Below are 71178 nucleotides of genomic sequence, written 5' to 3' on the forward strand. Positions count from 1 at the left end.
GGAAAAGTGGGGGGAAAAAAAAAGTCCCCTAAATCACAGAGAGATATTAAAGTTCTCAAGATGGAGCCTTTCTCTGGGTAAATTTCCAGTCACCGATGCCTCTTGTTCTTGGCCCCGTGCTGTCTAACTTTGTGCATCTCAGGACGGTGTCCCCGCGGAGGTCTGGCCGGTCTGCATTCCCCCTGCAGCGCTGGCCACGTGGGCCACGTCCACGGGAACAGGCGTGGCCCCGCAGCACAGCCACGTTTGCTCCATGCAGTCCCTTTCCTTATGTCCTTTAAATCTATTCTCCTAACAGCCACATAAGAAAACTACCACATTCTTTTGATGTCACGGCATACACACTGGGGCAGGAGGCTCAGTGTCCCACTTTTCTAAGATTCCAAGAGCAGCCACCTTCACAAAACAGGCCCTCACTCCACAAGTGCAGAATGCACCGAAGGTCATTTGGCAGCATGCGATCTAAACTCCAGCTCTGTTACACCGATGAGAGCCAGTGTGCTCAGAGCCAGGGCCATGCCAATCAGGTCCCTTCTTGCTCTAGTCGGCTGCAGACCGCAGCCAAGGGTCAGAGTTATTTGGAAAGAGGAATGAACAGGAGACACAGAGAACATAAAAAACAAATAAACAAATCCTCAGAGTTTCTTGGATTTGCCTCTCACATCCTAGTAAGTCCACACCACTTGTCCGAAAACCATGATTTGTGGATTTGAACTACTTTGGGTGGAGTCTCCCAGATTGCAGAAGTCATAGGTTCTCTCAGCTTCATAGTGAACTCCGTAGGGATTTCCCAAACCCAGGGACTCGGTAGGAAGTCCAATGAGGAGGAACATGACCTCCTGCCAAAGTCTTTTTTCTTTGAGTTTTAATTGCCTGGGTCCTGGTTAATTTTCATTATAACCAACCCTTTCCACCATCTTTATCTTCTTTTTCTTCAGTTGCAGGGCCTCATTTTCAGAGAAAAGTACCATTCCTCCAATCACCTATATATATAGAAGCCTAAGCGACCATTACAATCAATAGACCGAACAACCAGTTGCTATGATGCACACTAACCACCAGGGGGAAGACGTTCAATGCAGGAGCGGCCCTGTGGTGGTTAGTGTGCTCCTACAGCCAACCTCTCAGTCAGCCAACCTCCTGGCTCAGTGGCTGAGCATCACTTCCTGTGAACCTGTGAACCAGGAAGTCACAGTTCAGTTCCCAGTTTGTGGGCTCAGCCCCCAGTGGTGAGCATGCAGGAGGCAGCTGATCACTGACGCTCTCTCATTGATGCTCTTTATCTCTCTCCGACTCTCCCTTCTTCTCCAAAATCAATAAAGACATACTTTTAAAAAACATTGACCTGGGGAAGAAAAGTATTCGTAAGATTTTTTTCACTTGCGTTGTTCATATAAATTAAAAATTTTTTTTTTTCTGTCAGTAGGAAAAAAATGGGTAAATATTACACATGATGTTGATATTAGAAACAGAAACCCATTCACTGCAATGTGTATTCTTTTAAGCTGTGACTTAGCAAGACTTCTTTGTATTTTTTTTTTTTTTAAAACAACAAACCCGTTAGCATGTGAGCGGACAAGAACTGCATTCAGAGGAGCTCAGCGGCCCAGGGAGCCCTCTGCGTGTGGCCTGGCCCATCGCTGCCCCGGTGCTGGGCCTCGGAGGCCATCTTCCTCCGCATAAAGCTCGGCTCCCGCAGATCCAGGAAGAAGTTAGAGGCGCTCAGAGGAGAAACGGCCACCATAGGTCCCTCCTCACATGTTATGTGGTGAGGAGACCTTTACTAAAAAATACAACCACAAGGAGAGGGCGCTACTGAGGAGTCAGGGGACGCAGGTAAGCACCCTGTGCACTCACCTGGCCGCACAGCCTCCTGGGGGAAATGGATAACAGAGGCTAGGGAGGGCTCACCAGTCTTTTTTTTTTTTTTTTTAATATATTTCACCAGTGGCCCATTGCAGGCTTCCTGCTGCGGTCGCTGCCCTGCCTGCTTTCCTCCCTTCTCCCCGCCCTGCTTGCTTCTCCGCAGCTTCACTCCCTTCTGCAGGCTTGGCTTCTTTCTATGCTATCTTGCTATGCAAATTAACCACCACGTTGGTTGGGTTAATTTGCATACTCGCCCTGATTGACTGGTGGGCGTGGCTTGTGTAGCAGAGTGATGGTTAACTTGCATATTACTCTATTATTAGGTTAGATTGATTTTTACAGAGAGGAAGGGAGAGGGATAGAGAGTCAGAAACATCAATGAGAGAGAAAGATTGATCAGCTGCCTCCTGCACACCTCATACTGGGGATGTGCCTGCAACCAAGGTACATGCCCTTGATCAGAATCGAACCTGGGACCCTTCAGTTTGCAGGCTAACGCTTCATCTCCTGAGCCACACAGGTTAAGGGTTCACCAGCATTGACAGGTTTTTGGAGAAATGTGTACACACATGTGCGCATACACACACACACACACACACACACACACACACTTCCTCTCGCAGTGGAAACACTGTCCTTGTGTGGGTCCCCAGTTTCATCCTATTGTTTTTGAAAGCCAGGATGTGAGTCATCCTAAAAATAGTTTTCCCCATATAAAATGTCTGAATAAAAATAGTGTGTTGTTGTAGTATTCAGGAAAGTCTAGGGACCCTGTGTGTGTGTGTGTGTGTGTGTGTACGCTCGGCAGCCTCATCACATTGCTGAAGAGTCACCAGGCAGGAGGTGGAGAAATCACTCAACGGCTTGAGATATCAAAGATGTAAAGAATCACTTGGTTCTCAGATGTAATGGTTATCGGCACTAAGTGTCTTTTCTATTGACAACCGAACCTGGTTTGCTTTATTTTATGTCAGACCTTTTAGCTGGTAATAATAACCTCGTCAGGATTTAAACTAATTTTATATCTCTTTCTCTTTTATGTATAAGAATGTTGCACGCTTTAAGTGAACCAAAATTCCCCTGGGGAACATGTCAGTATGTAATGTGTCTCACTGTAACTGCGTGTTATACTCTTTTGTAATGGTTCTTTACTTTCAACACTTTTTAAATATAAGAGGAAAGACTTTATGGCAAAAAAAAAAAAGCAAAGAAATTACATGAGAAATTGCTTATGTTTGTGTTGCTTTACTTTTCTGTGTTTTACTCTATTATTTTTTTAAAGTGTTTGTTATCATTGACAGAATCACAGATGTCCCCTATGTTCCCTCACTCCCCCCTCCACCCAGCACCCCCCCAGACCTTCCCCCCACTATTGTCTGTGTCCCGGGCTGTGCATCCACGTGGACACGTTCTCTGTGAAGTGAGATGGTTGTTACTTTTCCATGATCGCAGCCGAAGGCGGCCCTTTCTCTTCTGAATTCATCGATCCTGTTCACCGGAAGTCTGGATCTGTTAGAACTGTGTATTTAATTTATATTAAATATGTCCACATGCCTGAAGTTTTCACAAGCTCCTCAGCTCACAGCAGGAATTGTCATTTTCCTGGAAAAGACCACTCAGCAGAGCTGAGGAAAACGCTGACATCATTAAGTTCCGAGAGTGCTTAAAATCATTTGCAATGACAGTATTCTAGTCTCGCTGTTATTTCCAACGAGGTCCACAATGGCCAGCCCATCGTCTCCCTCAGCACCCTCTGAGGGGTGTGGACAGGGTGCTCACTCATCAGGACAACGCAAGCTGTGTCCGCGGTGGCAGTGCAGGTCCAGGGCACACAGAATGTTCAAGAAGAACATTCTTGACATCGAGCTTCTTTAGTGATGCTGGTAATCGCACCAGGTCATACTCTTCCCGCCGGTTTTCTCCGACCCCCTCCCCAGGGAAGGGCTCCATCATTCATTTCTTTCCAGGACAATAATTCCGTGTTCAGAAGCAGGAAGGGAAGCGAGCCCTGTTACGTATCAGAGGAACGGAGTTTTCCCTCTCCCCTCCCTATGCAGACGGTGATGGATGTTCACGGAGTCACAGTGTGCAGTCAGCTGGGGAGCTTAGCTTGACATTAACTCAGTCACCTAAAACGACTTGTCGGAGCCGCGGTCTGCTAGCCGCCCCGAGCTTCAGTTCTGTTCCCTCTGCGGTGCCACAGGGCTCCCTGGGAGATGAGGAGACCTCGGTTCTCCATGAAGGAAAGGTTTCAAACAAGAGCGGGGGTGGAGGGGAGGGGGGTAGAGGTGGGGTGGGAACCCCTTTTCTGCCCAGGCCCTTTGGGTCTTTATAACGCCACCCGTGGGCCAGGCAGTTATCCACTTAACACGAGCTGCTGTGTTTGGTCAGACATTTCATTATCTCACCCCAATGCCTTGGCGGGGCCAGGCTGAAGGGTTTTAAGGGCCTCACAGGGCCCGAGGGCTGGTGTTCCCGGTCCCTGATCAAGAGACAGTGCAGGGACGAAGGGAGGAGGTATCGGCTGCAGCGAACGCACTCAGGGCGGCGAAACCAGGACACAGAGGCCGCAGGAGGTGGGCGGCTGCTCTGCTCCCGGGCATCAGGGCAAAGGGGCCTTGGAGATGGGGGGCAGAGTGGGGGGCTGGGACGAGCTGCTCTGCCCATTGCTCCCCAGTTGCTGGTCTCCTGGGGCCCCTCAGAGGGAAGGGGGATGGTGCAGTGTCCGGGGGAGAGAGCTCAGTGGTCCTTCCTGCTGAGCGATTTCTCTCTCTTGCAGGTGGGAGTCCGGGGGTGCTCTCAGGGTCAGGAGGGGGGTCTCAGTAGAATATCCATCAGCTTCCAGGGGGCTCGCTCCGTCGTGGTCTCCACTGATTGGTCGGCGCCGGGGCGGGGGTCACTGGTCAGGCAGCTGGCCCTGAGGCGGCCGTGGGTCACCTCGGGTCACCGGGCTGGTTTGGCTGCCTCTCTGGGCCTGGATGTTACCTCCAGGGAGGAGAAGACAGGGGCTGCCCCGCAGGGCCCGGGATTGTGACGTGCTCGGAGGATGGTCACCCTGGGGCGAGGTCCTGGCTGTCCCCGCTCGGCCCCTCCCGGGCCTGGGGCTTCCAGCTGGTGACCCTCTGACCTGCCCCTCAGCCCTGCTCTGCTCACGGCCGTCTCACTGCCTGTGACACCAGTTTTGTTTTGGTTTTTCAACAAAAATCTATTTGAAGACTGTTTGAAGTAGGCAATACCGTATGTCATAGACAATATACATACAATGGGGGTGCCTTATTAGGATCCTGTCTTCCTTATAAAAACCTGCATTACACTTTGGGCTGTTAAGCTATTTTAATGAATTTTGTGTTTTCTTGCGTTGAAATGCTGACCACAGTTAGCCGGAAAGGGAATAGGCTCACGCGGGCGGAAAGCTGTTCCCGGCATTTACTGAACCAGAGCTGTCCGGGTTTTCCATTTCTCAGGCACGCGTGCTCCTGCATTTCAATGGGTTAGCCTGAAAGGCAACATTTGGGAGTTTTAACTGTACTTTTTTCTGTCCTGCAGAGTGGGCGCTCGTGATTATTTAAAGTCTGTGCGGAGCCCAGGAGCTGGGAGGGAAGCCGGTCAGGTGGGGGCAGCCAGAGTGGGGGGACTGAGGGCGCTGAGGGCACTAAGGCTTGCCCCCACGCCTTGCGGGGAGACATCCCAAGGCGGCAGGTGGGCTGCTGTGCCTGGTGTTGGTGTGGACCCTGAGTGTTAATATGAACACAAATCCGAACATTAGCTGGCGTGCGTGGTCCGTGTGCATTTGGCGGACCCAGTGTTACAGCACCGCATTCCTTTGTAATGTTCTTTCTTACACTCACATAAGGTGTCCATTCAAAATTTTATTTCATTATTTTGGGCATATAAAATGCTTAAGTAGATTATTGTTAACATTTACAATTACATTGAGTTTTATAAACATGTGAAGCTGAGAAGAGTGTGAAGCTGAGAAGAGTGTGAGCTAATACTGAAAGGACTGGCAGATGAGCTCGGGCATGCAAACATGCACTCATGCACGCACCCATCCACTGCTGTGGAGTGAACCTCTGACCCGCACACACATGACCGGACTGCCCCGCAGCTCCCTGAGGGAATCCGATGGCAATCCCCCTGGCGTGCTCTGCGTGAAGGTCATAGCTGAGGAGGAGCTTGGCAAGTAGGGGGTCATACTAACTGTTATTGATGGAACACATGACACACAGCGCTGTTCACGGTCCTCACACTGCCTTCCCCGCCGCCCTCTTAGTGCCCACCAGTCGCTGCAGTGATCCTATGGACTCCATTCCTACAAATGGTCTCCACTGCTCTGCTCCTACAGCGCCCTGAACTCTGGTATGGCGGCCTTCTTGCCGAGGAGCCAGGGAGACAGAGAGAAGGAGCTGAGTGACGGGGCTCAGGGAGAAGGGACAGAGCCAGGGTTGGGACCCCGAGCCCGAGCAGCTCGGCGCTTTGTCATGACCCAACCCTTCCTCACAGCTTCTCCTCACTGCGCCTTTCCTTCTGTCTGTCACTCCACACGCGGCTGCTTCTCTCCTCCTGTGTTGTCTGCTCCCCAGTTCAGTCACCGGGGACACTGCGGAGGACAGGGTCACAGAGGGATCCGGGGCCATAAAGCCCCTCTGGCGACCAGTGCCCGTAAAAAAGGTCTATTTTTATTGACTTCAGAGAGGCAGGGAGAGGGAGCGGGAGAGTCAGAAATGAGCCGAGGTTTGACCTCAGGCACTGAGATCCGAGAAGCCCACGGAAGCCGCCGCTTAGATTTCTCCAAGGATAAGGCCGGGTCACTTCTCGGTGAAGCGTTTTTTCACTGACACAGAGATAAAAGCAACAGGGAGGAGCACAGATGCTGTACTATGGAAGAACATGGTTTCTGTGTTTCCCTTCTCTAAGCCAAAAGAGATGAAAGCTTTCATTAGCATTCCAGATCTCCAAGACGCTCCAGGATTTATGTTCCTTCCGAGAAGCAGCAGCTCAGCGCCTGTGGGACTTGTTCTCGGTCATCTCCTCGGGGCCTGGGGAGGGTGAGCGCTCACTAAGTATAAAGATAACAGCGGGTCACGTGATTCATTGGGTACTGTCTCTTTCGTGTGACAAGAAACAGATAAGGAAGCTCTGGAACTCACAGCACCACCCAGGGCAGATCGTCATTTCACGTTTTCCAATCCACAGGCCCATTACTTAGAGTGATTGCCCTCCAGTAAGAGATAACGCAGTGTGTCTGTCAGAAAAACGATTGATCTGTTGGATGAATAAAATCTTAATAAATCTAATAAAAGTCACTGATACCATGTGGCTCAGTAATTGAGCAGCAACCTATGAATTAGGAGGTCAGGGTTCCGTTCCCGGACAGGGCACATGCCCAGATTTCCGGCTCCATCCCCAGTGGGGAGCATGGAGGAGGCAGCAGATCCATGATTCCCTCTCATCGTTAATGTTTCTATCTCTACCTCTCCCTTCCTCTCTGAGATCAATAAAAATATATATTTTTAAAATGTCTATTTTGAATGAGTTTCTGAAAAGTGACCCGGATGGGAACACGAGGAACAGAACGAGTTCTCTGTCATTACACTGGATCACGCATCGCTCAAAAGCTGCCTGGAGCGTGAATTCGTGCACGGGTGGGGGGGGGGGAGGGGCCAAGGGCAGTTGGTGGGCTGGCCCCACCCCCTGGTGGAACTCCTGGTCGAACACCCAGTGGAGGGGACAATTTGCATATTAGCCTTTTATTATATAGAATATTCTCAAGATATTCATTGTATTTTTTAATGCAATATTTGATTGTGGATGTGACATTCTTACTTCATACCACTACGTTGCGGGGCTGGCGTTTCTAAAAATGTTGATTTAGCTGTTGTTCCTTTCTGATGTTTTTGTCCACTTACTGCATGTTGAGGAGGCGAAGGCTCTACCACATGTGTGTGTTGTCCAGCTGTCCCTGTGGCCCCATAGCTCCTGTGTTCATGCAGAGCAGCACGGACATTCACGCGGGCCAGGCTGTCCTGGGCCGTGCACCCGTTGGCATGACATGTCCGCTTTCTCCCCGCTAGCTTGTCAGAAAGCCTACGTCCCTCCCGCCTGGTGCTCACAGCAGCACCGTTGTCCTTCTGTCTGTTTCTCTGGACTCGCCAGGTATTTTCAGTCTCTGAATCATGCCTATGCATCTTTATTGTGGATAGCATTACAGATGTCTTCCACTTCCTCCCTCTCCACTCCTCCCAGACCCTCCCCACCTCAGGCCTTCACCCCCTATTGCCCGTGCCCCTGGGACGAGCGTGTAAGTATGAAGTGCCTGGCTCATCTCTTCTCGTGAATCGTGTGTTCGTGTTTGCATTTTGCAGACCTCACAAAGAGGGCTTTACTTGGGATCCAGTTAATATGGAAGTGAAGCCCTCTGCTTATATGGACCAGATGCATTACATTTAATTCTGCCAAATCCTTTTTTGTGTCATTTTTTACTACTGTTCAAACCAAGTATTTTGCGGTCCTCCATGTCCCTGGAACCCTCCGGACCGGGATTTGTTTCAGCAGCTCCGAGAACACTGCCTCTGTCGGTGTCACGAGTGACACCCATGCTGCCCAGAACAAGGGCCATCTCCGCTTCGGCCACAGAGCGTGTGACCGGGACCCCGTCTGCCTGGAAGCGTTTCTCTTCTGTCTGCTCCCGAGATGACACACACGTCTTGGTCTCCTTCTACCACTGGCCGCGCTGCCTCGCCTTCCTGCTCTGCTTCTCGGCACATCCCGCCAGAACCCAGGCCCCAGGTCCTTCTCTCCCACCCCCTCCCTCTTCCCGGGTGGATCCCCCAGTTTTGATGCTGCTGATGCTCTCAGTGTGTAGACCAGGCTCATGGCTGCACCTGCCTCCTGGTCTACAGACTCACGGACCGAGCCGTCCTCCCACACCTCTGCATGGATACCTGATAGAATCCCAATCTTGCCAGGCCAGTGTGGCTCAGTAGGTGAACATTGACCTATGAACCAGGAGGTCATGTTCAATTCACGGTCAGGGCACATTCCTGATTGTGGGCTCGATCCCCATTGGGGGGTGTGTATAGGAGGCAGTCAGTCAATGATTCCCTCTCATCATTGATGTTTCTCTCGCTCTCTCTCTCTACCTTCCTCTCTGAAATCAGTGAAAATATATTTTAAAAAAAGAATCCAAGTCTTCTATTACTAACACTGATCTTTTGATTTCTCTACCTATTTTGTCCTGTCTCATTCTTTCCCCGGTTCACAAACAGTGAGTGTGACTCCATTCTCCTCAACGATGAGGAAACAGAACAACAAAATAAAATAAAATTGAAACCATCCTTGACTCTTACATTTAGAGCCAATCAAAGAGCACATCCTGTTGGCTCCAGTTCCATGCACATCCAGAACCCTTTGCCTTCCCACGACCTCGGCTGGCTGCTATTTTAAGCCATGACATCATCTCCTGCTCAGACAATTGCCATGGCCGCCGAAAAGCCCCTGGTCCCACCCTGTCCTCCTGCTTTCTCCCCGTCAGCCAGGCAGACCTGTACACACACCACCAGACGTCAGCCCCCCCCCCGCCCCAGCCCCCCTGCCTTCCAGAGGACACAGCGAAACACCCGCCCTGGGGCGTTCGAGGCTCTGGGTGTGTGGTAACTGACTCTGCTCTCATTTCTTCCTGCCCTCCCTGCCTGCACCCCATACTTTCCTGAGGTTCCTCGAACAGCACTGCCTCGGAACCCGTGTCCTCACTGGCCACGGTGCCAGAACGCCTCCCAGTTTGCCAGAGCCTGTCCACCGTAAGTGTGTGGCGCTTTCCTTCTCCTCTGAGGGTTGGCAACATCTCTGGTTCCTTCCCTCGGAGTGAACTGAGCACACTATTTGATGTGTTTTCCTTTTATATTTGTGTGAGTCACAAATATGCCCTCTTTTAAAAAGTATTTTTAAAATATTATTTTCCTAGTTTTCTTTCTGCTTTTCAATACAAAATCACACAATCTCTCTCTCTATACAAAAGGCTAGTATGCAAAGTGTCTTCTCAGAAGTTCAACCCTGAGACAGGGAGTTCGATCGCTCGCTAAGACGTACACTGACCACCGGGGGGTGGTGTGGACAGGGTGGGTGACCAGTGGCAGCAGCAGGGCACTGAGGGAAAGAGGGAGGGAGGGGGATGTGGGGAGAACCGGATCAGCCCTGATCACCGGCCAGGCCTAGGGTCCCTACCTATGCATGAATTGGGTGCACTGGGCCTCTAGTGTAACATAAGGAAGAAATACAAATCCTGGCACATTTTCCTCTTTATGGGCATCTTTTTTCTTCTTCTTCTTTCTTTCTGTCTAGAAAGGAATTTGCATACATTGTAGTTTAGTTGAAATTTTCTTACCAAAAAAACCAAATTCATAACTTTTAAAAATAGACTTTTTTGGAGTGATTTATGGGTTTATTAAAGACTTCAAAGAGGGTAATAGAGTTATAGTCAAGAATTTTAAGAAGTATTTCACTGATTGTTGTAAAGAATTGTTTATAAGTTAGATTTTTCAGTACCACAATAAACATGAGTGAAAATCATCTTTAACTCATAACTTTAATATTTTCATACAATCAAAATAGAGAGATATACATTAAGCAGGCATAACATGAGTTGTTTTAATTGATAAAATATCTTGAGTATGTTTTACAGATAAAAGAAATGATGGTTTCTATTAGCAGACTAAAACCAAGAGAAAATTAAAATAAGTTCACATTAAAAAAATTATTAAGCAATAAATACAGCACTATAGCTACCACTAAATTACAGAACAGAATGGATAGTTTATGAATAAATGCACTAGAAAATAGTTTTAGAAAAGAAATGACAGATTAGACTTTTTAAAAAATTACAATGTAATTTTCACAAGCACTTGCAGAAAAATAGCAGTCTACATTTTAAAAGTTAAAAATTCCCCAAATTATTTTTTAGACACCAAAAATGTTTACTCTTAAAAATATCAATTATACCTTTTCTTTATGGGTAAGATACAAAGATGATCTCAATTAGCCATTCAGCTTTAGAGAAGTCTAATATTTAAAAATATTATCCCTAAAAAAATACAGGTACAAAATTAACACGGATGAATTGAAAACTGTACAATAGATAAATCCTACACATAAAGGAAGTCTAATCTAAAGTTAATAAGAGCACAATAAAAAAATACTTGAAAATTGTAGAATAATTCAATAGAATACTAGCTGATAAGGTGACATTTTCTACTGTCATTTGTGGTTGAGACTGAACCGTTTGTCCAGGAGAATCTAAAGCATGGAAATAGGACCAGCGAAGGGTCTGGCACTTCCTTTGAATTAAAGTAGCGAAAAGTGAGTTAATTCGGAGGAATTTCCCTTTCATTGAGGCAGCACAGCCTGTGTTTCTTTTCTGAGAGTGCTGTGAAGTCCACAAATCTGAACTTAGTGCAGTCTGAGCACTTATAAATGCCTTTATAAGGTGGCCAGACCACTTAATATGTTCATCCTTACTGTGAGATAATTATCCTGGAGCATTTCAAATGATTTCTGAAATGCTATTGACATAGAAAGCGTCACATGATCAGCTAGCATTACCTTAACTACCCTCGGAAGACAAAGTCACCAGCTTTATCCTTGTTCCGTGATTGACCCGCTGCAGACCTACACGAGGTAGTGATGTCTCCTCCCCCATATCGACTTTCGAGGAGTGGTGCTTTCTGTTTGTCAGCCCTTTCAGTAAAAAAGAGCATTAGAGAAACGGCCCCTTTAACTCATTAGGCACACTTCCCTCCGTCTCAACTGAACTATTCTTTCAACACCTGGCAGCAAGTCCTCCTGATGCTATAGTCAAATCTTTCACCGACTTGTGTCTTCATCCATCATAGCTCTCTTAAAATATTAATATGTTGATATACTTTGTATTCCTGTAGTTTTTAAAATAGCTTGGGACATTTCAAAAGCCATACACCTTCATGTAGGATAAGTCAGGGAATTGATATTTCAGTGGGCTTCAACCCACAAGAGCGGAGAACCGGCTTATTTGTTACAGTAGGTGTTGCTTATATTTTTCTGGATCAGAATGCAAGTTCATTGTCAACATAAAAAGAGAAATATGTCAAACATACCTACTAAGGTATGAGACACCAAGTCAATATGTTCAAGGAAACAAGGGTCTTGAGTTTGTTTTTAATAAATACCTTCCATCTCATCACTAGTTCCGCTGTCAAACGTCTGATGCTGGCATCTGGTTGTCTTGAATACATTTGGCAAATGTAAAATTCCAGACTCTATTTTATTACAAAAGCAGCCCAGACACAGTATCAGATATTAAGATGCCTACATGGCCACGTCATGGACTTGTGTTGAGGCTATAACACAGAATGGCTGAGTATTTACAAGCTCATCGTTCACGACATTTTTTAAAAATAAACTTCCAAGGAGATAAGAAGCCCTCCATCGATCGTCCTGATGTAAAACACTTGCTCATCTGTCTGCACAGTGGAGACGGAGGACAAGTCTTTATTTACAGACACAGGGACCTGCCCTCCTCCTGCGGTTGGAGAGGAAAGGAGCAGGGCAGCACATCAGCGGAGGAGGGTTCTGTGGTGCCAGCCAAGATGTCTCCCCAATGACACGGAAGCGGGGCTGCACGTCACACACACGGTTTACGTATCGAGTCTCGAACACGGTGTGACACGGGGTGGAGCGGGTGGGACCGAGAATGAGGCCCCGGGAGGACTCCGCTTCCTGGGAAGAAGGGGGCAAGCCAGCGGGCACGAGGAGCAAACACAAAAAGGCCAGAACTCCCTCTGGAACGAAGAAGTCCGCGTCACCCCGGCCCCGGGAGTACAGTGTTTAAACAAACCAACGAGCAGCCAGCTTCCGCGCCAGGGCCACAGGCCTGCGCTGGGCCTGTGTGGGCAGCAGAAGCAGATTCGTGCCCAATGGGCAGATGAAGAGCGGCCGCTTCGCTCCGATGTGAAGCCAGCAGTGCCTGCGACTGGCCAGCTCCAGCCCTGGCCGCGAGTGGCCATCTCTTCCGGACTCCGTGCTCAGGGACGCCAGGCTGGCAGCCTGACATCAGCTGCAGAGCGACTATCACACCGGACGCTGCAGACCCCAGATCAGGGCTCCCCACCCACAGGGCTGGCTGTCGAACACGGATCAGCACGTGACTGGAGCCCGGCCAGCGGGGCTCCAGGGCTGAGCATCGACCCAGAAACCAGGAGGTCACCGTTCCGTTCCCGGCCAGGGCCCAGGCCTGGGGTGCGGCTCCATCCTCAGTGTGGGGCCTGTGGGAGGCAGTCAGTCCCTGATTCTCTCTCATCACTAATGTTTCTGTCTGTCTATCTGTCTGTCTGTCTCTCTCTTTCTCTCTCCCTTCCTCTCTGAAATTTGTCTATGTATTTATATTATAAAAACAAAACAAAACAAAAGCCAAGTGACTGAATTCATTGTTCTTTGTGGTGGTCAAGAAATTCACTTAACATCGAAGTCTTCCGGTTGTAAAGTCATGGCTCGAAGTCCGGGAGCTCAGAGTGCACTGCGGTCGGACAGCCCTGCCCTATTGTAAGATGTAGTCATTCAGCTTCTCCGGCTTAAAGGCCACGTTCTCGAAGTCCTGGATGCTCTTGCCGTTGGAGTGCTCGCTGGAGAAGTCGTGGCTGTACGCCGTCCCGTCGCTGATGGTGGACACCGTGTAGGACGCGCTGCGGAGGGCGTCCGAGTGCGCAAAGCTGCTCCCAAACTGGATTCTGTATTGATTCCAGTTCCTCCGGAGAATGGCCTGCACCTGTCAGTCAAGAGGACACAGAAAGAACAAGAGCAGTCTGTTTTTTGAAATGAAGATACTGTGTAATATACTCTAAGTTCTACAGAAAGGCTTTTTAAAAAGGCATTAATGTTAGTGAATAATGTTACCTTTTCCCTTTCTTTTTAAAGAATTACCTTTATTGTTGAAAGAATTACAGATGTTCCATCTTCCTTCCCCACTGACCCCCCCCCCCCCACCTCCCACCCGCCCTCTCCCAGGCCCTCTCTGCCACCATTCCTGTGACCATGGGTCATGCAGAGAGGCATACAAGCTATTGGGTGATCTCTCTCCACCCACACCCACACCCCCGCTTTGTAAACCTAATTTAAGAAATTAAATTGAGCGAACCATCTTCATGTGAGGGAATCAATGCTCTCACTCTGTGCTTGTAGTTTCCATTAACATTTTCCTTTCCATGCCTTAATTTTGAAGCTCTCCTAATGACTATGAATGCATTATTGTAAAACAAATAGTCAATACAGATGCCACTGCAGACTTGTGTGTGTGCAACTCTGACGTTTATCACAATGTCTTTAGAAGCAGAATGAGACGGTGAGTGAGAGTATAAAAGAGCGACAAGAGAGAAAATAAAAATAAATAGGAGTACAGGGAATATAAATCATCATCATCATATCACTATCATCACCATCATCACATCATCACCATCACCATCATGGATCATCTGCTCCATCATCATCACCATCACCATCATCATCATCATCAGCATCATCATCTGCTCCATCATCATCATCATCTGCTCCATCATCATCTCCAGCAGCACCACCACTTTTTACTGAGTGATTAGCATACGCCAGGGGTTGAGCTACCTTCCGGGGGGGGGGGGGTGGGGGAAGAGCAGGGCTCGTCCTCATGGCGCTCACTCCCGGAGGGGAAAGGTCCCGAACAGATCATTACAGACGCGCTGAATGTTGGGAAAAACCAGACAGGCAGTGCTCCGGTGACTTGGGTGTTAACGGAGCCTACGACACTGGTTGATTTTCTTCATACTGAGTCCGAGGGCCCAGAACTCCCCTCCCACTGGACACCAGTTGTCTGAGGAGGGAGGAGACTGGCTCGGGGACATCTGTTCCTCATTCTAAGTCTCTCAGCCACATTCCGGTGACCTGACCTGTGTCTTTTCAAAGCAGGCACAGCTTTAAACCATCTTCCTAGCCCAGCCTAGCGTGGCTCAGTGGTTGAGAATCAACCTACAAACAAGGAGATCACTGTTCGATTCCCGGTCAGGGCACATGCCCGGTTGTGGGCTTGATCCTCAGCGTGGGGTGTGCATGAGGCAGCCGATTCTCTCTCATCATCGCTGTTCCTCTCTCTCTCTCCCTCTCCCTTCCTCTCTGATATATAAATATATAGTCTTCCTCAAGCTCCCCTATTCTTTGGCGCCCCATTGAACACTTTCTCAGAGAGTCTGCGCATCTGACTCTCATGCTAATTCCAGCCCCCTCACTGAGTTTGTTTCTGAGGGATGGACTGACTCAAGACGGTCACTAGTTTCTGAGTGGAAGGAAGTAACGGAATGCAACGGGGTACGAAATGTTCCACTAAATGTGACCGAGACCCGGGCAGGAAGTCACATCTTCGCTGTGACTGTCACACTTAGAGACTTAAAGGAAAGCTTCAGCTCCAAAGCCGAAGTGGTTTTTGAACTATCTGTTTGCTCTTGAGCTGCCTTGATTAGGATCAGCACCGTAGCTCGTGTCATCCCACACACACACACTCACACACACTCACACACACACACACACACACACACACACTCACACACACACACACACTCATACACACACACACTCACACACATACACTCACACACACACTCTCTCACATACACACACACACTCTCACACACACACTCACTCACACACTCACACACACACACTCACACACACACTCACACACACACACACTCACACTCACACACACACTCACACACATACACTCACACACACTCTCTCACATACACACACACTCACTCACACACTCACACACACACACACACACACACACCCCATGGACATTAACCAGGAGCCGAATGAAAGCCAATCTATCAGCCTCGTAGGCTTCTGTTTGTGGGTATTATCCTCCATAAAGATGCAATGCTTTTCATTGCTTCCCTTTCTACAACTTCACACCCGCTCCACAGGTGTGAAAGTGGCCACTTTTAATTAGAAAACTTTAGTAGGGAAAGGTAACAAGGAAAATTGCCACTGGGCGGGAAGACAGCCTGATGTTATTAGAGATATTAAAATGCTTTTCATGGCTTTACATGCATGTTATATAAATAGCAAGGCCAACTGTTTAGAATATTACATTACAACTCCATGTGCCCCTTAGCAGCTGATGAGAAGCCAATGCTGTACTCAACCTAAACCGATGAGAAGGTGGTTAACGGAGCTTCATAAAAACTCTGCCCAGCTCTCATCACAGCATTGGGGTCCACTTATTCTCCACACGATTGTGGTGACTTTGTGAAAATAACTGCTCTCAAGCGTTGTGAGTGTTCCCTGGCCGGGCCCTGCTCTGCCTGGAGATCCCAGTCTATGCCAACAGGGCACCTTGCTGTCCCCATGGACGAGAAATGAGAGGAGAGCGTGGCCTGAGCACCTGCCAGGCCAGTTATTTCACTAGTGAGAAGTGCGAATAGACATTTTGGGGGGAAAATAAAACACATAGCATGTGAGAGCAAAACAAGAGCGAGACAGTGAGCTACAGCCAGCGATTCGGCCTCACGTGGACACAGGAGGGAAAGGGATCCTCTGAGGATGACTGTGAGGAGCACAGGACACCCTCAGAGCCACACGCCGAGTCTGGCAGCTGCGTGTCCGCGGAGTGAGAGTGGGAAGGATGGAGAGAGACAGTGAGGGCGGGCGACGGGGTTTCTCAGGAAGAGAATGAATCAGGCACAAGCAGGGTTACAGCTGAGGAGACGGGGGCGCAGGGACAGCTGCTGCAGATGGGAGGAACCGGAAGATTTGGCAACGGCGCGGCTCTCGGATGTTGTAAGACTGGAACTTCTCGCTGCCAGAGTGCTCTCAGTGTGAGGACGTGGCCGAAGATCAAAGCTCGTCCCGTTCGCTCAGACAGCGTGTGACCGTGCTGGCCACGGGAGAGGCCATCCTGGACCCTTTTTCTAAATTAAAGGGCCAATTGGAGATTTCACTCCGTATGGTTAATATTTCCCTTTTCTAAAGTATTTTTGAAAATGAGTGACTTGACAAACCTAGTCAGGAATCTAGCAAGTACGGAGGGTGCGCCATGGGGCTAAACCCTTTAGATCCCTCGTTTCCCTCAGTCCTCGGGAGACCTGTGTGAGCAGCTTTATGTTCTGTAGGGTTAGGGCTGTGATGGGCAAACCGCGGCTCCAGAGCCACAGGCGGCTCTTTGGCCCCTTGAGTGTGGCTCTTCCACAAAATACCACGGCCTGGGCGAGTCTATGTTGAAGAAGTGGCGTTGCAAGAAGTTTAAGTTTAAAAAATCTGGCTCTCCAAAGAAATGTCAGTCGCTGTGCTGTTGGTATTTGGCTCTGTGGACTGAGGAGTTTGCCGACCATGGGGCTAGGGTGTTGGCCAAGGCATCCATCCAGAAGCTAGCGGGATCTTGGGGCTTACATGCATCGCCACATCCATGCTTTTACCCCTGCTGCCTCCTATCACCACAGATTGTATCAGCGATTACGTTTTGTACATTTTCAGTTTCCCCTTATAAAAACCACACTTGTTTCTGCCGATGCAGAGGTGTATTTTCATACTTAACACGTCCTTTGCCTGTTGTCCATCTCCCTCTCATCTGTGTTTAATGATAAAGTCCCGTGTAGGCAGTAAACAGAATCGACTAATTCAGCGCACACAATGTTATCTTTATAGTGGTACCTACAATGGCTACTTGAGTTTTGTTATCAAACACGATGTATCTATTTTCCTTGGCTGCGTGCTCTGTCTGTCCTGCTTTCTCACTGACGCTGGCCGACGGCCGCCCCGCCTCCAGAGAGGAGAGCCTGTCCGTCCCGCGCAGCGACGCTCGGTGTGGTACCACGGCCCGTTGTAAGCCGCTGCAGAAAACAGTGCCTCTGCTCACAAGTTCAAACACATGGCCACTTTCACTTAAAAAACCAACTGAGTCAAAACCGGTTTGGCTCAATGGATAGAGTGTCGACATAAGGGTCCCAGGGACTGAAGGGTCCCGGGTTCGATTCCGGTCAAGGGCATGGACCTTGGTTTCGGACACATCCCCAGTAGGGGGTGTGCAAGAGGCAGCTGATCAATGTTTCCCTCTCATCGATGTTTCTAGCTCTCTATCCTTCTCCCCTCCTCTCTGTAAAAATCAATAATATATATATATATTATAAACCTAAGTTTCCCTCCTTGCTGAGAGGGAGAAGGGAAAGACGAAGCTGCAGAGAGCAGTAGCTGATCGTCTCTGAGATGCACACGCTGCCAGCGCTGACTGGTCGGGGGACCGGTCCTTTAAGGTCACGCTAACCGCTTCCATGTGCTCCCAGCCGGAAGCCCCGTGATGAGCTCACAGTGACCCAGGGTCCCCGGCTGCTCACTGCCGCCTGGATTTCTGAACGAGGCTGAACTTGCCAGAAGCCTCCAGCGGGTTCCAATCTGCCAAGTGGATTAGGGACACACCGAGCTGAACCGGCGGAGCTTGGAGGGCTGTGCACCACGCAGGCCAGGTGGTGGGGAACTGAGCCCCGCAGGGCCAGACCCCGGGGCCCCTGCGCTGGGCAGCCCGGGGGCGGGGGTGTATGGAGGGCCCTGCGCTGGGCAGCCCGGGGGGGGGGTATGGAGGCCCCTGAGCTGGGCAGCCCTGGGGGGGGAAGTGGGGGGGGACACTGAACGTCCAGGACGGCGTTGCTGTTTCAGACCTCAGAGCTGGCTCTCCCCGGCCTGCCCACTGCGCTCCTCCTCACATACCCGCGATCTCCTTCTCAGAGAAGCTCTGGTCTGCCATGGCTGCTGCCAAACAGCACACCGAGGGCCGGGCAGGGACACAGACAGAGCAGAGGAGAGGAGAGAACGAGAGGAGCCATGTCCTTCCTCCTGCGCGGCGGAGGGCCGCCCTGAGGCCCGGCCGGGGCCGGCCGCCTCCAGAGGCAGCCCCGCTCGGACACTGAGCGCCGACGGAGGAGGATCTCGGCGTGCGGCTGGCTGTCCCGGCCTTGACCTCCCCGTGCCCGCGCTTCGGGGAGGAGCGCGGCGCCAGGGGAGAGACTCCGGTTCTCTGCCCGGAAACGACATTTGGGAGAGTTGCTCCCGGGGAATCCACCATCCTGCCTCCTGGGCTTTTGTTTGGTTGTTATTTTTAAAGAAAAAGGGATACCTTGCTCCGAGGAGCCCATCGAAGGAACACCGTCAGCCACCTACCTCTCCGTTAAAGAAGCAGAAAATCGTCGAGACCAGAAGACCCTGCGGAGGCAAACAGGACGATCTGACTCCGAGCAGAAAGGGCCGGCCCATCCTCACCCGCTCCCGGCTCCGGGTCCGACGGGAGCCTGCAGCCAGCACCGGCCTCGGCCCCCCCGGCCCGCCGCCCACCTGGTAGTGCATGAGGATGTTCATGACGTAGTCGTACACCTCCTCCACCGGCCGGCCCTCCGGCCGCCAGGGCAGCAGCACGAACTGGATGCCCAGCAGCGGCACCAGGATGAGGGTGGCGCGCACGGCCTTCATGTACAGGTGCGACTCCGCCTGGTGCGTGACCTTGAGCTTCGTGATGAGCACACGCACGATGTTCAGCAGGAAGAAGAGGTTCACCTGGGGGAGCGGAGCGACGTGTGGGGCCCTGCACGGAGGAGGCCACGGCACACGCCCAGCACGACACGCTACAGCGCACGCCAGGCCCACACGCAGCACACGCCATGCCCACACGCAGCACACGCCCACAACACACTACAGTGCACGCCAGGCCCACACACAGCACACACCATGCCCACACACAGCACACGCCCACAACACACTACAGTGCACGCCAGGCCCACACACAGCACACGCCATGCCCACACGCAGCACACGCCCACAACACACTACAGTGCACGCCAGGCCCACACACAGCACACGCCATGCCCACACGCAGCACACGCCCACAACAACACACTACAGTGCACGCCAGGCCCACACGCAGCACACGCCCAGCATGACACGCTACAGTGCACGCCAGGCCCACACACAGCACACGCCATGCCCACACGCAGCACACGCCCAGCACGACACGCTACAGTGCACGCCAGGCCCACACACAGCACACGCCCACAACAACACACTACAGTGCACGCCAGGCCCACACGCAGCACACACCATGCCCACACGCAGCACACGCCCAGCACAACACGCTACAGCGCACGCCAGGCCCACACACAGCACATGCCAGACCCACACGCAGCACACGCCATGCCTACACACAGCACACGCCATGCCTACACACAGCACACGCCAGACCCACACACAGCACACGCCATGCCTACACACAGCACACGCCAGACCCACACGCTACAACACACATCCTCTGTGATTTCAGAACCGAACGTGAAGTTTTATTTTCAATAAACCTTTACTGTAGAAAGTATTACGTAAGTCCTCACTTCCCCCAGCCCTCACCACCACCATCTGTGTCCATGGGCTACGCACATGAGCGCTTTGGTTGATCTCTCTCCTCCCCCCTCCCCTGTCTTCCCTCTGAGGTCTGACGGTCTGATCGGTGTCTATATGTCTCTGGCTCTATTTTTGTTCATCAATTTACGTTGTTCATTAGATCCCACAAATGAGTGAGATCATGTGATATGTATCTTTCTCCGACTGACTTGCTTCGCTGAGCACAATGCTCTCCAGCTCCATCCATGCTGTTGCAAATGGTAGGCGTTCCTTCCTTTTTACCGCAGCGTGGTATTCCACTGTGTGGATGTACCGCCGTTTCTAATCCGCTGTCTGCTGAGGGGCACGTGAGCTGTGTCCAGGTCTTTGCTGAGCTGAAGTGTGCCGCTATGAACATAGGGGTGCATATGTCCTGTCTGATGGCGGTTTCTGGATTCTTGGGATCTATTCCTAGAAGTGGGATCACGAAAATCCAGCACCCTTTTTTTGATAAAAACTCTCAGCAGAGTGGGAATAAAGGGCTCGCACCTGAAGTTCTGCCTCGCGCTCCGAGAGGAAGGGAACTACAACGTGAGCCAAGGGGAGCGTCTCAGCGTTCCTGAGGCCCCTGGCCCGGAGCTGGGCTGGGTGCTGCGTGGTCTCAGTGTTCCTGAGGCCCCTGGCTCGAAGCTGGGCTGGGTGCTGCGTGGTCTCAGCGTTCCTGAGGCGCCTGGCCCCGGAGCTGGGCTGGGTGCTGCGTGGTCTCAGTGTTCCTGAGGCCCCTGGCCCGGGGCTGGGCTGGGCGGGGGAAGCGGCGAAGGGTCCTCGCGCTGTAACTGCCAGAGGACTCTCCGTGTCCAGAACAGGACGCGCTGTGTGTCCCGGAAGGCTGATTTATTAATTTAGCAGGTGCGCCGACTTTAAAGGACGCAGGTGTGAGGAGTAGAATGATGGCAGCATTATTGTGGAGCACACTCCGTTGACGGGCAGTGGAGTGTTTTTCTCGGCTCTGTTCCTAGACAATTCTTTTTCTCAAAGGTTTATTTTGGTTCAAAGACTTAAGCTTTCAAATAGTCGCGGCTCAGACACTGGAAATGTTTATTTTTAACACGTTCTAATGCTCACGTGTCTCCCCTGGACCGGGGTCCAGGTGTCCATATCTGGTACTTTCCAAATATACGTTGTACCGTAGTAACCATTTTCATCTTTTTGGTTGACCCTGTCTTTTTTTATTGTTATTTTTTGGTAATAATCCTCACACCTCCTCCAAAATAGAGCTGTGATCCTTTTTATCCTTAGACCGGACTGAATCCCACATTTGAACTAGCTGATATTCCATCTACGTCCTCCTAGAGAGTTTTAAAAATTGGCACCCACTTTCTGTGATTACATACGTACTGTGCTGTGTGCTAAGCTGTTCCCCGGGAGCAAACATTCTCATTGAAAGGGAGACAGAAAACTTGGAAAGTATAGAGTCACTAACCGCGTTCCCCAGAAAATGGACAGTTCTGCTGAAGGATGCCCGCCCCCCTGGCTATCACTTCCTCTCCGGCTCCAGCCAAGTCACCACTCCCTTCAGTCGGTGCTCTCTGCCCTCCACCCCCTCCGCCTCCGGGGGCCGTGGCCGTGGCCGTGAACTCCCGGGTGCTGCGTGGTCTCAGTGCACCCCTTCGCCCTGCCTGCAGCCCGAAGCTTGTCTGTTGAACCCAAACGCTTCCCGGTGACACCCATGTGCCCGCCATCTCTACACTGACACCCCTGAGGCAGCACCTCGCTTCCTGCAGGAAGCTGCGAACCAGCTGCAGGCCCGTGAGGCGGAGATAACGGGCTGACTGCCCGCTCCTGCTCTCAGCAGGGCCAGAGGGACCCAGGTTTCGGGGACACAGCCCCCGGGTCCCCAGGGGCAGCGGCTGCGGGGGAACGTCCCTGCTGCCGACAGAGCCGGGAGCCCCTCGCCCCTCGCCCTCCGGGCCGTGTGGAGGCTCTGACTCCATGGCCACGGCTCCCAGCGCACAGGGTGAGGTCACACCGCCCTTGTCCCCCCACGACCGGCCGTCACGGCCGCAGAATGTGCCACGGCCCATCGAGGGCACTGCTGGTGCCAGCGCCTCTGCTGGGCGGGGGTCCGGGTCCGAGTGTGAAACCAGATCCTGGACCAACTGCCCTTACTGCCGGCACAGCCGTGCTCCGAACCAACTGGCTCAGGAGGCTCCCATTGCGGGAGCTGGACCGGTCCTCCTCTCGGAGCGACGTGGATGAGGGGGGAGCGACGTGGATGAGGGGGGAGTGACGTGGATGAGGGGGGAGTGACGTGGATGAGGGGGTAGCGACGTGGATGAGGGGGGAGCGACGTGGATGAGGGGGGAGCGACGTGGATGAGGGGTCCATCGCATTCCCTCCTCTGCAGGCACAACGGGCGTCTGCGGTCCCCGCCCTCGGCATGGCAGGAAGGCAGGAAGTGGGTGACTCAGCGGGTGGTGGGAGGGTTCGCTGACTGAGCACCCAGTGACCCAGCGTGTCTCCCCACCCGGACTCACTGCACCCCGCAGCCCCTCAGCCGTCTCAGTGCGGAGCCCCTCAGCCCCGCTCAGGAGGCAGGACAGCGGAGGGCGGAAAGGAAGCCGGCGGTGGCTGACGTCTTATTTATCAAAAACCAAGCACGCACACACACACACACACACACACACATATACACACACACACACACACTCACTCATACACGCACACACACACACACATATACACACATACACACACACACTCACACACACACACATATACACACACATACACACACTCACTCACTCACTCACACACACTCACACTCTCTCTCATACACTCACACCCAAAAACACACTCACACATATATGCGCGCACACACATACACACAGACTCATACACATAAACACACATACACACATATACACACTCTCACACACTCACACACACACACACACACACCCTCTCTCTCTCTCCCCTGAGGCCTGCCATCCCCCCCTACTTCTGCCCTCTGCCATTGGCTGTGCTGGCCAAAGGGAGGGACAGATCAGAGCAAGTGGGGTGTGGGGGGACCTGGGGGAGGGGAGAGGTGAGCATCTCTCCTCTCTCCTGCCTGGCTGTGGCTGGCAGTGCTGGCCCCTCTGCCCGGCCCAGCTCCTCCCAGCTCCTCCCACAGCACCTGTGTCCCCTGTTCCTGGCTGTGATAACGGCTTCCGCTGGGTCTCCCCCAGGCTCCCCCATGACTTAGCTCTCCCGGCCCGGCACCCTAACGCACAGCGCCCCTCCCCCCTAGCTCTGGCAGGACACGCGTGAGGTGGCAGCGGTACCCACCAGCAGGGCGGCGCAGATGGGGCCGTGGATGATGTAGAGCAGGTGCGTGTCGGAGCTGATCCAGCACCTGCGGGCGGACAGAGAGGGGGTTCAAGTGTTGTTCATCCCGTCCCACCGCGCCCTGTCCCATTCTATCCCGTCCCGTCCTGTCCCGTCCCGTCCCATCCCCTCCTGTCCCATTCGATCCCATTCTATCCCGTCCCGTCCTGTCCCGTCCCGTCCCGTCCCGTCCTGTCCCGTCCCGTCCCGTCCTGTCCCGTCCTGTCCCGTCCCGTCCTGTCCCCTCCTGTCCCATTCTATCCCGTCCCCTCCTGTCCTGTCCCGTCCCGTCCCATTCTATCCCGTCCCGTCCCGTCCCGTCCTGTCCCATCCTGTCCCGTCCCCTCCCGTCCCCTCCCCTCCTGTCCCATTCTATCCCGTCCCATCCCGTCCTGTCCCCTCCTGTCCCGTCCCATCCCATCCCCTCCTGTCCTGTCCCATTCTATCCCGTCCTGTCCCATCCTGTCCCGTCCCGTCCCGTCCCGTCCCGTCCCCTCCTGTCCTGTCCCATTCTATCCCCTCCTGTCCCATTCTATCCCGTCCTGTCCCCTCCTGTCCCGTCCTGTCCCGTCCCCTCCCGTCCTGTCCTGTCCCGTCCCCTCCTGTCCCGTCCCATCCCCTCCTGTCCCATTCTATCCCATCCTGTCCCGTCCCGTCCTGTCCCATTCTATCCCGTCCCGTCCCGTCCCGTCCCGTCCCGTCCCGTCCCGTCCCGTCCTGTCCCGTCCCGTCCCGTCCCGTCCCGTCCTGTCCCGTCCTGTCCCGTCCCCTCCTGTCCCGTCCTGTCCCCTCCTGTCCCGTCCTGTCCCGTCCCCTCCCGTCCTGTCCCATTCTATCCCGTCCCGTCCCGTCCCCTCCTGTCCTGTCCCATTCTATCCCGTCCTGTCCCATCCTGTCCCGTCCCGTCCCGTCCCGTCCCGTCCCCTCCTGTCCTGTCCCATTCTATCCCCTCCTGTCCCATTCTATCCCGTCCTGTCCCCTCCTGTCCCGTCCTGTCCCGTCCCCTCCCGTCCTGTCCTGTCCCGTCCCCTCCTGTCCCATTCTATCCGTCCCTTCTATCCCGTCCGTCCTGTCCCGAGGGAACCAGAGGGCTGTCTTACTTGTCGTTATAGTACAGGCTTCTGCCCACGGCGTGCGTGCAGGCGGGGATCAGCGGGAACCCTGTCAGCGACAAAGGGACAGACGGGGGACCCTCAGAGGGACGCCTGGTGGGTCAGGACTGCGGCTCCAGGGGCGGGGAGGGGGCGGAGCACCATCCCAGCCCCATGAGCGAATGTGACCGTGGCCAGGCCGTGTGTGTGGCCCCGGCCGCTGCTCCGTCCTCCGGCGGAGTGAGTGACTGCCCAACACCGGCCGTTTGGGCCGCGGGCCCCACGCCCGATGCAGGGACTCGGACACGCTGCTGCCCGGGCCCAGGCCCGGGAAGGCCGTCCCGCGGCTCCGTAAGGAGTGGCTCCGGGCAGGGCGGCCCCCGGGGACAGGCGGCCTGAGGGCCTCGCTGCACAAGGAAAGAGGAGGCGGGGGGCGGGGGAGCCCACAGGGTTTGTGCAGTTTGAGCCTCTAGAGCAGGTCTTCAAAGAGACGCTTGGAAGGTGGCCTGAGTGCGCGTCGGCCTGTCTGCTGTCTGACCGGACGCGCAGGGAGGCGATGGATGAGCAGAGAGACTGGTAGGTGGGTAGGTATGTGGGGAGAGAACGTGCGGTTTCAGTGATGTTTCTGGAAACTAATCCTATTGAACTTCTCGTTAGCATTTCCTATTTCGCATTCTTCCTGCTCTTCCCTTTATTTTATTGTATTTTATTTTTTAAATATATTTTATTGATTTTTTACAGAGAGAAAGGGAGAGAGATAGAGAGCTAGAAACGTCAATGAGAGAGAAACATTGACCAGCTGCCTCTTGCACACCCCCTACTGGGGATGGGCCCACAACCAATGTACATGCCCTTGACCGGAATCGAAACTGGGACCCTTCAGTCCTCAGACTGACGCTCTATCCACTGAGCCAAACTGGTTTCGGCCCTGCTCTTTCCTTTAAATGCTAGAGATGTACACTGTCTGCTCTGTGGATGACACCGTGTCAAGGGATCGTGTGGGGAAAAGGAGGCATTTTGCATGCTCGTATTCAGTAACGGATCTCTATTCTCTTAGGTCAAATGACAGCGTTGTTGTTTTTTAAGCAAACATCTAAAAAATGGGAGGTCACGCCAGCTGAGCCCCATGATCTTATTTTGCACACGAGGCAGAGGGAGGCCGGAGAATACAAACACTGGGTCCCCGTCCATTACCCTAATGCTATTGTTTTAGTCACATGTGGTCGGCCAAGATCCACACGGAACAGTCACAGGAGGAAGAGCAGCGCCTTCGCCATCGGCCCCGGCCCGGCCCGAACCCTGAGCCGGGGCTGTTATTCCAATACCGCCCTCCGCTGCCCTCAGCACGGGCGGATCCCCTGGCCCAGCGGTGGGCACACTCATCAGTCCACAGAGCCAAACACCAACAGCACACCGGTTGACATTCCTCTGGAGAGCCACATTTTTTAAACTTCTTCTAACCACTTCTTCAACACAGACTGGCCCAGGCCGTGGTCTTTTGTGGAAGAGCCACACTCCAGGGGCCAAAGAGCCACCTGTGGCTCTCGAGCCGCGGTTTGCGGACCACGGACCAGGACCGACTTACCGTATTTTCCGGTGTACAAGACGACCCCCTTATTTTACAGTTAGAACATAGGTTTAGGCCTATATTCGCTGTATAAGTCTACCCCCCACTTCCGAGGCAACACCTGTTCTTTTTTTAATAGACCGCCTCTCTGACTCTGGCCAATCTGAGCAGGCTTTTTACTGGAACACAGTGTAGCTTCGGGTACAGAACATGTACACTGTGTTCCAGTAAAAAGCCTGCTCAGATTGGCCAGAGTCAGAGAGGCGGTCTATTAAAAAAAGAACAGGTGTTGCCTCGGAAGTGGGGGGTAGTCTTATACAGCGAACATAGGCCTAAACCTGTGTTTTAACTGTAAAATTAGGGGGTTGTCTTGTACGCCGGAAAACACGTAAAACGGTGAATAGTAAGTTTGTTTAGATTACAAAGGAGCTACACCCTCGCACGCAAGCACGTCCAACTCAGAGGCTAACACGGCCCTCGGCCCGGGGGCCGTGGGTCTGACGCTGGCGCCACGGGACACAGAGGCAGGGAGCGGGCGGCGGGCGGCCTTACCCCAGCCCAGGAAGTGGTACCACAGCAGGCGCTGTTTCTCGGCGAACACGGCCACCACGATGAGCGTGTGCAGGTACACGCCCTCGCACAGCATCCAGAAGTAGTTGCAGCCCATCAGGTAGAGGTGCAGGAACTGGGACACCTTGCAGCCCACCTGGGGGAGCGGAGCGACGGTGAGGTCGGCTGTGCGTTCAGGGGCCCTCCCGCTGAGCTCGGCCGCTCAGAGCCGCGGGGCCTCCCCTTCTCCACCCCAATCGCACTCGCAGACGATCCCGATTTCAGCAACTGGGCGACTCAATCTCTAAAACCCCCACCTGCTAAACACAGACATGCCCTCCCCTCCCAACTCCACCTCCAACTGCAGCAGAGATATTTGTGAACCTGGTGAAAAAATGTGACTTTAGAAATGTGTGTGTTTTTATTCATGCAGATATTTTAATTTAAATACGGCTTACGTAGGCATACAGCCTACAGGAAACGTATACATCCGTATAAGTCAATTTCAGGGCCTGTTTCCAAAACAGCTTTATGTTCGAAGCCCCTGCTTATGGTGTGTTCTCTCGGCACCCGGCCTACAGACTCCCTTCCCAAGGGATTGTGAGGAAACAGCTCATAAATGTTTGCTGGCACGGGAGGACTGGGAGGGCCCTTCGAAAGTTTTATGATGATAAAGTTTAACGTTGTATAGGGGATGCGGAATCTATTTTCCTCCGTTTTTGTTAACTTTTAAAGTCAGCCTAATACCAAAAATAGGATTTAAATGTTCCGTTTTCAAACAGGTTTTTTTTTTCTTATATTGTCTAACGATGTTCTTTTCTAACGGAGATTGATGTTTTAATTCCTTTGAGCAAAGGCTTTATAGCCATAAACACTTACGTCCTACCAGTGGCAGGACTCGAGCCGTAAGTTGAGGAGAAGGTAAGTGTAACATTTATAAATAATTGAAGCAAAAAGAGTGTTCTTCCTTTTAACATTGGATCATTTTAACTTGGGGAGTGCTGAGGTATAGAGGGTGTCCCAGAAAGTGTATTCACACACTGTGAACAATTAAAGGCAGAGTTTGTTAAATACATTTCATTTTCAAAATCAAACGACCTGCTGTTAAAAGTATATGCACAGTTTTTGGGACCCCCAGAACTTACCTCTCTACATGCTCTTTACATGCTCTCTGCATGCTCTCTGTATGTCAGGCCTCACAGAACACGACACACACACACTTAATTACATGCCCAGCACCTGTGTCAGGACCCCCACCCCTGGCACAGCCTCCCCTCCGACCCTTCCCACCGAGGACGCTCGCCTTTGCTTACCGGATCCGTGGCCACCAGGGGCTGGTTGTTGGCCACGGCCGTGAGGTGGATGATGGTGATGATGGAGTTACAGACAAAGGAGAAGAACAGGTTTTTGTGCAAAGTAATTCTCTGGCAACTCAGGCTCCTACGAGGCGAGAGAGAAGGAAGTGTGTAGACATCGTAGGAGCTCCCACCTTACCAGTGAATGATCGTTCAAACGAGACGCATTCGTCGTACGAAACAGCTGCTCCCGCCACGCAGGACGGTTTCCCCCCAAGATCCACTGGTGAGGAAACCTAAGGAGGGGGAGCCGGTGATGTCTGCAAACACAGACCGACACGTGGCTCCAGGAGCAGGAGACAGAAGAGGGACGGACGTGAGTCCACCCAGGCTGCGACATAAACGTTTGCTAACCTTGCGAGATGATTGCTATTTTAATCCAGAAACTGAGATTCTCAGTAACATTGATAGAAAGTGCAGCTAATTAGCAGGCCGGTGGGGCTCAGGGGCTGAGCATCAACCCAGGAACCAGGAGGTCAGGGTTCGATCCCCGGTCAGGGCACAGGCCTGGGCTGTGGGCTCCATCTCCAGTGTGGGGTGTGCAGGAGGCAGCCCATCCATGACTCTCTTTCCTCATGGATGTCTCTCTCTCTCTCTCTCTCTCTCTCTCTCTCTCTCTATCTCTCTCTCTCTCTCTCCTTTCCTCTCTGAAATCAATAGAAATATATTTTTTAAAAATGGTAATTGATAGAAACTCTTGGAACTATAAAATATATCCACTCGGTCTTATTTTTAAATGCCTGCCCTGAGCTTACCCAAGGACTGTGGAGTACCGACAGCTGTTTAGGGGAAAACGGCTTAGCCATGGCAATCTGTACTTTTTTAGTAACAGAATTGAAATAACTCCGCTATTACCGTGGGAAAAACACTCCAATGTTTTCCTTAACCGGGCTATTTCCGCCCTTCTGCCGGACATATATCTGTATACACTGAGTGTATATACAGTTAACCTACATAATTCGCCCTCTCTAAGCTCCAGCCAAGCATCGGCTTTGGAAACCCTGGGTTTGCAATGAGCTGGACCTCGGCCCAGCCATCCTCTTCATGGTGGTGGTGGGGGGGGGGCCGGCTGTGGCTGCGGCCGTGGCTTCTTCCCTCTCTCCCTCTGGGTTCTGAGGACTCACATGCAGACACAGGCTCTCTGACGTGTGCTTCCCACCCGTGTCTCGTGGTCAAACACCTGCGATCTGCCCAGGAGCGCATGCTGCTTTCTCCTAAGCACATCGTTACCACGTGCAAGTACATTCGTACCGATAAAATCGACTTGGCAAGGCAAACTGAAGCACGCGTGTGGAAAACACTGGCCTGTTTTAACGAAACCCCAAAAACATTCCAGATTTCCCACATGTGAATCGACAACCAGCTTCACCTACTCTGGGTTTTTAACGTGCTTATTTCTGCTCAAAGTGTTTTTTTTTAATTGTCTTTTAGGCTTAGAGAATATTTTACAAAAACCCTCCCTCCTCGGCCTAAACATTACAATCTCCCTCTCCATCATCACAGAACCCACAGGATAAAAAAACGTAGTTTGTGGGTCTGTATTGTTTTCATTCCATGCTCTCTCCACATGATTATTCTAGAAATTACTTCAATATGCAAGTTTGACAAGCAGAGTGACAGAGGCAGTTGGTGTAAATGTGTCAACAAAGCCATTGAGCGCGTGTGGGATGTGTGTGGTTGGTGCGTTCAGGCCTCGGGCGGGGCCATCGGAGCGGGCGGTGAGCGGGTGCGTGCGGATCAGGGAGGGCTTTGGAAGCTGGCCCCAGCGTGAGTCCAGGCCGTGCCGCCGCCGCCGAGCAGTGCGGCTTCACACGTCACCATCGGCCCCCGGTCCTCAGTTCCCCCCGTCCCCGGAGGTCCCGCCGTGCTCCCAGGACGGGCCCAAAGGCTGCGGGCGGCACGTCGTGTCTCCTGCACAGCGTCCTCTCCCACACGTGGCGAACACTCAGTCTGTTCTAACGCAGCTACCCCGTGGCTGCTTCCCATAGCTTCCCGGGTCTTCTCTCCCCACAAACAACAAAAGAGCATCAAAGTCCACCTCAGTGATACAAAACCACCCGTCTCAGCCAGACCAGGAAATAGGAATCCGAATCGCCATCTATAATATGCTAATTAGACTGGACAGCCAAATGAACTTCCAGATGTCCTTCTGGATGAAGCCGGCAGCGGGAGCCAAGGCAGAGGCGGTTAGGGGCGATCAGGCAGGCAGGCGAGCAATTAGGGGTGATCAAGAAGGAAGCAGAGGCTAGGGGTGAGTGGTTAGGGCGATGAGGCAGGCAAGTAGGTAGAGGCAGGCAGACAGGTGAGTGGTTAGGAGCCATCAGTTCCTGGTTGTGAGAGGTATGTCCAACTGCCTGATCTAGGCCTAAACCATCAGTTGGACATTCTCTGAAGTGTCCCAGATTATGAGAAGGTACAGGCTGGGCTGAGGGAACCCCCTTCTCCCCATACACTAATTTTGTGCACTGGGCCTCTAGTTTAGTTACAAAACATGAGTAGAAAACCAGATTGCAAAATATATTACTACTTCAAAGAGAAAGAACAAGTCATATTATTTATGTTTTGTATTTCAAATGACAAAGTTTTAATCCACTTAAATGAGTACCTAGTTTTTATACCAAACCACCGATCCTTAGGTATCTTAAACAATTTGTCATTTTATTCCCAGGAAAATGTAGTTATGCTTAAGTGGCATTTATGTTTCAACTGCTCAAGCAAAATAGATAAAATATACTTATAAAGAAAAAAACGTCAACGGAAATATCTGACCTTTAATAATGTTACAGCTTTTAGTAACAAATTTACTGTTTAAAATGAGTCCACATTTGTTAATTCATTTGCTTTATATTTCCATGCTGGGGACTCTTCGCCATCAACCAATAATAGCAATTTTATAGCAGAACTGGGTCTTATTGGTGTAAATCCATTACTTCTTTGTTTTCTCAATAGATTTTCGGAGAGAGAGGAAGGGAGAGCGAGAGAGGAAGAGAAAGAGGAAGACTGATATGAGAGGGGAACATCTATCCGTTGCCTCCTGCTGACAGCCTGGGCGTGTGCGCTGACCAGGACTTGAACCGACAACCTGTGGGCGCCTGGGACGATGCCCAGCCAACGCGGCCGCGCCGGCCAAAGCGACCACGGCTTCGCGCCCCGCTCTGCCCTCGCTCGCACTGACATCTGATGCGGAAAGGCAGCGCCTTCCGCAGGTGAGCACTGTGGACCCACGGAGAAAGCCTTCCAACGTAACAAGTAGGAGTGTTTCAGCCCTCACAGGCCCGTCAGAAGCAGACGGATTTCTCAGCACGCTGATTAATTTGGAAAAATTAATTTGGAAAAATTCCTAATAAGTATGATCTGATAAAACAACACATGGAAAAAGATGGTTAATAAAATAATATCCAAATGTTACGTGGAGGAAACACTGCAACGATGAGGACCTCTCTCAGGACCGGTGCACAGAGACTTCCCGGGAACACGGGAATGGAAGGGACACGCGGGCGGAGGGGGTGGGCCTGAGAGGGTCCTTCTGGGACCGCGGTGGCCGCTTCTGAGCTCGGCCCATCAAACCTCAGCGGGGCCAGTTTGCCAGATTAAAAGAAACTTGAGAAAGCTTTGATTTGCCAAAACAGGGCCATCGTGGCGTAATCTATTGAGTCAGACTCTGTTCTCTAGGTTCCAACGCAGAATTCCTCTAACTTAGGGGTGTCGAACTCCATCAGAGAAGGGGCCAAAATCTAAAATCCAGCCTAAATCGCGGGCCGAATGGTTTACTGAACAGTCATAAACTGTCATTGTGATGGAAACGCAGCGGAGTGCAGTGATGACAGCGCGGTGCGGGCCACATTGCAAGGCCTGGCGGGACGGATTTGGCCCTCGGGCCTTGTGTTTGACACATGTGCTCTAACTAGTCAGCTTTGCTTAAAATGGATTTAGAGGTTGAATCACGAACCATCTCAGGAGAAAAGGTACACCTTAAGGAAGGAAACTATAATTGTTCTAATTCAAGAGATAAATGCAGATGCCGGACGTGAGGACAAAGTTCACAATGTTGGTTGACTACATTCAGATAAGCTCTAAGAAAAAAGGGAGAATTTGGTCCTGAAAACAATTAGATAAGCATCGGAGGGTGATTTTACTTCGCTAAGAAAACTTGGGCCTCCTGATTGGATGCAGGTTTTTGTTTGTTTGTTTTTTGTTGTTTTTTTTTTTTGCTAAGTTTCATCTACGAACTCTTCTCGACCGGCTGGAAATGATACAATCGTCAACTCAGCTTTTGCACTGTTTGGTGTCCGAGCCTGACCATCAGCAGAGGGGAGACGGCGAGGAGCAGAACGGCTCTGCGCGCTCAGCCCGGCGGTGCCCACGCCCTCGGCTGTGGAGGGGACGGAGCCTGCCTGGGCTGGGAGGAGGGGCAGGATGGGCTGAGCTCTCAGATGTGAGAGCGATTAACGCGTGATTTATAGCTGATCCTGATGAAGTTTATTTGTGTTATTTTTTATGTTTTTTTTTTTTAAACCAAAGGGTTCTGTTCTGCTTTTCCAAGGATCATTATGAGCTGGAGTCATTGTCTCTCAGCACTTGGCAGGCCCGGCCTCTGTCTCTCTGGGCCCCTCCCTCTCGCTTCATCCCCGCCGGCCTCCGCCTGTAACTGGCTGTAACCTAAGACCCGGGTGTATCTGGTCACCAGCGTTTCATGTCCTTCTGTTTCTAATTTAGAGCCTGGACGAGGCGTCCACGTTCCTTCCTCTGAAGGAAGCAAACTGTGTCCAAACCAACTCTGTGTGTGGCTCCTGGTTTTTATTAGGATGGGCCCGTGACCCTCCGTTAACAAACGGGGGAAAGTGTTAGCTGCACCCAGGGCTCGGCCGGAACGCCAGCCCACAGAGCTGGGTTCGGAGCAGAGAGCGCTCAGACAGATCCCCTTTCTGACACACAGCGATGTTGTGTGAACCGCCCGTCCCTCTAGGAATTGGCTGGAAGAAAACTAGGATCTGTATTGCTCTTGATGTAGGAACATGCTTCGTGAACCACCCACGTGAGCACGTTCCCAGGCGGCCCAGGCCTTCCTCTGATCTGGCCGCAGCCTCGCACACTCTGCCCCACAGATGCTTCTATGGCGGAGAAGCGTAAGGAGCCCTAGTGACGCTGGAGGCAGAAAGGCCGGACGAACGCCAGGGACTTGCCCAAGGTCGGGAGAAGTCATGGGAAAGTTCACCGTACAAATAAGCATCCAGTCCGTGCATGCCTTCGTTTCTCAGAAGTGTATGAAGATTTACGGAAATGCTGATTAAAAACTCGTTAAAGTTTACTGCCTACCATGTGCAACGGCCTGTGCTAAGCCTCGGGGTGCACAAGGCAGCCAAGCCATGGTCACTACTCCTGCCCCTGGGACGCTAACGCTGGCACCTTCTTCGCATTGCTTCCCGTCCAGCGGGCGGCTGTCTGCGGCAGACAGAGGCTTTGCTGTGTGAGCACGCAGTTCTGGGGGGTGCACCTGAGAAGTGTCTTAAAATCAAAGACGATGAAGTCTCTAATATGATTCAAGTACCGAGTAAGCTCTATGGAATCTTGTGGGCACAAAAATAGTTTTATTCTTTTTGACTAGAGTACTTTCTGATATAAATATACCACTGAATTGGTTTATAACATTTTTTGTTCATTATTTAATCACCAGAGGCCCAGCGTATGAAATCGTGCATGGGTAGGTCCCTGGGCCATCTCCTGTCCGTTCGCCAGTCCCCAGTCCTGCCACACTGCTGCCACCACTGATCGGAGCCTGTGGGCTGGGGGGGAGGGACCTAACGGTCCCCCTTCAGCCTGATCACCAGTCCCCAGTCCCGCCCCGCCACGTAGCTCCCCGTGGTTCCCTGTTCGCCACGCTGCGAGTGGAGCCTGCGGGCTGGGGGGTGAGGGACAGGGAGGGAGGAGGGACTGAGAGGTGGTCAATGCACCTCACAGCGACTGGTCCAGCAGTCGTTCTGGGCATTATGGTTGCTGGGCTTTTATTTATTATGTAGGATTTTTCTATGTAAACATAACAACTTCTTTATCAATGTGGCACCTCTGAAGCTAGCACCGTGTTCTTTGTTTTTAAAGATCCTAGAGGCATGCTGTGCCTATCAGGGCTAAACATTTCTGTAGAAACCTCTTAAGGAACTAACAAGGAGTGGTAACTATGCCAGTCACAGGCAATGCCTTCCAAACTGGGCCCTCGGCTTCCCACTGCCTGTGTGTCTCAGGCACGGATCGCTCTGCGTCTGAAAGATGTGGAAACGAGGCTTAGGAAGGGCAGAGCGGTTGCGGGCTATGCCTCAGGGCACAGTGAGAGGGGTGCTTCTGCTTGGCCCGGGCGCTTACCCTCCCTCCTGTAATGGAGAGTGTCCGGACATAAAAACGCATTTGATGCTCGGCTGGGGTCTCACCTGAAGAGGGTTTCTCGTGCTTTACGTAAAGCCCAAGAATGTGGGATACGAAAGAAACATTCGCTTGTAGCCTTGCTTCTTTCTGTTCAAAGTCTCCATTTTTAAAAGACAGGGGAAGCCCAATGAGATGACGAGGCCACACAGAGAGGGTGGGGGCTGGGAAAAACCTGCAGGGCTCAGCGAGCACTGGGAATCCCGAGAAACCAGGCGTCCGCGGACAGAACCTCTTTCTCTCACGTCTACACGCCACCGCGTCTGCCCAGGGGCGTCTCCCCTCCTTCAACACGAGCCTCCGGAGAGGAGTCCCACCTCCGGGGCCTTCGATTCTGCGAATCAGCATGAGCTCTCTCCCCTCTCCCGCTCCCCGTCCCTGTTTCCCCGGAGCTCACTGGAACTCGGCAGTAACTTCTGTTAACCTGTGTCACTGTCCTATAGGAGCAATGCTAGATGGCGACAGTGTGCTCTGTGTGTCCACCTGACTGCTATGGTCCAGTGATAAACCAATGGTCAGTTTGTCCTCCCAGGCAGTGACAGGTTCCTGTATGCCAGCTACCATCCGAGTCGCCTTTGCTCCGTATTCAGAACAGTATTATGACCATTTGTAAAGAGACGGAAGCTCCCTAAAAACCGGCATCAGGAGGAGTCCACGCCATCAGTTAAATGGTGACTGATTAAATGGTGAAGGCAAGATTAGGGTGCATTCCACATTTTATATCACTGCACTGCTTATCATTAAAATCGAGTGGCACCTGAAATTGAGTCCAGTCCTGTTAGGCTAACTTGCCATTATAGGGTTGTTTTTTGTTGTTGTTTGTTTGTTTTTTGCTTGTTTGTTAGTTCACTATAGTGGATGAACAGTTAGTTGTCCATTCGAGATGAACTTTAAGTATAAGCAAGGTAATCACTTGAACACTTTAATTTTATTTTTATACATCAGCAAGGCACTCCTTTGCTTTAACTCAGTTTTGCCTCCATAGCATGCTAGCCATCTTTTTTTTTTTTTTAAAGTGAAGAATTTAGCACAGATACAGCTACTTACTGCATAGAGCACTCTTGATTTTTTTAGAAATTGCTCTTTAAAAAAATAGGCCTATTAACATGTGAAAAACTATTTGGGGGGGGGATGGAATTTCTAGCCGCCCTTTTAAAATGAGAAATGGTTCTGCAGATTGTATCGTAATGAAGCAGTGAGGAAGACATGACATCAGCTCCTCACTCTTCACATAGAATTCTGTAGTTATTGGTGGTGACCAAAATTATGAGAACCATGTTAATGCATAAAATAATAATACACACACACACACACACATATGTGTGTGTGTATTTGGGAATTTACTTTCCTATTAATTAAAAAAAATCACTTGTTGTACCAAGAAACTAGAACTGAGTCTCCCTCCTCCCAAAATGACTGTTATTTCAAGTAAAATTAAATGTATAACTTAATCATTTTAATAATAATCCCCTACATAAAAAATGAACCATAGTACATTGATATTGTTATTTTTAACCAGATATGCTAAATGCTATTGCTATCATTCGCACAAAATTCAGTTCTCATAATGTACCACGTATCCTGATAATAAAATTGACCAAAAAGCTGAAAATTCAACTCAGACGGCCTTTAATACATGGCCGTCTCCAAGGCAGCTGGAACTGTCACAGGTGACTTCCTTCTGCTGCTGCCGCTAATTTTATAAAGTTGTGGTTTTAGATAAAGCTGATATATTACATTACAAGTTATTCCAAGCATCCAATTTGCTTGAAACACTGTGAATCATCTACATTTCACATGTTTTATCAGCACATAACACACCAGCTACACGGCACAGCACTCACCGAAGACAACTGGTAAGTTGACCCCATGCCACGTGTACTCACTTGAAGTAAAAGAATATGCCGAGTGAGATGAGCAGCGAAGCGATAGACAATCCATGTCCAATGATGGCCAGGTAGAACAAATTCAGTGCCGTCTGCAATTTAGAATAAAAAAAAAAAAAAAAAAAGTAAGGCTTATGTCCGTACCGCAGTCCTACACGTGCAGAAGACCCGGTTCAATGGAACGCACTGTGCGCTCACAGACATGGGACCCATGGCCTTCTCATCTAGCCTGCAAACCGGACACATCTGGAGTGAGGGACATCGATGCAACCTATCCAGAGCATCAACTCTTACCACTTGTGTGCGCTTCTTACGGAGGAGTTAGGCGTCCGGCATTAAGTACGCTCGGGAACACTGTCATGGTCGAGGTCAGGGGCCGGCCAACCTCAGCCCTGGCCCCTTGAGCGTACTAACGCCGCTTCTTCGAACAGACTCGCCCAGGCCGAAAACCGACGTCTGCGCACGGGCCACGAGGCTCCCGTGGCGCTGTCCAAGCGTGCCCACGCGCGGCATTTTGTGGAAGAGCCACACGCAAGGGGCCCCAGAGCCCCCCCCCCCCCCAGCCCGGACGCACCTGCACACGCTCGTGGGTGTTGGTGTTGCACCGGGTGTAGTTGGTCCACGTCCGGTTGCTTGCCGGGTGTCGGAACCAGTGTCCGTCCTGGTCGCAGATCTTCGTGACCTTCTCTGTAACCGGGAAGAGGGGAGGAGGACCGTCTGGCGGCCCTCAGGGGGACGGGGGCGGGGAGGGCGGGGGTCCCGGCGGCCGGTTACCTGAGGGGTCGAAGTCCTGGAAGTAGTCGGGGCAGTGCTGCACGGACTCGGTGCCCGCCGCCACGTAGTTCCAGCACAGCCAGCCGTCCCACGTCCGGTTGCAGTGCGTGCCTGGGGGTGGGTGGGGGGGAGTGACAATCAGCAGCTGTCCCCGAGGACAGCCTTTTAACAAACATACATGTACTTATCCATTCAGAGAGGAAGGGAGAGGGAGAGAGAGACATCTGTGACGAGAGAGAGTCATGGATCGGCTGCCTCCTGCACGCCCCACACTGGGGATCGAGCTGGCAACCTGGGCCTGTGTCCTGACCGGGAATCAAACCTGGGACCCTTCAGCCCACAGGCCGACGCTCTATCCACTGAGCGACACCGGCCAGGGCCACCCATAGTCTTGATGGTGGGACGGAGGCTGTCTGCTGCTGAAGACTCACGTGCACCCTGAGCCACGCACAGTGTGAGCGAGGCGTCACTGGGTGGCGTTGTCGCTGGGCCCACGGCACAGAGGGCACTCTCACACCCAGAGGCCAGGCCGGCTGCACCCCGAGGCCACACGGTGCGCCCTGCACACCTGCCCGTCACCGCTGACCGGGACGCCCTGTGAGTGCGTGAGCGTGCAGGGGTTATCTCACCATGACAGTGAGAATAACTGGTCTCCACGTTACAATGAAGCGTGTCTGGATTTGTATGCAAATAGCTTAATGCTTGATCATTCAACCCCTGTGGACCTATAATAATATCAGATCGTTTGTCCTTGTCTGGCTTACTTTAAAGGTATTTTTAACTGAATAAATATCTTCTAATAAGCATGCTCAAGCAGCCCTACCCGGTGTGGCTCAGTGGATAGAGCATCGGCCTATCTAGGATCTAGACCAGGCGTCTTCAAACTACGGCCCTCGGGCCACATGCGGCCCGCAGAGGAGTCTGATCCGGCCCGCCAGGTTTTTTGGGCAGTGAGCGCAGCCGAGGTGTTACAGTAGGAATTAGTAGTTCATATAGTCCGGCCCTCCAGCTCTCTGAGGGACCGTGATCTGGCCCCCACTTTAAAAAGTTTGAGGGGATCTAGACTCTAGGATCCCGGGTTCGATTCAGGTCAAGGGCATGTACCTTGGTCGTGGGCACATCCCCAGTAGGGGGCGTGCAGGAGGTAGCTGGTCGATGTTTCTCTCTCATTGATGTTTCTATTGTAACTCTCTATCCTTCTCCCTTCTTCTCTGTAAAAAATCAATAAAATATATATATTTTATTGATTTTTGTTTATTTTAAAATATATATATTTTAAATATAGGCCAACGCTCTATCCACTGAGCCAAACCGGTTTCGGCAAAATATATATATATTTTTTAAAAAAAGAATGTTCAAGCAGAGGTACCCAAGTTCTTCTCCCAAGATAAACAAATTACTTTGTTCAGTTATAAATTAAAATTTTAAAAGTTGACCAAAGTGGAGAAAAACCCACATTTTTTCTCTTTCTCACATGCAAGTACATCTTGACAGTTACAAATATTAATAACAACCTACTTTTAATAACAATTTTAGTTACATAAATATGAAATATAAATAATATATATATGATATATAAATATATCAAATATTTCAAAAAATTTAAGATCCTTGTTTCCACTGATAGTTTAAAATCTAGGAATAGCTAGAATCTTTGTCTTCTGCTTTGTTGTATTGTGAGTTTTGCATTTTATATTTGAAGAAACCATGTCGGTGAGGCTGTCAGATAAAATACAGGTACTATTTTCTATTATTATTATTATTAATTATTATTATTATTATTATTTTGCTAAGTCTGGCCACTGTACTGGTGTTCCCCATCTTTACATCTTCAGAATTGGGGCCAAGAAAGGCATTTAGGAGATTCTCAGTGAACGCCTCAGACATAGCTGAAGACTAACAGTGGGAGCAAAAGCACTTATACTAAGTTAACCTTGCTACCAAATGTACTAGCCAACGTGTAAGTCGCAGAAAAACAATTGTCCGTCATCTTATTATGCAGACTCCTATCAAGCAGCTCGTTCAAAACCTAATTACATACGCTGAAGATCAACGGTCACTTATTTAATTCAAGACACTTACTCAATTGGATACTTTAAATATTGTCATACCATAACAGTTGCTACTAACAATATCCCTGTTGCACATATGCTTATCAGAATCTTGTAGGAGAGACATTATGTCATGAAGCGTTCTCCCTAAGTAAATAACAATGAAAACTGTTCATGTGCCAGAAAAGTGAGCCACTAACCGTTGTTAACAGGGACCTCAGACACCGGTCGGCTGGGACGGGGTGGTTTTCTCTTAGGAACAGATCAGTGTGTCTGGAGGGAAACAGTCACCTCACCTTCGGCGTGCTGCTCGGGGTCTTGCATGATCTTCTGGTAGCACTCATACTGCGCCGTCATGATCTTATTTCTGGTGACGCTCAGCTTCCTCTGTTCGGTATGGCTCTGCTCGGGTTCCGCCCGGACGGGAACCTGCGGGATTCAGAGGAAGATGTCAGGACTGAGCACAGGCCTGCCGCAGGCCGTGGGTTCCGCTGGGAAACGGTCAGGGCAGAGCTCGGGCCTCCGTCTCTGCGAGGCCGCGCTCGCCCGTCTCCATAGCGACCGTCTCCAGTGCCCGGTCCTGGCTCAGGGAGGAGCGAGGGGTGCCGAGGGAGGGCAGAGCCGCGGGCCTGGCGGCCGGGCCCTGAGCTCGGCTCCCGGACGCCTGTGGCTGCAGACGGGCCGCGGGCACGGCCGGGCCGCTCACTGCTCTGAGCGCGGGAGGGAGGCCGCCCAGCCCGGCCGGCCCTGCTTTCCCTCCCAACGGAGAACACGGGGTGTCCAGACCACAGAGAGGGTCCGTGGCCCCGACAACACTCGCAATGGCTGTCGCTTTCCTAATTCTGTGTGGATCGTCAGGATCGTGACCAGCTCGGCGGTGACGCTGGCGGGTAGAGATTTAGTCTGTGCACGTCCGTGACGGCTTCAGAGGGTCCACATTCAGGTTCCTTCCATTCAGTGGGACCATGGCCGGCCTCACTGCCAATGTTTACGAGACCTTTTCTCCCCGTTTTGTGATGTAAAATCGGTATAATCCTCTCTTCAACCTCATCTCTCTTTTTAAAACACGGATTTTAGATTTTTATTGTTGATAGTATTTACAGATGTCTCAGTCCCTCCCCTGCCCCCCCTGTTACCCCCTTCCGCCTTATCCCCCTCCGCCCAGCCCCTACGACCCCCCCGGCCTTCACCCCTCCCCATTTAGGAGAAAGGCATTTAGGAGATTCTCAGTGAACGCCTCAGACATAGCTGAAGACTGTGCACAGAAGTATCTATGTTCTTTGGCTTCTCTCTCCTCATCCCCTCCCCCACTTCGAGGCACGTCCGTCTGTTAACGCCTCCCTCCCTCATCTCGTCGGTCGGTTTGCTGGCTCATTAGGCCCACACGTGAGGGAGACGGTGTGAGGGTGGTCCCTCCGACTGGCAGCCACGTCTCCACTTGGCATTGGTGTGCTGACGGGTTGCACAGCAGCTCTCCTCCTCCTCTCTTGTCCCTGGCTCACGGTGCTCCTGCTTCCTCGCAGGAAGCTGAGTCAGGGAGGGCTGAACAGCCGCGCTCCCTGGGTGCGACCCCCTCCCCGCACCATCCATGGCCCCCTGACCAGGACTGCTCCCGCCTCGGCTCGTCTTCATTTCCCAGCAAACACCCGGCGCCGGCTTGCTGCGCGAGTAGAAATGTGAACGCATCACAACATCAAGAAAACGCACGGCTGTTCTGCTCTCCAGAGTGTGGAGAGCTGCGTAGAATCAGCATCATTCTTACCCTCACTTAACGTAAAAGCTCAATCCGGCCTAGCTGCGTTGGCCCAGTGGGTAGAAAGTTGGTCTGTGGACTGAAGGGTCCTGGGTTCGATTCAGGTCAAGGGCACTTGTGGGCTCGATCCCCAGTAGGGGCGAGCAGGAGGCAGCTGGCCCACGATTCTCTTTCCTCGCTGATGTTTCTGTCTCTCGCTCCCTCGCCTTCCTCTCTGAAATCAATAACGATGTATTGGAAATGAATAAGGAAACGCTCGGGGTGGCACGCGCTGTCAGGAGCGGTCACAGCCGCTAAACCAGGATGACCGGTCGGCGGTCCGTGACGGCGTCTCTGCCAGCCCAGGGCGGCGTGGTTAGCTCGGGGCCATGCTCGGGGCCGGTGGGCTGACGGGTCCCGGCTCTGAGTCTGGTCCGTTTCCCGCGAGGGCACCGGGCAGGGCCCCGAGGGCACCAGGCAGGGCCCGCTCCGGCCGCTCCCGGACAGGAATGCAGCCCGCTCTCCTCCGGTCCGTCCTCTGTTTTTCTTGAGCTCCTTTGTTTGCCTCTTGGTGGATTTGCTTGGAAAGCCACAGGCCAAGTATGTGCTGGCACAGAGCCGAGGGGATCAGGTCCCTCAGCTCTCCTCCGGGGAACGAGCCGGGGGACACGCTGGGCCAGGCCGGGGAGGAGGGGGGGTGGGCTGCCACTGTCCAGGGTGTCCTCCTGCCTCGGGCTCCTCTGGGATCTTTGCAGGGAATGCTGATGGCGTGGCAGGGTGAGTGTGCGGCAGAGAAATAGGCAGAATATTGCTGTAAAGAAACATGAAATTGGCCCTGGCCAGTGCGGCTCAGTGGATAGAGCATTGGCCTGTGGACTGAAGGGTCCTGAGTTCGATCAGGGCACAGGCCCGGGTTGTGGGCTAGATCTCCCGGGTTGTGGGCTAGATCTTGGCTGCCTCCAGTCCATGCAGGAGGCAGTCGAGCCATGATTCTCTCCTATCAGTGATGTTCCTATCCCTCTCTCCCTCTCCTTCTCTGAAATCATTAAAAATATTCTTTTGAAAAAAGAAACATCACATTAACTGTGTGGGGCCTGCGATGGTCCAGCAGAGCAGCTGTTTTTTCGTTCTCCCTGGCCCTCCCTCCACTCCCAGCCCAGCATCCCCTGCGGAGACGGCAGAGGCGACGTGACACACTCTCTGTACACGCCTGCCCCACGCCTGCCCCACGCCGGGCCGTGGGCCTGCCGGACATGGCACAGTGCTGATCTGGATGGCAGGACGAGGAAATGAACTCAAACTCCAGCGCACGGTTCCGAGTGGGGTTCTAACCGATGTCCACCAATCAGCGGGCAGAACGGGAGGCACCGCAGCAGGTTAGCGGGTCTCGGACTCCTCAGACCCGGCTGACACAGCTGACCCACTACGTTCCGCTGTGCGCTGAGCCACCCTGTTGTGGTTTCCAGCCTGATCAGTCCTTTCCTGTCGGTCGTGCGTGGCTGTGTCCCTGGAACTGCCTCACTCTGCGTTCCCACCCGATGGCACCACCCTCCCTCGTCCCTGCCCGGGACAAAAAGCCGTAAGCGCACATGGACAGGAAGTCATCCCTGCCGTGCTGACCGGTGTGAACATGTACCATCAAGTAACGGCAGGTCGTTTTGTGGTGATTCATCTTTACCAGCTACTGATGCACCAGAAGTTAGACAGGCGAGAGTCACAGTGAGGCAGATGTGCCGGAAAGAAGCGTGCTTACCAGGAGGAAAGGCAGGAGGCACAGGACACACAGCACACGCCTGTTCTCCATCATGGAGGCCCCAATAGAATGTGTATATAGTACAAACTGCAATAAAAAGTGAAAAAAATGTAATTCATCAATATTTATGAACTAAATATACATGGTTCTCAAAAGAGAATTTCTTTCAGATGACACAATAATTTTGCTTTAAGGATTTGAGTAATAGTCTTATGTGTTACAAAGTTAAGAGCATTATGGTTTCAAATACTGATGAGCTTGATTAAATATATTTCAATTAAATTTAATTAGTATCACAAACAGAAAAGCTTCTTGCACATCCATTTTTAGTTACCAGAGATAGCTTGCTTTCCTTCACCGAAATTGGGATAAAATAACTAAAGTGTCAAAGTAAAGAGTTTTACAAAACATAAAAGCACCACCTTGGATGGCATATTTACTATAAAACTTATCTTTATTTTCTATAAGTATTAATCTCTTTTTTTTAATTTTCTGAGTTTTCAATACGTTAAAGGGACAAATTGCTCTTGGGCCAATTTTCTTGAGAATCAATATTCATATTTCATTAAAATAGCCTTATACTTTTATAGAAATGGCCTTACAATTTCATAGAAATTACTCTTCACTGATGGACTCAGCTGGGTGTGTTTTTTTTTTATTTTTATTTTTAACCAGGGAATAAACTATTCCTAAGTCATCGGCATTATTAGGATTTGGTTGCGGAAGACAGACAATACCAACTAAAAGCATTTCTGTCCAGCGTTTCTGAGTGTAGATAGAATCCTGAACAGATGAGCATCGGCCCCTGCCCGCCACGCTGAGCTCCTGGCATGCTGGGAAAGGTGGGTGACACCCACTCCCTGGAAGGTGCCCGCGAACACCCCGGACAGTTTCTCATGAGGCACAAGTTACCCGGGTGTCATCCTAACATACGGCGACAGGCGTGTAGGAAATGTTTCTCTAAGGAGATGAAACATTTCCCATCGATAGGTGTTTGTCAGGGAAGGATAATCGTGGATTCCATTTTGTTAGGGAAGTCGTTGGGCTTCTCATGCTTGGGCGAGGGTGAGAATGCGAACTCTGGACGTCTTGCCCAGGTGCTCTGTGGACTGTTTCTCATCGGGCGCCATGGGAACGCCAGGACCATCACAGAGTCTGTGCAGCTCCCTCTCCGGCGACTCACCTGGGAGCTGTCTATTCGGGAAACGGGAGCTCTCTCCCCCGGAACGCTTCTCTCCTGTCTGCTGTCCTGGGGCTTTATGACGAGCTGACCTCAAGGAAAATAGGACCAAAAAAATTAGAAGCACTGTATTAATGTTAGATATTAAAAACCAGGCATGTGGTAACCGAAGGGAAATAGTAATCAAGTTCTTACAATTCAGTAACGAATGAGCTGATATCTTAGTGTTTATTACATTTCATGAGAAAAATCTAATTTTCTCATACTCACATGCACAGTTGTCTCCAGACCCAAATCACATTTTCCCTTGGATCACGTTCAACACGGTATTGAAGAACTTCTGAACTGCTGGGGTCATGACCTAAAACATTGAGTGACATAGTAATTAATATCGTTTTAATGGACCAAAATCACTCCCATGATAAACTGAAATTTTCAAAACAAAGACCACTATGAAACTGATATTTTTTATTAAACTATTCCCAGTTTTAAAAAGTCTCTTTTGCTTACATTATGTTGGTGATCTGTCACACATATATGTTGCTTTTCCATTAGATAGAGAACCATCAATTTTCATTTATCCAGGATACCTGGATACTGAAAAATCTAAGTGAATATTTTATCCAAGTAAACTTCAAAGAACTCTAATAGAATAAAAGGTTTTAAACTTAGACCCGAGTTTAATCTTTCTTTGAATAACTTTGTCTAATCTTCTTTGGGGACGTGGTGTTAGTTTTGTGTATCTCTTTCCCTTGCTGGTATGGTTTCACAGAGCCAGAAGCCGTCTCTTAAAAATATGTATATACTTTTGTTGACTTCAGAGAGGAAGGGGGAGAGAGAGAGAGAGAGAGAGAGAGGTCAATGATGAGAGAGAAACATGGATTGGTCGCCTCTTCACGCTCCACATTGGGGATCGAGCCCACAACCCAGGCATTGCCCTGACCAGGAATCGAATTGTGACCTGGTTCATAGGTGGGCGCTCAACCACTGAGCCACACCAGCTGGTCGCTAGAAGCCATTTCTGATTGACCTTCATATGCTTTGTGACTGGCAGGTGCCTTACACTTGAAGTATAAATGAATGAAAAAAGGAACCGTGAAAGCACTTCAGGGTTTTAAACTTAAAAACAAGAACACTAATCGTAACCACCGATGACCATTTATGTTACGGGTGCTTTTATAAATGCTAACAGAAGGCTTTACATGGTGTTGGAATCTGTACTGACAGTAAAAATGGGGGGCGGGGGGGAGGCGGTTCTTATATCAGCATGTTTAGTTTCTTACACAAAGTCCTGAAATTACTCAGATTTCAAGTTCTGTGGTTGGCTGGATAGTGAACAAACTGTAGTTTACTGTACTGACTTGAAATCCTAACAATTAAGCCAAAATTAAAACAGTATTTCATAGTTTTTCTGTAGCGAATGCATGTAATACCAAAATATGCAAATATAAATGTCAATGGATATTATTCTATTTGGAAGTCAGACGGGATTTATGAAACAATTCTTGATGACTCACACATGAGTAAGTGTTAAATCACCTGCAATAATTGAAGGGAAAAGTGCTTCCAAAGCCTGTTTGGAGCTTTTCCTGAACCCAACACACCTGAAAGACCGTTCGTTCACCCAACACGGGCAGGCTTTCGCTTGCTTATCGAGTAGCTTCGAGATCCCCGTCCCAAAAGGCATCCCAGCGAAAGGTCCCTGGTGTGCCTACAGCGTTCCGGCACCGATATTTTAAGAGGACTTTGTTCAACTCACAGAATATTTATCCTCACGAGTAATTTCAGTTCCACAGCTTCCTTCCCCGCCCCGGCCAGCTGGAACGTGGGCCTCCGGGAGCGAGGGTGTGCTCGCACTGAGCAACGTGCAGCACCCCAATCAAGGGCCGGGCTGTGGCCCGGGTGCCTCAGGGGCAGCAGCGAGTGTGTGTGGGGGGCAGTCTTTCGGGCACAGGGTGAGCACCTGCCCATTGTACCAGGGGGTCCCATTCACAGGAGTCGTCTGCTCTACAGAGGGCCGATCCGATCTCCTCGCCAGTGGGCACTTGGCGGGGAGAAGTGGTTACGGAGGAATTAAACTAATTCTTTTTCACCACGGTTTCTCTAGATCCGTGGTAGGCAAACTGCAGCTCGAGAGCCACATGCGGCTCTTTGGCCCCTTGAGTGTGGCTCTTCCACAAATCACCACGGCCTGGGTGAGTCTGTTTTGAAGAAGTGGCGTTAGAGGAAGTTTACCTTTTAAAAATGTGGCTCTCCAAAGAACTGTCAGTCGTTGTGCTGTTGATATTTGGCATGTTGACTAATGAGTGTCGACCACTGCTCGGATCAACAACAGATGCATCGCGCAGGGAACGCCACCCAGACACATCTGAAGGTCTGTTTAAACCGAGTCCCACATGGTCGACGTAACGGCATGGCTGCTATCAGCTGTACGCTCAACTGTGTTCCTTGGTTTAGCTCTCGGGTCTCTGCACACTGCCTCTAACATGATCGTTCAGCAAGTGGTTCTCTCTTTTTATTTTTAATATTATTAAAAATATTTTTATTGATCTCAGAGGGAAAGGTGAGGGAGAGAGAGAAGACACATCAATGGTAACAGAGAATCATTGCTCTTCTGCCTCCTGCACGCCCCACACTGGGGATGGAGCCCGCAACCCGGCCTGTGCCCTGACAGGGAACCAAGCTGTGACCTCCAAGTTCACAGGTCGACGCTCAACCACCAGCAAGTGGCTCTCTCTCCAGTGTTTACCTCGTTCTAAATTTGCCTTTCCTGAAATACATCTGATGGGAGCTGGCCAGAGCTGTTAAGCAAATTACTGTGAATCTCCCTCAGTCCTGCACATTGCCTTGTGGCGTGTAGTGGCTCTCACTCAGTGCTGAGCAGATATGGAGTATGTAGCTGGAGGAGGTCAAGTTGAATGACTAACTCTCCTGTGGGATTCTTTTAAGTGCGCGTAGGCTTGTTTGGTGGGAAAAGCACTTGGTCGAAGATGAGCACCCGCTGTAAACTCTGAAGTGGCTCTGTGGTCCCAGCGGGACTCGCAGCCCTTACTGCCGATTTCTCTTCCTGACCGCCGGCTTCGTGCTTCCCCGCAGGGCTGCAATTTATGTTCTCATCTCAACATCAAGCCCGCCGGGAGACTGGGTGCTACTATTAGAAACAAAATGATGTCTGTAAGCATGGAATGAAAAATAGCCATTTCCAAACAGACTGCTCCTCTGGAGAGTAGAAAGGATTCGTGCCATCACAGCAGGAACGGGGAGAAATAAGACCACCTTCAGATCCCAGACACCGTCCGCGGCTCTCAGGTCGTCCTGGGATGTTCTTTTTTTCTTTCTTTTTTTTTTTTTTTAATTGCCACAGATCTCTCCACAAGACACTTTTCACAGATTGTACTGCTGAAATCATAAATTCTAGCCAGTCTTCTTGACTCATTTCCATGTAAAGGCATGGAAAATTATAAGTAGAAGCAACAATACCGATTTGTCAAACACAAATGTATAAACCCTACAAATGCATACGTGCCTTGCAAGCCTGCTTCTTCTTCCCCCAGTTTTTATTACTCTTGTGTACACTATTTTCTTTTCTTTGTAATAAGTCTTATTTTGAATTGCCTAATCCTAATACTAAAAGTGCCTGTTCAATCCAAGATGAAGGAGGAAAAACACAACTTTCATCTTCCACTCCTCCATTTCCAAACTATCTCAGATTTTTGTAGGCCCGAAGCCATGCCATGTTCCCCATTTATTTATCCGGCCTCCAGAGCGTTGGCCAACGAGCATTCCCCAGCCATGACTAACTGCCGTCGAGTGTCCTGCTGGGGCGGGGGCACAGCCAGGCCATCGCGATCTCGTATGCGCCTTCGCGGGCGGCATATGCCACCCGCTACACTTCTCCCGAACCCGAACCGGGACTCCGCCCTGTCCCCCCCACATCCCCCACACTCCCCACCTGCCTGGCACACGGGCCCTCCTCAGCCCTGTGAGGCAAGGCCTGTGCTGGCGAACAACGCCACCTGCCTCCCACCCACTCCTCGCGGCTGCTTGCCTTTCTTTATTTTGGATAAATCGACGTTTTAGAGTTATCCTTGCAAAGCGCTGTCTCTCCTTCAACAGAGCCTGCTGCAGACGAGATGCCCGTACAGGTGTGGTTTCCCGCCCCCCCCCCCATGGCCCCGCCCCGCAGAGAGGACGCACAGAGGTGCGTGCAGAGCAGCCTGCTCACAGGATGGACTTAGTCAAGCAAGAAAGATCGTGGCCTGGATGCCACGCCAGGAGCTTAGATTCCGTTCGACGGGCCTCTGTGAGGCCCAGGTGGTGAAGGTCACGCTAACGACCGAGGGGATGAACTAAGCTTCCAGTTATGAAATAAATTTCTTATATCTATATCATCTATATCTATATCTATATCTCTACATCTCTATCTCTATCTCTATATCTATATCTATATCTAAATCTATCTATATATCTATATATCTATATATTTATATCTATATCTATTTCTATATCTATATCTATCTATATCTATCTATATATCTATATATTTATATCTATATCTATCTATATCTATCTATCTATATCTATATCTATATCTATATCTATATCTATACCTATATCTATATCTATACCTATACCTATATAAATATATACACTTAGAAATCATTAGCTAATACTATTTATTCATCTAGGATTCTAGGATTCACAGCAATGATAAGCTCAACTGAATGAACCAAGAAAGTCCAACATACATGGACAAGGTCATACAAGACGCTTAGGGCTGACCCCAAGCTAAGAACTCAGATTCTCTGGCCCTAAATCTGGGGCGCTTCACCGCTACACCATATTGACTGAGTCATTTATTTAGATAATGAAGGCTTAAAAAGTACAGCACAGATTTCTATGTTGCTTATTCACTTATTTTTGACTAACAACCCAATTTTCGCATTTCATTTAACAAACATATTTATATATATATTTTCTCGCACAGTTTCCTCTATTCATTCCTACTCTTAGTAATGTCCAATTTGATGTATGTATGTATGTATGTATGTGCGGGTCTTCCATGAGTAAATGGCTTGGCAACTCAAACTTGCCATTCTGGTAAGGTACCAAAGAGTCAGCATGGACCGTCTCACGTTCGGGCACTTCACAATGCGTCCCCTTCCCCTCCTTACTGAGCATCTCCTTTCACCGAGTCATGTAGGGAGAGAGAAGAGAATGTAGGTGAAGGCTCCTTCCCTCCACGGAAATAGTTACCAAGTTGAAGGTGATGTAAGTTTAGGGGCTTCGTTCATCGTTGTAAACACAGCCCACAGGAGCCCTTCATGGGATTCTAGGGAGGCGATTCCCCGACATCAGAGACGGGAAAGCCGTCCTGGGCCTGTCACCGCTCTGCCCGTGAGCTTGAACACATTACTGTCCCCGGTGTCTCATTTGTAAAACAAGGTGGCTAGGGGGAGAACTCTCAGCGTTGGGGAGAGGTTCCAAATTTATATAAAAAGAATGAAATGGCTCTTATAGGAACAGCTCTGTTCAGAGATTCCCAAACCCCAAAGAGCCGCGAAGCAGAGCCGCCGGTGCTGTTTGTTCTGGCTCCGAGGCCTCCCCTGCGCTCCTATCAGTTTCGCTGGAACCCAGGCTGGAACCCAGGCGTGGAAAGTGGGCCTCTGGCGGGAGGATGGTTCTTTTGTTCCCCGGGACTCCAGGAAAAAGGCAGCCTGGCCAAAACACCCATGTCTTGATCCCACCTCTTCCTCTCCCGCCTCTCCTCAGAGCTATTCTCACTTTGGAAAGGGCGTTTGGAAGTCTCTCTCTCTCTCTCTCTCTCTCTCTCTCTCTCTCTCTCTCTCTCTCTCTCTCTCTCTCTCTCTCTCTCTCATTCTCTCTCTCTCTCTCTCCCCTCCACTGCGGAACCCGGAGTTAGAAAAGCAAGCACGCGTCCCCTTCTGGGAACGGAATCCGGTCAGCTCCTCTGGGCCAAGCCCAACGCATCGTCCTCGGCACCCAAAGGCCCGGTGTGCCTGGGACTGGACACTGACGATTGGATTCTGGCCACGCTGGCTTTTTATCTCTGTGGACGTACAGAAAGCAAGCCGGGTAACAGTTTAAAGATTATACGTCCCAGAGATTACAGGACATGTTAAGAAAATGATTCAGCAATGCATAAACCCAATAGGGTAATCAATAAAATAGGTTATTCCATTTCATTCATCCAAACCCTATGAATGACCTTGTATTAAAAAAAAGTACATGCGATAGTCAATTTTAAAAAGTCCATTTAAAACTCTCATTGAAACTTCCACAAAGTGTTTTGTTTCTGAAGAAACACCTGAATTCAATGATCACTATTAAATGGCACGTACTAAGAAAATATATGGCCAGTACTGACTAATGGTACAGGGTTCCTTTATTCAGAGAAACAGTGAAATAAATAAATGGCGCCCAGCTGACATTTGATAGCATAACAGAGGGACAATGTGTGGTACCAATTCCAAGCAGGGGCGTGTCTGCCTGGTTACACATAGGATTAGACTTCCTGGCTTTAAAACCAGCTCAGCCTCATCCTTACAGGTTAAACAATCCCTGTACAAACAGTTTTCTCCGTTACAAAGCAGGGCCTAAGCTGGAAGGCTAGATGAAGTCATGCGCATGTGCTTCTAGACCTCAGGAAATGTTAGCTATTATTATTATATCACCTTAAATATTCAGAGATCCAGATAAGCTTACGCATGTTTTAATTTGTCTCATTTTTAATAGCGTTGTAAGTAAAATTAACCCTACATTTCAAGGTAGAGGTCATACACATCTTGAGGGGTTTTTTTTGTTTTTTTTTATTCTGCAGAAACAATAATTGTTTTCATTGTCATTTAAGTTCGTTATGAAAATGTCAAGCAAAGCAAATGATAACAAGTGTCTTTCCAAATATGATGTCCATCAAGTTAGGATAACAGTATCTTAGTGCTGAGCTTATATAAACTGAAGCTCTAGCACACTGCTTGCATAAATTATAATCAGTCACAAACCACTATCACATGCCAATCCAATTAAAATCAAGACATGAAACCTTTCAAACTTGACTTTAGTTTTGGGTTGACTTTTAGTCTTACTAACAATGGATTGGAAACAACATGACTATATTGACTCTGCTTGCTGACTTATCTAATGGACATTCCAGGTTGAATAGCTGAATAACTTTTAAAGAGAGATAATATTGTGATTGAATTTGGGACTTGATTTTACACTCTGAAGTACTTAACGGAAATAATTTTCCCATTGTGGGCATAATTAACCGCTTTCCGGTAATTTTGGCCACCCTCTTTATCTGTGAAGGAGGCAAGGGGCCAAATCTCAGCCCAATTAGTAAAAGGTGGAGCCTGGGGAGGGCTTTGTAGTTAATGGAGATCTAGTGTGGAAAGTGTCGCCTGCCCAGAGCTCAGAAACTAAAGTATCTCTCCAGCTCTTTGGACTCAGAGCTCGACACCTATTTCCTCTCCATCAAGTCCGGAGTCAAGTTCTCTGTGAAAACATGCTTCCTCCCACAGACAGCAAGATCAGAAAAGATACCACTCTGCTGGAACGTTAACGTCCATAACGTGGTGGTCATCCATCATCTAACTTATGGCATTTTCAGTCCTCAAAAAATTGATACAGCCCCTCCCGGCAAACCTCCGCATTTGGGAAGCCCGGGAACTCGAAATACTGCTGATCCGACGCAACTCACCTTTCCCACAAAATGAACCTCCCTTTCCAAAAGGCAGTTATTATAAACAATAACAACAAAAAGCAATAGGGGAATATTATCAAGGAAGTGAAGAGCAGAAGTTACTGAACTTGAGTTTGTTTCTGAAAATGTACCAGGGTTAAAAATCTTACATCCCAACTCTTTCCCTTGTGTGGGTTATTACTAGATAAAGGAAACTAGGAAGGATGAAGAGGGGAAAGTGATGGAGGTGGGGAGGGAGGGAGGGGGGAGGAAGAAAGGAAGGAAGGAAGGAAGGGAGAAAGGAAGGAAAGAAGGAAGGAAGAAGGGAGGGAGGGAAGAAGGAAGAAAAGAAAAACCGATGGGTGTGTCTCAGGTGAATGGACTCTTCATATAAAATTAACTCTACTTTACATTATTTTTTAAAGAGCAAGCAGAATATTGACGGTCCTGAAATTTGTTTCTTTACAGGGCTTCTATATTTACGGCCTTAAACAGGATTCCATCTTAGTGTTTTATTAGATTTATTATCGACTCACGTAAGCATATTTATTTAAAACCAAATGCATCCCAAGAGCTAGGTGAGGTCCCTGGACCCCGAAGGCCAGCTTCGTGCGGTCAGAGCGGGAGCCCAGGGGGGGGGGGGGGGGGGGGAGCCGTAGGAACAGGAACAGGACCGAATGCTGAGGAGCTCAGCACCCCTTCGTCCAGGTGGGACGAGGAGCCTTCAAGCTGCTTTCCTGTCCCCTCCCCGCGCGGCTTATTGCTCCGCCTTCCTCCTGGGACCGTCTGGACTGGGACTGAGCGCCCAGGAGCGCCGGCCTGGGCACTGGACCGAGGCGAGGGCCGCCCGCCCGGGAGGTGGCCGCCCGCCCGGCCAGCAGCCTCGCCGAGAGCTATTATCAACGCCATGTGTGTTTTTTCCTGTTTCACAAACATGTTCCCAAAAGGCTTCTAAAATAGCCTTCTTTCCTGCTAACCCGTGGGCCAAGCACTTTTGCCGCCCAGCCCCCAGGCCAGGAAGTGATGGCGGAGAAGGGAGGCAGGGCCGGCTCCCGGGGTCCCCCGGCCGGCCCGGTCTCCGAGCCACGTGCCACCGGGCTCCAGACTAAAGCCTTACATACACTGCAAGCTGCATGGCTTTGGTGGGGCTCTCGCTATTTTATAAAAATTATTTGTGAGAAAGCGCATTAAAAAAAAAATGGGAACACGTTCTTTAACGGCGAAGACACAGAGCGTTCAGTGAAGAATTTTCTCTTAAATATTTTATGAAGGAAATCCGGAAGATTCTCTCCGAGTGATAGACATACCAGTTGGGGGGCAGGGGGGGGGGGGGGAGAGAAGAAAGGGAAAAAAAAGGAAAAAAAGAAGAAAGAAGAAGAAGAAAAAAAGAACAAAGAAAAGGGAGGGAAAGGAAGAGGACGCCCTTAGGAACCCAAGGTTGCTTGTTGGCTTGTTTGCACCTTTGACCTTTTTTATTTTTAAATAAATCTTTATTGTTCATATTATTACAAAAGTTCCTCATTTTCCCCCCTCCATTGCTCCCCTCCACCAGGTTCCCACCCCACCCTCTGCCCTTCCCCCACCATTGTCCTCATCCATAGGTGCACAGTTTATGTTCAGTCTCTTCCCACGCCCCCTTCTCCCCTTTTCCCCGAGAATCGTCAGTCCACTCCCCTTCCATACCTCTGATTCTGTTATATTCACCAGTTAATATTGTTCATCAGGTTTTTTAATTCCCTTGGCTTTTAGTTTCACTTGTTGATAGTTACATATTTGTGGTTCATAGTTTTTATCTTTATTTTCTTCCTCTTCCTAAAGAACCCCCTTCATCATTTCATATAATTCTGGTTTGGTGGTGATGAACTCCTTTAGCTTTTTTTAATTGGTGAAGCTCTTTATCTGGCCTTCGATTCTGAGTGATAGCTTTCCTGGGTAGAGTATTTTTGGCTGTAGGTTCTTGTTATTCATCACTTTGAATATTTGTTGCCATTCCTGTCTGGCCTGCATGGTTTCTGTTGAGAAATCAGCTGACAGTCGTATGGTGCTCCTTTCCAGGTAACTCTGACCTTTTAAATCCAGTGCTGCTCGCCCTGCTGTGGTAGGTACTGGAAACAAGAGACTAATAAGTGTGTGGGGAAAGGTGGGAGCTGGTCCCCTTTTGCTGTGTGTGAGTGAGTGTGTGAGTGGGGAGGGTGGGGAATGGTAGGGATGTGCTCCCCTGGGGGGGAGCTCAATGTCCTTCCTGCTGAGCGATTTCTCTCTCTTGCAGGTGGGAGTCGGGGGGTGCTCTTGGGGTCAGGAGGGGGGTCTCAGTAGAATATCCATCAGCTTCCAGGGGGCTCGCTCCGTTGTGGTCTCCACTGATTGGTCAGCGCCGGGGCGGGGGTCACTGGTCAGGCAGCTGGCCCTGAGGCGGCCGCGGGTCACCTCGGGTCACCGGGCTGGTTTGGCTGCCTCTCTGGGCCTGGATGTTACCTCCAGGGAGGAGAAGGCAGGGGCCGCCCCGCAGGGCCCGGCGATGTGAGGTGCTCGGAGGACGGTCACCCTGGGGCGAGATCCTGGCTGTCCCCGCTCGGCCCCTCCCGGGCCTGGGGCTTCCAGCCGGTGGCCCTCTGACCTGCCCCTCGGCTCCTGTCTCACTGCCTGTGACGCCTGGAAACACTTTTTGGTGTGTTCAGTGCGTTTACAAATAAAGACAAACCACTTTCACCAGTCTCCTACTCCTCCAGCACACACCTACTTCACTCTGACTAGTGCAACGGGGGGCAACGGGCAGTGGCAGTTCGTCCCAGCCTCCCACACCCGGCCTCCACGGCCCCTTTGCCTGATGCCCGGGAGCAGAGCAGCCGCCCGCCTCCTGCGGCCTCTGTGTCCTGCTTTCGCCGCCCTGAGTGCGTTCACTGCGGCCGATACCTCCTCCCTTCGTCCCTGCACTGTGTCTCTCACCGAGCTCTTTCCTCCGGAAGACAAGACTGAGGCCTCGCCGTCTCCCGGGAACACAAATTCTTCTGCAGAAAACTTCTCAGAGGCTGGCAGGCGATGCTATGGCAACTAACAGGAGCGTGTGAACATTTTCAAATGAGCTGTTTTCTAATTCTTCTAGAGCGCACAGTCAGCATTTATTGTTGCCTTGTTATAAAAAAAAACAAAACATTGAAACACATAAAGAATTTTTGTGAGTTTATTTGAGCCAAACTGTCGACAGATGCCGGGAAGCAGAACCACAACGGAATGAGATAATGCTCCGAAGAATGGCGGGTTACATTTCTATTTATACACTGAAATCAAAGGAGGGACACAGGTGGGTGACATGAAATTCATTGGTGATGGAGTAAGGAGGCAGGCGAAAGCAAAGCCATGGGAAACTCCTGGGATTGGATAAAAAGTAAAATGATGGATTCGTACTCAGGTGAGTGCAGGAACAATTAACATGATAACGAAGGAATTTGAGGCATCTGTCCTGGCGCCCACCACATTTGGTTGTGTCCCAGGGGCTCCGGAAAAAGGGAACTTACAAGTTACCCAGACATCTCACAGATATGTTATCTTAGAGGCAAAAAGGCAGATGGGCTCAGAAAAAAAGATCGAAGTTGATCTTTGTCAGGTGCAATATCTGTCTAGGACATGACTGCCCACTATAACCTGTTTGTAGTAAGATATTTAATTTTCAAACCATCTTTGGTGGTTATTTTAGGTCTCTGAGTTTGCAAGACTGCCACACAGGCCTCCCCTGAGCTTGTCAGGTTAGCATGTGCTCTTTTCTTTCACAGCCTGCTAATGTTAGATATCTGTGCTAACATCGATGTTTGCGTTTTAAGAGAGAAAAATAAATTCCCAATTTAAAAGTGAAATACGAAGAAGTCTTTGGGCGTCGAGTGAGGACAGGGGCCCAGGAGAGAGGTGAGAGCTGTTCAATATTGAAGCTTTCGTCAGCCGTCAGCGTGCGTGTAGCCAGAAGCTGCATTTCAAAATACCGCGTCCTGAGGGGAGGGTGACTAACCCCAGGATTTTAACGGAGCCGAACCTGGGACTCAGACCTCCCCGGACCGCGGCACCTCTGCGTGTTTCCGACAGCCCCGCCTCCCGCTGCCCTCACTCAGCGCGCTTTATAGAATCCGAGCCAATCCGAGCCAATCCAAATCCGAGCAAAACCACGGGACTTCGCGGTGTCCGCCTTTCCCGTCATCCCCTTTCCTCCCGGCTCCCCCGTGCACGACCCAAACCTTCCCTAAAGTTAGGGGCAATTACACGTTGCAGAGAGCACACGTGCAGTAGCTCAGAGCCATAAAGTGATTGTGCTGTTTGCAATCCGTTTGCATCTGACTGCACTGGGGCGACATGCCCGTCTTCTTTTCTGCCCCTTCTCCGCCCTCCGCGTTCTGTTCTCCGGGCCTGGGGCCGCTGGAGCTCTCTGTAAGGCTGTTTTACCTGTGAATGCCTCTAATGAACCAGCAGTGAGGGGTCACCGCTCTGAGCCCTGGCAGGGACTTCACACACAGCCTCCCCCTGCACCCCCCGCGCCCCCCAGCAGCCTCTGAAAGGCCTTTGGATTGAGGGGGAGCCCCAGCGGAGAGGGAGGCGGTCGGTTTTCCTCTGCACCAACAAGGGGAGGGTCCGGATCTAAGCAAATATTGGGGGGAGGTGGGGGAGGGAGATGGGGCAGAAGGGGGGGAGAGAGCTGGAGAGAGAGGGAGGGGGAGATGAGAGAGAGAGAGAGAGAGAGAGAGAGAGGAGAGAGAATATTCTATAGTCCATATAGAGGAGGCAACATGGGCAAAACAAGGAAAGAGGAGAAAAGCATGACCACCAATGGGCCTCATGTTTACGTCTCAGAATTTCATGTTTCACAGCGGCTGACGCACGCATTGTCTCCCTTCCCACCAGAGGTTCTTGCCAGGGACTGTCGCTTGCTGTCACCCGGGTGATGGTGACCTCGGGCTCGTGGTCTCCCTGCCTGTCAATGTCCCGTCACACGTGTGACAGGCGGTCACACTGCATCTGCCCCGCCCCTGTGAGGAGAGGGAGCAGCCGTCATGGGACCAGCATCGCGTGTGCGCCCCTTACTCATATCCCAGAGGGCGGGAGAGGGTGCCGGCAGCCCGAGGGCCAGCAGAGAAGGAGCCCTCCCTCACGCTCCTCGGAGCCTGCCCTGGTAACGCTCTTCCTAGTCACCCCGTGACAGGCGTGCTGAGGCGCGGGGACCCGTGTAAAACCCGTGACGTGTGTCTCCGCAAACATTCGGAGAGCCAGAGGCGGCCTCGCCGCGCTGTGCGCACACGTGTGCTCGGGAGAACTGAGCAGCGCTCCTTCCCGGTGAGTCCCTGGCGGAGTCTGACTTGGACGGATACCGTCTATGCCCGCTGTGATTTAGGCAATTCCGTTATCCCTCCTACCCGGACATCCTTGCAAAGTGGGAATAGTGCTCTACCATCAAAGGGGAATATGCAAATCGACCGAACGGCGGAACCACGGTCGCTGTGCTGTGCGCTGGCCACCAGCCAGGCCCTCAAGGCTGGGCGGTGAACTGGAGCTCAGTGCTCCTTCCTGCTGAGGGTGAACCGGGGGTGAAAACTGTGCTTGAGGAGCAGCGGCCTCGCTCTGACCAGGTGTCACCAGGGTGTGAGCGCGGAAAAGCCGTCTAACTGGTCGCCCAAATGTGTCAGTTATCATTTTTGTGCCGGGAAGGTTTGGGGGAGCGGGCGGTGCTGCCCCTGAACCCCACATGCGCCCCACAGGCGCCGTGAGGGTGGAGGGGCTGAGACGGGGGTCCCCTCCCTGGGCCACATTCCCGTGCCGGTTCACCAGGTTAAACCGAACCCACCCCGGGAGGGTGAGGGCAGCCTCAGGCCCCCATCGCCTTCCAGCCAAGTCCGCCTTCAAGCTGAGCCTCAGAAATGCAGCTTTTCAATCTCTAAATGGGCAACAGACTTCTCACCAAAAATAGAATGTTATTAATTTTTCATATTTTAAGAACTGCACATTAATGTTTCATATTTTAAGAACTGCACATTAATGTTTCATATCTTATAAATACATCTTACCAATACCCAAGAGCCAGAGATCAATCTACGACAATCCAGCCGGGGGAAGCTGGTCTTTTCTTTTTAAGCCGCTCCCCACGTTTCTCTTTCAAACGAGTCACTACACGCCGGACCCCATGAGCTGGAAGGACCCTCTGGAGGGACTGAGTGACCCTCCGCACGTCCGCAGGCGAAGGCCGGGCAGAAGGGCGCAGGGCGGCTCTGCCCTCAGCGGGAGAGGGAGCCCTGTCCGCGGGGCGCAGAGGAGAGCGGCTGTCAGAGGGGGCGCTGGAGCCCCTCCCCGTCGCCCCGGGACTGGGCAGCGGTGGGCAGAGAGGGGCAGCGCAGGGAGGGCCAGACGAGGACGCGGTCCCCAGGGCTCGAGGGCGGAGAGACAGCCCCGAGGCTCTGTTTCGGGTCCGGCGGATGAGTCGGGATTTACTAATCAGAAACCATGGGATGAGTCGGGGTTTGCTAATCAGAAAGGATGTTGCTCGCTGTGCAAGAGATGCCCCGGCTGAGCAGCCGCTGCCCTCAGGCCGCGGTGACAGCACCGAGGGCGGTGCGGACGGAACTGCTGACGCTCACGGGCCTGGGGACACAGGCCAGGGCGCCTGCTTCTGCGGGAAAGGGCGTGAGGCTTCACCATGAGGCTTCACCATGAGGCAGGACTGTGAGGCAGACCCTGAGGCACAGTGATGTCTCCGCCCGCCTGGCTACAGAGTCCCCCCTCCACCCCCGCACCTCCTCTCCCGGAGGCGCCCATGTCCCTGAGGCTGTGATGCCCAGGTGAGATGCCGCCACTTCACCAAGGAGCTCTGAGCACCCCCCCAGCGACTTCCCCTCCAGACGCGCTCACCCCGCCTCCCTGCTGCTTCCTCTAGGACACATGTGTCAAACACAAGGCCCGCGGGCCAAATCTGTCCCGCCAGGCCTTGCAATGTGGCCCGCACCGCGCTGTCATCACTGCACTCCGCTGCGTTTCCATCACAATGACAGTTTATGACTGTTCAGTAAACCATTCGGCCCGCGATTTAGGCTGGATTTTAGATTTTGGCCCCTTCTCTGATTGAGTTCGACACCCCTACTCTAGGACACCCTCCGATTTCAACCGCGGGAGCATCCGCAGCCAGTAACGGAGCCACAGCGTGAGAGCTCGGGAAAGGCTGTCCGGGAGGAAGGTGACGTGGTCCAAGGACCGGAGAGGAAATGACCGGATGGGGTGAGTGAGGTGGAAGGTGAAGACCTGGTCAGAGAGGCCGCACCCTGCCAGCGATGAGACTGTACTTTCCTGAGACAGAGAGAGAGGGCTGTTCGTTCACATGGGAGATCCGTCCACTGCTCACAGACGTCAGGGTGACGGCGTGTTTCATGTGTGTGAATGGGGAGCACGTGCTGCAGGGTGACCTGGCTTCCTGTGCTGTGTATGTATGTGCACAGGGACACGTCACATCGGCGTCTGCGAGTCTTCCATCCTCGCCAGCTGACGTTGGGATGGAGATGCTCTCGTTGAACTTGCCCTTGGCTGACCACTTGCTGCCGCTTCTAACAGTCTCCGGCGAAGGCCCACATCTCTACGAGGTCAGCCGAGATCTTTAAGTGAAAACCCATCGCGCTCAGAAAGCCGGCGTGAAAAGCAATCTCCGAAATTAAATATTTTGTGGTGAAAAATATCTCAATTACGTTGTACATTTTTACAACTTGTCGAATTTTGATAATTTCTTACGTATTATTGCATACTGCCTGGTCTACGTTACAAGTGGCACCAGAATCCGGTCACATGAAAGAGATGTGCACTTTTACATCAACAAACACGCTGCACTATATTTAGACGCTGGATTTTCTGCGAGCTATTTTCAAAAACAAAAATAAGATCCCTTGTCCATCTCGGGCTTTAGGTTCAAAGTTGGAATTCACCCTGCGTGTTTTCCCAACTTGCTGGGAAGTGCCTCTCGGAATAGAAGGAGTATGACGCGTTGCTGGTTTATTTTCCTGCAGAGCTCTGGAGCTCTCCGGTGCCAGCACGGCTGAAAATGTGGTGGAACGGCCTTTCTCCCCTTTGGAGGAACGGGAAAACACGGGCCAGTGGTTGCCTCTGGCTACTGGGAAACGCGGATGAGTTCCTGTGGGTCCCTGAGATGTGCTGCCCATCTTAATGCTGGACTGGATGTGTCTCATGGTCTTGCTTCCACTCTTCCCAGAGAAGGACCGTCTCCATGGCACCAGAAGCAGGCTCACCCCCAGGAAGAGAGGGCACAGAGCAAACACTGCCAAGTGTCAGCGAGAAGAAGAGAGACACCGGGAACAAGCTACAAAGCAGACTCGTTTGTTTGAGGAGCCCCGTTGGCGGGAGTGATCACACAGTGAAATCAAAATCAGCCGAAACGTGAAAACCCGGGAAAGAAATACAACAATAAGGACACCGAGCAGCCTCCCTGCAGCTGCCGTGGCGCAGCATTAACAATTAGGTTAAACCAGCGGTCGGCAAAGTCATTAGTCAACAGAGCCAACTATCCACAACACAACGATCGAAATTTCTTTTGAGAGCAGAAAACCGACTTCTGCGCATGGGCCACGAAGTTCCAATTGCACTGTAGGTGCGCGCCCACATGTGGTGTTTTGTGGAAGAGCCAAGCTCCAGGGGCCAAAGAGCCGTATGTGGCTTGGGAGCCTCAGTTTGCTGACCACTGACCTAACCAGAAGGACATAGTTCTTCTCTTAAACAGTTATAAGCAAAAAAAGTGACTTCACCATAATTATACAAACTCAGGTCACTGCTACCGAATTAGGAACAAACGATTCAGAGCAAGGTCTTCATCCATTTTATGTATAAATCTGCTGTGATTCACAGTGAGGGCAATGCGAATCCAAACCACAGTGAGATACACCCTCCACCCACCAGACTGGAAAGCATCTTGAAAGTTTAATAATAATTCAAAATGTCGGGAAGGACGCTCTGCCATGGAACCCTCACACTCCGTGGCTGGGAGTACAGACTGGCCTATAGGTCTCGGATCCTGAAATCCCACCAGCATGCATATTCCTGAAAGACCCCCAGCCCCGGGAGATATGCAGTCCCACTGTGTCATAGCAACATGGCGGGAGCAACCCCAGTGGCATCTCAGCATCTCTCAGCAGGAGAAAGGATACACGTCCTGGGCTGCATCCTACCATCGACTGTGTTCCCATTTCTAGGAACAGACCTGAGAATCCAGAAACCCCATCAGAGAGGACATATGCACCCCTATGTTCATAGCAGCACACTGCGTGTTTCACCACAGCTAAGATTTGGAAGCAGCCTATGTGCCCATCAGCAGACAGTGGATTAGAAAACGGTGGTACATCTACACAATGGAATACTTTGCTGTGGTGAAAAAGAAGGAACGCCTACCATTTGCAACAGCATGGATGGACTGGAGAGCATTGTGCTCAGCGAAGCAAGTCAGTCGGAGAAAGATACATATCACATGATCTCACTCATTTGTGGGATCTAATGAACAACGTAAACTGATGAACAAAAATAGAGCCAGAGACAGGGAGACCTTGATCAGACTGTCAAACCTCAGAGGGAAGGAGGTGAGGGTGGAGGGGAGAGAGATCAACCAAAGCGCTCGTGTGTGTGTGTGTGTGTGTGTGTGTGTGTGTGCGTGTGTGTGTGTGTGTGTGCGTGTGTGTGCACGTAGTCTAAGGACTCAGATGGAGGTGGTGAGGGCTGGGGGGAGCGGGTTTGGAGAGGGCTTATGTAATACTTTAAACAATAAAGATTTATTTAAAACAACAACAACAGTGCAGACAGAGAACCACAGGGGGTGCTCCAAGCAGAGGGTGGAGTGAGAGAAGCAGGTCTCTGAAGACAGTTCAGGATGCTCCCACCTCCTCATCCGTGAACGTGAACACAGCAAAACGGAATTGCTTAGAGCTCACCTGTGGGCGGTGAGGCTTAGAGGAAGGCAGGGCCGCTTCCTGCAAGTTCAGGACGAGACTTCACCTCCGGGACGAACCTGTGGCCACCAGGAGGGGCCCAGTGGGCCCCTGGGTCTGGGACAGGCATTCACGTGCGGACATTGTATGTTCACGTGCAGCCTCTCTGTCTGAGATTTAAAACCTTAATGAAGAGTATGATTCTTACTCTGGAATGATCTACGTGTTGTGGGTTCATGGATCCAAGCATCAAAATGCAATGCCCCCGGGGCAGGCCAGTGTGGTTGGGTGGGGCTGGAGCTGGCTGACTCAGCACCAATCCGGTGGAAGACTTCCTTCCTTTGGTCGGCATGTCTTAAGGTCTCACAGTGAGGCGGCCAGTGTGGCTCAGGGGTCGAGCATCGACCTATAGACCAGGAGGGCACGGCTCCATACCTGGTCAGGGCACAGGCCTGTGTTGTGGGCTTGATCCCCAGTGTGGGGCGTGCAGGAGGCAGCGGGTCCCTGATTCCCTCTCATCATGGATGTTTCTATCTCTATCTCTCTCCCTTTCCCTTTCTCTCTGAAATCAATAAAAACATACTTTAAAAGCAATCTCGCGGTTAAAACACAGTCATAGGCACAATACAAGCCCTTACGTGTTGCCAATAGGAGTCAGGTGTGTGAATTCTATTGGGTTTTAGGTTGTTTTCCTGTTCAAACAGAGGACATGTGGAACACTAATGACGGACCCCCAGGAAACAAGGGGGGGTGCGTGTGTGTGTGCCTGTGTGTGTGCGTGTACCTGTGTGTGTGCTTGCGAGTGAGTGTGTGTGTATGCTCATGGTGTGTGTGTGCATGTGTGTGTATGCGTGTATGTGTGTGCTAGTGGTGTGTGTGCACGTGTGTGTGTGTGTGTGTGTGTGTGTGTGTCCCAGTGAAAGAGGAACGAGCCGGTCGAGCTGTGTCCGTATTTTGAACAAGGTCCTAAGATGGAAATCAGGCTGATCCAGGCGAGGAAGGTGCGCTTGTAAGTCATAACGCTGAGGACTGTAAAGCGGGCACTAGAGGTGGCAGCGATACAGGCCTTGCTCCTACGTGCAGCTCAGTGCGCAGGTGTGTGCGTAATGTGTGTATTTAAGCGTGTGCCTTGTGCACCTTCTATTTTGTTATAGATTTGAACTAATCATGCTATTATGCTTTATTCTGATAATCTCCAGAGTTCGGTAAAGAGATAGCTCTTCAGGGCCCTGGCCTGTTTGGCTCAGTGGATAGAGCACGGGCCCGGGGACTGACGGGTCCTGGGTTCGATTCCGGTCAAGGACACACCCCAGATGCAGGCTCCTCCCCAACCCAGGCTCTGGTCCGGGAGAGTGCCGGAGGCAGCCAATCGATGTGTTTCTCTCACGTCGATGTTTCTCTCTGTCTCTCCCTCTCCCACCCACTCTCCCTAAAACTCACTGGGGAAACATCCCCGGGTGAGGATTAAAAAAGAAAAGAAAACAAGAGCGAGCCTCTGGGGGCCACAGGGGTCACGGAGGCATCGCCTCCCTCTGCCTGCTGAGCTCCCGAAGGAGCAGAGGGGGTGCCCTCCACCCAGCAGCCCTGCCCCTGTGAGTGGGGTGACCGCGCAGCCCGGGGTCCCTGAGAGCCGGCCCAGCCGCAGGCAGCACTGACCCAGCTCTGAGCTCCCCTCTGGGTCCCCATCCTCACGGCCGGTCCCACCTCAGAGCCGGCCCACCCAGGGCGCTGCCGCTTCCCCCCACTCCTCACCCTCCTCACCCCCCTCGCCCCCATCGGCAGGAGGAAGCCAGGCCCGGCCCTCAGCCCCTTCCCAGCACGAGGGCAGAGTCAGCCTGTCCTGCCGGGAGGCAGCCGAGCAGCCGGAAGGCGTTTGTAGCTAACCCTGTGTCCCAGGCCGGCTGGCCAGGCGCTCCCAGCCCAGCTGAGGCCCATCAGCCGGCGTGTCCTTCCCCAGCCCCGGGCCGTCCATCCGTCTTCCTGGACACGTCTATCCGTCGCACACGCTCGCCTCTCGCCTTGTTTCTCTGTATTCGGTTCCCACCCGCCTCCCCACCTGTTCTCCTGCTTCTTTCACTTTCACATCCCCCCCTCCCTGGGGTTGGAGGGCCACTCGCTGGGTGAGCAGTGATTACCGGGTAACTGCATCCTCCCGGTCCCGGCTTCATTCTCCGCAGGAGCGTTCCCCTGGGTCTCCTCCGCTTTCCTACCTGGTCCCCATCTCCCCAGGCGTGCTCCTTTCGCTTCTGGTTTCACCGCTTCTGGGCGACCCTGCAGACCCTCACCCTGACATTCACCCAGACGCGGTCCCAGCTCCGGGCGCGATGAGGCGCCCTGGCCTCACCCCAGGGGAGCCGGGGTTGGCGTGCACCATTTCTAAGTTACAGTTTAAAAGTCGGCATCGGAGAGCGGCGGGCGGGGAAATACGGGGAACACGTCGCTCCTTTCCTCACCGATGACGTAGGGCCCCGTGAGCAGGAGGAACTGGCTGAACAGCGCTAGTCGGGGATGGTTTGTGGGCAGCCCCCTGGTTTAGAAAACTGGCTTCGGGTCAGATCTCATGCTGTAGGTGAGCTAGGAGGTCTCCAATGTCACCATCAATGTCCACACCAGCCTGGAACGCAGGACAGGAAATCCTCTGGGGAAGCGTCTGACTAAGGAAGTGAACGATCGCGAAGAATTTGGTCTATGGAAACGCGAATGGTCGCTGGCTGTCTCCCAGGCCTGTCAGCTGGTTTGGATGAGCGGTTCTCCACCTTCCTGATGCCGCGGCCTTTAACGCAGCTCCTCCTGGGGTGGTGACCCCAACCATAAAGTTATTTCCATTGCTACTTCCTCACTGTGATTTTGGTACTGTTATGAGTGGAATGTAAGTATCTGTGTTTCCCGATGGTCGTAGGCAACCCTGTCAGCGGTTCTCAGCCTGCGGGTCGTGACATTAGAAAGGATGAGTGCCGCTGTTTTAGATAGTTGCCAAGCTCGCTCACACCTCCTCTGAAGACCTTTCTGTCCAAATGAATGAAACCAAACGTCCTTCAAAGCCTTGTTCGTAAGAATGCCACCTCACTATGTATGTGTCTGCCATTTGGCAATGGTGAGAAGTCCTTGTGATAAAGAGATTTTTGTAAAAACGAAATAGGCACCACGTTTTTTGGAACCCTGCAAGTAGAGTTTAATTTGATCATTCTTACTGTTCCTTTAATTCTGAGCTTCCACATTGGTGATGGTAGTTAAATAAAAAACCATGGAGAGATATCCAAATGTATCGTAAATGGATGATAGTCTCACAGTCCATAAAGATAACATGCACACGCTGGCTTTCATTGTCTGACGCTACAAAGCATTTGCTCTGTTTGGTGGATCCCTATCCTCATTGGGGTCTGTGTGCCCTCAGCAACATGAGGTCTGAGACAGACACTGTGAACGAAAAGAGCCGCATGCTGACCTGACCAGCTCAGGGGAGGCCTGCGTGGCAGTCTTGCAAACTCAGAGACCTAAGATAACCACAAAAGATGGTTTGAAAATTAAATATCTAACTACAAACAGGTTATAGTGGGTAGTCATGTCCTAGACCAATATTTCACCTGACAAAGATCAACTTAGATCTTCTTTACAGAGCCCATCTGCCTTCCTGCCTCTAAGATAATATATCTGAGAGATGTCTGGGTAACTTCCTTTTTACCCTGGACCCCTCAGGACACAACAAATGGCCTGGAGACATTCTCTCATTGTTACTGTTATCAAGTTAATTGTCAACTGTTAATTACGTTAGAGTATCCTGTATCCATCTCTGTGAAAGAAGCTCGTGTCCATCATTTCACCTTTCACCCTATCCCAGAGGTTTCCCCGCTTCGCCCTGTCCCACCTCCCTGATCTATCACCAATGGATTTCATGTAACTCACCTACGTCCCTTTCCTCTGGTTGCAATGTATAAATATAGAAACGTAACCCGCCATTCTCCGGGGCATTATCTCATTTCACTGAGGTTCTGCTTCCCGGCAAATGTCGACAGTTTGGCTCAAATAAACTCACTAAAATTCTTTACAGGATTCAATGTTTTTGTCCCGTTAACAACACTGTGGAGCAGCCCTGGGGCTCAGGCACAGCAGACACAGCCGCATCAGGGCTTTGCCACAGGGAAAGTCTGACGCCAAAACTCCGTGCGTTTCTCTGAGCTTCGTGTGTAACAGAATAAAGAACAAGGACTTTCTGTGCGCCACGCCTGCCTTTTTCAGTGGTCAGAATGAAGAGTGTGTGAGTGCTCCAGTTTTAAAGAAGTTGCGATTGACGACCACGTTTCTATTAGGTCCTGGGATACATTACAGGACGGCAAATGCGTGGCTACCCCAACGCGTTCGTTCCACCCCCGCTGGTTCCCTCCCCGGCCTTCGGGAGAGCTTGTGTTCCGGCTGCTGATGGTGCAGAGAAGCGGCTCACAGCTGCGGCTCTGTCCGTAAAGGATGGGTGGGGGGCACGGACATGTGAGGAACACCTACTACCAGCCGCGCGCTGCGCTGAGCGCTTCCCGTGTGGCTGCGTGGCTGCTTGCATAGACCCGGGTCTCAGTACCACCTGTGGGCGAGGGAGGGACAGGCAGGGGTGCAGGGGTCCGTCTGCACAGGACCGGACCCAAGGCCCGCCTCATCGCTCTCTGCAGGAGCTGACACTGCAGCGGTGGGTTTTCCTCTCTTTTCCCCTCTCTCTTCCTTTTTGCCATTGACAAGAAGGAGGTGGGAAACACAAACATAATAATGATTTCCTACAGAGCGAGCGAGCGGACAGCCAGGAAGCCAGCCTGCTTTCCTTGGCCATTGTTCCGGACAATGGGGCGTTCTGTGCTCCACCAGAGGCTCCGCACAGCCCACTGGGAGCGGTGCGAGGGGTGGGGAGGGGAAGCCGGGCGGGGGCAGGTCCAGGCCCAGCCACTGGGGCCCTGTGCCTGGAGCCCTGTGCCTGGGGCCCTGTGCCTGGGGCCCTGTGCCTGGGGCCCTGTGCCTGGGACGGTGTGCCTGGGGCCATGTGCCTGGAGCCCTGTGCCTGGGGCCCTGTGCCTGGGGCCCTGTGCCTGGGACGGTGTGCCTGGGACGGTGTGCCTGGGACGGTGTGCCTGGGGCCCTGTGCCTGGGGCCCTGTGCCTGGGACGGTGTGCCTGGGGCCCTGTGCCTGGGGCCTGTGCCTGGGGCCCGTGCCTGGGGCCATGTGCCTGGGGTTGTTACCTGGGTCCTGATGCCTCAGGGCTCAGGGCCGGAGTTAGTATCTGCAGACAGAGAGGAGGGGAGCTCTGTGGCTGGGGGCGGGGGTGGGGTGGGGGTGGGGTGTAAATGAGATGAGAGCTGAGGAGTTAGTAATGCACAGGGCACAGGGCAAACCCTCAAAACGAAGTCAGTCACCATCGCACGCCACCCTGAGAGGAAGATCTCTTGTCCTGGCCGGTTTTGTTCAGTGGTTAGAGCGTCAGCCTGCAGACCGACGGGTTGTGGGTTTGATTCCCGGTCCAGGACACACATCTGGTGCTTAGGTTGTAGGCTCCCCAGCCTGGGGGGAGGTGCTTGTGGGAGGCAGCCAGTCCATGTGTCTCTCTCACACTCTTGTGCCCACCTTTGAGAACAGCAGTGATGGGTGAGCCTTCTGCATGGCACTGTCTCTTTCAAATTGGCCAAACGACTGAGGGACGAAGGGAGAAATGTGCTCCATGAAAATATTCGCACCTTATCATCTGGTCATACGAGTAGGACCTTAATGCACGTAGACCTTAACTCCCGGTCACAGCAAGTGACTCTACTTTTTAACGATAAAAAGGAAGACTTTTATTGTGTTTTTATAAATTTTTAAAAATACGTTTTTATTGATTTTTTGAGAGAGAAAGGAAGGGAGAGGGAGAGAGAAACATTGATAAGAGAGAAGCATCATGGATCGGCTGCCTCCTGCACGCCCCCTACTGGGGATCCAGCCTGCAACCTGGGCGTGTGCCCTTGACCGGAAGTGGAACCTGAGACCTTTCAGTTCTCAGGCCGATGCTCAACCACTGAGCCACACCGGCCAGGGCTGGTTTTCCAGACGTGCGTTCCCTGGCGGTCTGAGTGAGTCCGGAGAAAAGAAGGGGTGCCCATGCCAGCCTGTCCCTCCCCGCCATCGCCAGGGTGCAGCCCAGCTTCGGGTGAGAGCGTCTCTGGGCCCCGAGCGAAGGTGAGGCACGGAGCCCGAGACCCCCACACCGCCCTGACGGCACTGGCTTTCTGAGATGCTGGCACCACCGCGATGCTCTTCCCCAAACCAGTTCGCTTTGTGAGCCGCGTTCCACAGAGTGTGACACAGGGTTTGCTCAGTGGTCAGTGAAGAATCACTCTGCCAATTTTCCCACAAAGCCCTGAGACCGGCCTCCCAGTGAAGCTGCCGGCGGACGTCAGCGGTGGGTGGTGACGGAGGGTCACTGGGTACGGAGGGTACGATGGTTCCGGACGGTCTGTTAGGACACAGGGCTCCGGGGGCTGCTCGGGGCGCCTGCGTTTTTACCGACGGGTTTTCCACACGCACATACAGCACAGAAGGTAATCTTTTTGGTCTTAATATTATTTTGAATTTTTTACTGAAATTTCTGTGATGCATGAAAAAATAACGATAAAACACTTAAAGGGGAATGCAAAGGGTCCCATAAACCCACTGGGGTGTTGACCCCCTTAAACCTCACTGTATTCTGGGCACCACCCGTGAGGAAAATGCATTTTTAACGTGAGTTTAAAACGACAGACCCACTTTTAGTTTCTTTTATTTTACTCTTCCGTTTTATCAAAGTGAGTGGGTTGGACATAGGGTAAACATGTACGTGTTTTAATTAATAAAAGTAACATTTTTTGCGCGTGCTAGATGTACTTTTAAAAAAGTGTATCTTTGCAGTAACCCAAGTACATTTCTTGAAGATGACTGAATGCTGCAGGTAAAACACCATCTAGCTTACGTTCCTCATGCAAAGCATCGATTCTATGTTTATTTCACAGTTAGAACTCACCACAGACTCTGTGCACTGCTTTCTGGTATTATAGGCTAGGAAAATACCTATTTTTTTTTAATCTAGAAAAATAAGTTAATTCTAGATTAACACTGGTGCTCTGATATTCTCTTATCATAAAAAAAGCAAACATCAGACTAGAATAACATGAATTTTTATGTCAAACTTTCTAACATTTTAAATGTTTACATCTAACATTATTATCTCAAAATAGTTCGTCTTTGCCTTATGAGTCTCAATATTCATTGCCTCGTATTGTACAACAGCATATTTTAAACAAGTAAAGATAACAAAATCCATGCTATTAATACAGCTACAAAAATGTAATTAAATTATGCAGGGAAATTATGGGGCAGTTGGGTTAGCAAGTAAAAAAAAATATTCGAGAAGTTTGGGGAGTTCCAAACTTGATAAGAATATAATACCTCTTTCTGAGATAATAATCTAAACAAAAATAACGCTATTTTAACTTCTGTTGCTGAGCCACGGCATTGGGCGAGGCATTTAATGTGTTTTTCCATTTCCTCTTCTAATTATCCCATGGCTATTTACAAGGTCACCGTCCAGAAACACGTTTTTCCATCTGACCCGTGTCAGGGACGCGGCACAAGTAAGAATAGCAAGCAGGCAGGAAGCCAGCGCGATGCTTTTAAAGAGTCACCGCGTAAGGCTACCTGGATGGACATTATTTGGAGAAATTCGGGGGAAAGTAGGTGTAAAGCTACAGGAAGACACTCAGACTGAGGAACAGGCCCACTGAGCGGTGGGTGGCCACCCCGAGCCAGTTCTGAGGGGGTTCGGCCGGGACTGCCCACCGAGGCCTTCCAGAGTGCCGCTCACTCTGGTACCAAATGCATGTCAGTGCTGCCGGCCCATGCCTGATCGAACCCGGCCTGAGGCTGTTCTTATCTCAGCCAGGAGTTCAGCACCCCTTTCCCAGCTCCTCCCGGATCTCTGCACCCCTGTCCCAGCGGCTCCCAGATCTCTGCACTCCTGTCCCAGCGGCTCCCTGAGTCTGCACCCCTGTCCCAGCGGCTCCCAGATCTCTGCACCCCTGTCCCAGCGGCTCCCAGATCTCTGCACCCCTGTCCCAGCGGCTCCCAGATCTCTGCACCCCTGTCCCAGCGGCTCCCAGATCTCTGCACTCCTGTCCCAGCGGCTCCCCGATCTCTGCACCCCTGTCCCAGCGGCTTCCTGAGTCTGCCCCCCTGTCCCAGCGCCTCCCGGATCTCTGCACCCCTGTCCCAGCGGCTTCCTGAGTCTGCACCCCTGTCCCAGCGGCTCCCAGATCTCTGCACCCCTGTCCCAGCGGCTCCCAGATCTCTGCACCCCTGTCCCAGCGGCTCCCGGGTCTCTGCACCCCTGTCCCAGCGGCTTCCTGAGTCTGCACCCTTGTCCCCGCGGCTCCCGAGGGCCCTGGTGCCAGAGGCACCAGCAGGGCCTCCTCCCTGTTCCCTGCTCCTGTCAGACCCTGTGCTGGTGCAGAGATCAGAGATCAGAGATCAGGGTGCGGGCTCTGCTTCCCATTTTTGATACAGATATGTACATTATTGATCTCAGACAGTAAGGGAGGGGGCGAGAGGGAAACACCAGAGAGGAGAGGGAATCACGGACCGGCCGCCCCTGAACGCCCACATGGGATGGAGCCTGGGACGTGGGCCTGAGCCCCGACCGGAATCGAACCCGGCCCCTCAGTCCGCAGGCCACGCTCTACCCACCGCGTCACACCGCCCGGCCACGGCCCCTTTCCTGTGCGGAGGATGCGCTCCTGGGGCCCGGCCCCTCTGCACCGCGGCCTCGCCACCCTCCCTCCCCCGAGGTCGAGGGGACCGCCCGCGGGTCCGCGGGCTCCGGGCTGCGGCTCGGGCTCCGGCTCCGGGTCCGCGGGCAGAGCCGCCAGGAGCCCCGCGTCCCCCACGCAGCTGTGCTCCCCGCGGCCGCAGGTCGGGGAGCGCGAGGGACTGAGACCCCGAAACAGGAGCCCCGCGCCCCGCGCCCCACAACCCGAGTTCTGCAGGAGGAGCCGCGGCGACAGCAGGCAGAGCGGAACCCCACCCGGCGGTGCCCCCCGAGCGCCCCCTGTGCGCCCCGAACCCCCTGCGCCCCCCGAGCGCCCCCTGTGCGCCCCGAACCTCTGCGCCCCCCGAACTCCCTGCGCCCCCCGAGCCCCCTGCGCCCCCCGAGCCCCCCTGTGCGCCCCGAATCCCCTGCGCCCCCCGAGCCCCCTGCACCCCCCGAGCCCCTTGCGCCCCCCGAGCCCCCTGCGCCCCCCGAACCTCTGCGCCCCCCGAGCCCCCTGCGCCCTCCGAGCCCCCTGCGCCCCCCGAACCTCTGCGCCCCCCGAGCTCCCTGCGCCCCCCGAGCCCCCTGTGCGCCCCGAGCCCCCTGCGCCCCCCGAGCCCCCTGCGCCCCCCGAACCTCTGCGCCCCCCGAGCCCCCTGTGCGCCCCGAACCTCTGCGCCCCCCGAGCCCCCTGCGCCCTCCGAGCCCCCTGCGCCCCCCGAACCTCTGCGCCCCCCGAGCTCCCTGCGCCCCC

At 51.8% G+C, this 71178-nt stretch overlaps 1 protein-coding gene across 1 annotated transcript; it reads right to left on the minus strand.

The window, feature by feature from the left end:
• Positions 1–13256: 13256 nt before the first annotated feature.
• On the minus strand, positions 13257–44355 carry CALCRL (calcitonin receptor like receptor). The gene is made up of 14 exons (XM_036437603.2): positions 44263–44355; positions 43996–44084; positions 42813–42899; positions 39624–39756; positions 37277–37387; positions 37077–37189; positions 36503–36594; positions 28161–28287; positions 26851–27004; positions 24741–24801; positions 23602–23668; positions 19240–19458; positions 19069–19110; positions 13257–13660 (listed from the first exon to the last, which is right to left on the minus strand). Exons 3-14 carry the CDS (start codon positions 42864–42866, stop codon positions 13433–13435), a joined length of 1401 nt encoding a protein of 466 aa, XP_036293496.1. The 5' UTR covers positions 42867–42899; positions 43996–44084; positions 44263–44355; the 3' UTR covers positions 13257–13432.
• Between the last annotated feature and the right edge of the window lie 26823 nt (positions 44356–71178).

The sequence above is a fragment of the Pipistrellus kuhlii genome, unplaced genomic scaffold, assembly GCF_014108245.1.
Source record: "Pipistrellus kuhlii isolate mPipKuh1 unplaced genomic scaffold, mPipKuh1.p scaffold_m20_p_142, whole genome shotgun sequence".
Classification (NCBI taxonomy): domain Eukaryota; kingdom Metazoa; phylum Chordata; class Mammalia; order Chiroptera; family Vespertilionidae; genus Pipistrellus; species Pipistrellus kuhlii.

Bases quoted from the DNA above. Each gene is read 5' to 3' on its own strand.
- CALCRL (XM_036437603.2), bottom strand. From the start codon at position 42,866: ATGATGGAGAACAGGCGTGTGCTGTGTGTCCTGTGCCTCCTGCCTTTC. The intron at 39,757-42,812 runs GTAAGCACGCTT...TGAATCCCGCAG, and splicing joins GCCTCCTGCCTTTCCTCCTG to GTTCCCGTCCGGGCGGAACC. The intron at 23,669-24,740 runs GTAAGACAGCCC...GTCCGCCCGCAG, and splicing joins AGCCTGTACTATAACGACAA to GTGCTGGATCAGCTCCGACA.